At 40.3% G+C, this 72,089-nt stretch overlaps 1 protein-coding gene and 1 long non-coding RNA gene across 2 annotated transcripts; both read right to left on the bottom strand.

Annotated features, from left to right (window-relative positions):
• Window positions 1–1,118: 1,118 nt before the first annotated feature.
• On the bottom strand, window positions 1,119–4,896 carry LOC136288962 (uncharacterized). The gene is made up of 3 exons (XR_010720677.1): window positions 4,766–4,896; window positions 3,815–3,865; window positions 1,119–2,543 (listed from the first exon to the last, which is right to left on the bottom strand). It is a non-coding gene; the product is annotated as an uncharacterized lncRNA (long non-coding RNA).
• A 15,809-nt stretch (window positions 4,897–20,705) lies between these two features.
• On the bottom strand, window positions 20,706–51,078 carry LOC136288572 (3'-5' RNA helicase YTHDC2-like). The gene is given in 31 exon segments (XM_066181923.1): window positions 20,706–21,522; window positions 21,672–21,771; window positions 22,856–23,056; window positions 24,886–25,088; window position 25,962; window positions 26,449–26,626; window positions 27,652–27,944; window positions 29,427–29,536; window positions 30,622–30,817; window positions 31,505–31,707; window positions 32,166–32,292; window positions 32,820–33,092; window positions 33,906–34,025; window positions 34,163–34,268; window positions 35,194–35,276; window positions 36,162–36,242; window positions 36,342–36,429; window positions 36,506–36,602; window positions 36,772–36,950; window positions 37,760–37,825; window positions 38,814–38,940; window positions 39,289–39,423; window positions 39,809–39,958; window positions 41,024–41,131; window positions 43,267–43,423; window positions 44,677–44,779; window positions 47,027–47,193; window positions 47,787–47,986; window positions 49,596–49,789; window positions 50,166–50,256; window positions 50,900–51,078. Coding segments are annotated over 30 exon segments (4,302 nt in total). The 5' UTR covers window positions 51,075–51,078; the 3' UTR covers window positions 20,706–21,522; window positions 21,672–21,681.
• Window positions 51,079–72,089: the final 21,011 nt, after the last annotated feature.

Below are 72,089 nucleotides of genomic sequence, written 5' to 3'. Positions count from 1 at the left end.
AGCACACAATCACTGACATAATCAATCAGATGTGCTTCAACCACATGTTTGGTTGTACTGTTGAAAATCAAGCTATCATATGGTCTTTATTTAATAGCTGGTATTAGGCTTGCAGTAACAGGAACCACTGCCTATAAGGTCCAAACTTTTATTGGTTTTAAGTCACAGTAACCCTAGAGTTTATATAAAATATAAAAATATATATGGCTGTAAATATAAATATGATTGAATTATAGATAATTATATATAAACATTATTTATTGCATTATATAATACTGCATGGACAGTGTTGCGGCAAAGAGTTTGCCTCCTCATCAGTGCAGCACCCATGGGTTTCATATATGTTTTTGAATTCTGATTCCTGTTGTAGATAAGGAAAACAAACCAGTAGCACTTTCAATGAAGTAGCTACTCAAACATGCAGGGAAAAAAAACTGACACAAACACAATATTTAAATTTTTTTTTTATGATCTCCTTTTTTGAATGTCTCAGTTTAAAGTATCACTTTAAGGGTACTTCTTAATTAAAATACTTTTTTTTTTTTTTTAAGACAACATAATGTAAATTGACAGACTGGTGTAGAAATAGATTACCACCGTTGCAGAGAATAAGAAGACCTTTTCTTTTTTTCCACTGTTTTGCAGTTTCACCTCTCAAAATAATTTTTCATCCCATTATGAATGAACTTCTGGTGCTTTGGAAAACATAGCCCAAAAAATACCTGATTGCACTAGGCTGTGACAACCTGCCATTTCAAGTTCTTGAAGCTTGCTAATAAAATTTTATTTCTGGGAAAATGTTTGCTCTTCTGTAGCAATAATTGTGGGTTTTCGGGCTGATGCATTACACAAAAAGGAGAAAGAACATATATAAGTGTCAACCATAACAAAACACAACTCAGATTGAACAGAGTAATTTTCACTTGCATGATGACACTGGACAAACCTCAGCTTTCTTTACCTAGAATCATTTAAGTTGGAAAAGACCCTTAAAATCATTGAGTCCAACTTGATAAATTTGGAAATAGAGGTTTTTTCTGCCCCATTACCAACTACATAATGTTTGCGTGAGAGGCAGATGTGATAACCTCTACACTGCAGAAGCACCCCGTGAGTACTTGCTCACATACTCTGGAGAAGTGCTTATAGTCATGGCATACAAATTTATTTATTCGATGTCCAGTGTAAAACTGTAATTTCTCCTGTTCAAATATCAGACCCTATGTGTGTGAATGGTATATATTAGTGTATTTGTTTGAGACGACAGAAATAACCTCCATAACTTTCAAAAAATTCCCTAATCTAATAAAGTTTTCAATAAGACAATTAAGTTAGTGTTCCCAAAATTGTATTTAGATCCCACAAGTAAAAAACCCCATTCACATAAATGAAGAGCCTTATTTGAAAATTTGTCCAAATAACATTTAGACACGGTGCAATGTGTCCAAAACAAAGGGTTTTCTTAGATTAACAAGAAGATGCAGGGCTTCTCTTGCAGGTTTTAGTATCTTACGAGAATATAAAGTTAAATTTAACAGTTCATTGTGACCTCTTGATTGTGATTACATTTTCATACGGAAGCAAAGGAAACAGATTTGGTGGCAGAGGCATTCATGTAAAATTTCTGAGGTATAGCTCTGCTACAAACCCCCTCAAGGTTGGTGTGTTGAGTAATTTAACATTAAAAAGAACTTAGACAAGAGAAAAATGAGGCAAAATAATGTGTAAATTGGCAGTTAAGAATTTCTTCAGTTTAAGGGTTTTTTTAAAAAAATCTAGTCTATTTTACAGAAAACTAAAAGCAATTAATTTTACCCTCTTAGGTAACTTCATCCTCAGAGTAGAAAAATGAACATACTGAGAGCCTCATAAAACTAAATGCAGTGTAAATCCATCACACACCTCTTGTGTGGAGCAAGCAGAAGAAGAGCATCACTTGACTGGGTCACAGACACTGGAGCACCATGACTACCTGGCACCGAATGCTGCCTTGCCAGCTGCATTGGGAATCACCAGAGATCCCTCATGTGTTTAGCTCACATGTAACATTTAAATGTAGTATGTTACATTTAAATGTAACATCCTTAGCCTTTAAATGGGTGGAGGATTTATTCAACACTCCTCAAGGATTTAGTGTTTTCTTACTAAGTTTTTCAAAAGGTGTGTTTTGGGATTACTTCTTTTGCATTTCAAATTCAACTTAAACACATAAGTGGATATTCTTCCAATTTAACACAGCTGGTATGTATTAGCAGCTACACTTTCTGGCAGAGCTGAAGTCTGAAAGACTAGAAATGCCTGCCAGGCTAGAAAAGCAAAAGTAGGAATTACTGCCACATTCCTTCCAATGTAATTCAGTAGCCTGAAGTTCAACTAGGTGCCACTGGTTATTTGCTATTATTGTTTTGCTTTATCTCAGAGCATCTTCAAAGCTCATGGAAATAGGATTGCAAAGAAAATGTGGAGATGATGCCTGGAACTCTGAGGCATTTCCAGATGTGCCTGTGCTTGGCACATTTCTCTGCTGCTGTTCATATTGGTACCTAAGGGGAGAGAAATCGATAAAGCAATTATATTTACAACTAGGCGTTCTTGATAACAAAATCACTGTGCTCTAAGGGGCAAGAGATCAGGTACAGAGGCTTCAGTGTGTGTCTGGACTCAACAGGTCAATATTCATTTATAACTTTATTACTCGTAGGGGTTGTTTTGTTCATTTTGTTTATTTTACCCTGTATTTTTTAAAATTATGTACTATGCCCACATCACTCTGGAAACTAGGCTATCACCTTTGCTTTCTTCCACATAAAAAGCAGAAATGACTAATTTATTTTTCACTTCAGCATCAGAAAGATGCAGAAGCTGATGTGGTGCCTTATAGATCTGCAACCAGAAAAATAAAATACAATGGGAGAACTTGCACAGTACTTTCTTGGGTATTCACCATGGTGTCTTGGGAACTACAGCCACTCCAGTGCTATAATGCAGTAAAGTACACACAAATACCAAACTTCATAAAAACAATTTAGAGGTAAGGGCAGCCTTTTGGGTAGTTTCTCCACGTGAAAGGAGTCAAGGCTGTTACGCAGAAAATACCAGTTCATCCCCAATGCTGCAATAAACAAATCTAACAGAGGAAATAACATCAGCGTGAACACCTCTGTATTGATTTTTAGCTCCAGGTGCTGCACTGGCATCCAGATTTTAGGCTGAAATTGCTCTCCTCTGTGTTTGCAATGCACATTTTAGAGGCCTCTGGATGAATGCAGGAGTATGGATTCCAAAATACACTCTAAAGCAGACATTCCTGTCTCATGGAGAAGTATAGGTGAAAAAAAAAAAGGTATTTAAGAGAAGAGTTCTTATTTTGAAAAACATTTCTTAGTGTTTTTACACCTACAGCAAAAAGGATTCTTTTAAAACTTTAGTCTTGTTCTCTGCAAAAGTCTATGAACAGAGTACTACTACTGTTAAATGCATTATTAATAAGTTATTATTAGATATTAATATATAATTTTTATTATATAAATATAATAGTCACTGTTACAGGGAATCAGAGATATTGGTAGATAAAATTATGTTAAACAGCTATTTACATTTATTTATTTATGAGGTGTAGTCTTCTACTGAGTACAATTCTTGAGGAGCCATTTTTCAAATTAGGACAAGAATTTTCCAAGCTACCAGAGTTTAAGGAGTTTTATTATCCCCTTTCAGAAATGGGGGAGGTAGGGTGGGTGGGGAGGAAAGAGGTATTTTAGTGTCTGAAAATAAAAAGTGCTTTTGCCTAAAATGTTTCTGTGCTATACTTGACCTGAGTTTCTGATGAAAGATCCATCTGTTACTCCGTTCATTATTAGCTTTCCTGGAATGGAAAGTCCAGGCTTGAATGTGAGCTACTCTCCACAGATTATAATTAGGCTTCTTCCAATTACAATGCATATAACCCCTAGCAGCAGTATTTATTTTTACAACCAAACTGGTGAAGTTGTGGCACTTTACATACCTAAACATTTTTTCCATGGAATAACAGGTTAAAAAATAGATTATGAAGGAAAAAAAGCAACACTTCTTCAGTCTTATTGATCAGGAAATTTTCAGAGAGAACATATAAATCAGTAAATTTAAAACTAGTTTGTTATGTTATTAAATAATTGATGGTTCCAAAGCAGCTACTAGGTCTATGAGATTAATGTAAATATCTATACATATATAAATCAGTTTCTTCTTTTTTTTTTTTCCTCCCCAGAAAGAAGCATTATATATTAGTGTAAGAATCTTCATTTAGGCTTCCAGATGTTTTTGCATAACCTAGCCAGCCTGTCTGCAGTTCCCCCTAATTATTGGACAATCCAAGAAACGCTACTTGCTTGCTAATGGTAAAATATACCTTTTGATATTGAAAAAATACCAAAACCGTAAAATACCAGAAACATATATACATATTGCATTTTAAATATTTGGATTTTTTAGTTGATATTTCATTATCACCTTTGTATATTTTTACATTAAATGCAAGCAGATTTGATTTAAAAAATCTTCTTCTACACCCTTTTAAGACTTTTGGTATACGTTCAGAGGACCTAAATATAGAGAGTTTTGAACTGCCAACAATCCATGCAACACTGTCTGCAGACAGGATGGAGCACAGTTACTGAACTGTCATACTGACAGGTTCCAATTGTGCTTTTTTTTAATGTGTCAGAGTAATTATTTCTGTTCTGCATTAGAACCTAAGTGGATAGACAGTTGCAAATGTACTTACGGAACTTGATGTTTATTTTAAAATAATGCCTTTCTTTCACAACCCCACTTGAAAATTCAGGAGAATGAAATTTGTTTTTCAGGATCTCTTCAGTGAATTTCCTGCCAAGGAATTGTTTCCTAAGTCTCTGATTAAATACCCAACAGCTCAAAGCTGAAAGGTGTTATTGGCATCATTGATTATTGAAAATATAAACCCATGAGTAAACACTGGTAACAATTTAGCAGCTGTTAGTATTTAAAGATGCCAATTAACTTGTCATTAGGGAAAATTACTGAGTTCTGCAGTGTTGTATCTTGCCTGCTACAGATCGAGTGCAGTCATTTTAAAGCAAGTCAGGTATCTCCACTGTTTTGCTGTAATTTTTCTGCATAGAGGGGATAATCTGATAGAAACCTGTCAAAAAAAAGAAAAAATAAAAGGATCTACTTTATTCTCACACAATTGTACAACTACCAAACACTCTTCTCTGCTCTCTTCCTCATTTTTTTCTTAGATTTGTTGTCAGGTTGCTCTGGGATTTCTTACCTTAGTAGTGTTGCCTCCAGCCCAACCCCAACTGGAGGGTCAATTGCTGCAAAATCAGGATGGGGCATATGAAATAAGCATATCCTACATAAACTTAACGACCTGCAGATAGAAGAGATTCACAGGTTGGTCTGGTACTGGGCAGCTCAACTTTAGTTGAGCCCTGCTTTTGACCTACCTAACCAAAATTCCACCCAAAATGCAGAAATCCTTTGTACTTCTCTGTGTGTTTTAGTTATAATTTAGTCTTCTAGAAATGCTAATTGCTTTTATTGCATGACCAAGGCACATGTCTGTACTGCTGATACAAAACGCATCACCTGGGACTTAGGCTGAGCCCTGCTCAGCTGAAAATTTGGTGGCCAGCAAAAAACATAAACACATCAACATTTTCACTTTGTTCTAAGTAGAGCCTCTAGCCTCTGCAGGGATTTATTAATAAAGAAATTTCATCACATAGGCTGTGGAACAAATGGTAGTGATACTAGGGTTGATTAACAAAGAATAAATTAAACAATAGAGGAATAAGAGTGCAAACAGTGGCTTATTTTGTGTCACTGCCTCACTTTTTTTGACAGGCGTGGCAGGTTTTTTTTGAAGATGCTGTGAGTGACAGTGACAGTAGTGTCACAGGAGCGGACAGGAGGCATGATATGGGAAGGTGGTCAGAACACTGCCTCATTGTTGAGAGTCCTCTGCACCAGGAGAACACAGGGCCAGCAGAAATTAGCAGCAGGCTTCTTATTTGAGAAATGAATTGAAATAATACGTGTTAGGTTTCTAAACATCAGGGGATCAGGTTCACCAAGCCCTACCCATAGCACTAATTGAGGTTCAGGTCAGTTTGACTAATTTTATTCCATACTGTTGAATATATAATTGCCTGTAAATACCTTAGGAATGGCTTTATGGTGTCCTGGGAATAATGAAAGTAAGTATACACAAAATTTTGTTTTAATAGCATTTTGAAGATGAAGTCATAATCTTGCCCCCAGTCTTGTGCTCTTGTCTCATATACAGACCATAAAGGTCTCTAAAAAGAAATCTGCTACCTTTCATGGACTAAAATAACTTCTGACTTGTGTTATAATAACAAACCAGCATGCACCAGAAGAGGTCTGAGAGATTTTAAGTATTTCAAATCAAAGTCAAGCACGAGCCACAGGGTGCCGCTATTCTGCCAAATAACGAACATTTCCTGCATTTTACTTGCCCAGTGAATTTGGGACAATAGGAAACGTTGCAGTGATACCTTGTGAGAGCTGAGAAATGGTTTCACATCCCGATGACTCCACTTGAGGAATTATGGGATGTAGTATGGCTGCTTCACTGCAAACAGTGAGATGATTAAAATGAGGAGTGAAATTCAGCATGAACAGAACGACAGAAGGGAGTAAAACGCAGAGGCAGAGCCAGACAAGCTCCGAATAACTCTTCCTTTCCACTGTTATCACCACACAAAATTCTCATCAGATGCTTTAGTCTATGGTTTAATTGGTGTGTACTGTATTTAGACAGGCTCCTAACATTTTGAAGTTGATCCCCCAAGATCTTGATGCTCCACCTGTTCTGGTGTTATGCACAGAGTTCTTAATTTAAAATCTGCCTCATTCCTGAGCTGCAAATGTTTTCTGGCAGCCTTGTCCTTCTGTATCTGGGATGAAGATGAGGTTAAGTAGTAAATGGCCCTTCCCAGCCCTTCAAGAAAAGCTGCTCTGCACTGATTGAGTAAATCTGTATCAAAATGGCCTTGGAAGAGATTAGCTCTCCTTGGTCAGTAGAAATTATTTATTCAATTGCTTTGTAACCAAAGCTGCAAGTACCTTGTTAGGGAAACTGTATTGCCTTGTAGTTGTTTCTTGTAGTAACCCCAAAGTGATGAAGTGCTTCATCATCTTTATGCTGATTTTGTAACACCTTGCAGTGATAATTTTCAAGAACAGCAGATTCTCCTGCTTTTTAATAGCTACCTTGCTGAGGAGAATGTAGTTACTTTCCCATAAAATGCTGTAAAAACATGACAAATAGGAGATTGTCCTACCTCAGCTCACTGCAGTACCTAAAATTTTTGGATTTATTTATTTCGGTTGTTTACACTTCTCATCTTAGTTCTTGGCTAAGAACTGGAACCTACCTTCCATGCCTTTTACTGAGATTCTAAATTAGGAATGGAAACCAGGCCTCAGCACCTACTCATGGCAATTAGGCTAAAAAAAAAAAAAAAATTCAGTAAGTTTGCAATAGGTCGAACAGTGCCATACTCACTTGCAAAACAGCTGCTAGGAAGAAATGGACTGCAAGAGAGTGGGATTATGAAAACTCAGCAAATGCAAGGAACATTTGGAAGCTCATTAGAGTGAAGATCTGGTAATTAAAATTACATATTATGGCTGCTAAACGTGGTTCCTTGATGGATTTATACTGTGGCTGAAGAATCATAGGCACATTTTAAAATACCTGTACTGCATATAAACTTTGAATCTTGGTTATTGTTCTGTTCTGACAAACTGGAAGTCCTTGAACAGATAATTACAATTTTTGAGCCTCAGTTTTGCATTCTGACAAGACTCCACTTAGCTCAAACCAAAGGGACATCACAGCTTTGAAACTGGACTTCCTTGAAATATAAGGAAAAACTTTTAAAAAGAGACCCTAAATACTGCATCTCAGTCATGTCAGTTTAATTTTGTTCTTCAGTTAAAAGGAACAAATCACTACAACAAAATTACTAACACTGCACTTCATCATGTTGATCATCAACATCAAATCCTGATTTGTTACGTCATCTACTTCAGTTATTTGATCAGTAGTATTGTGTTGACCAAGTGCTTATGCACTTTCCTTAGCAACCAACACTGAATTAAAAATCTGCAAATTAGCATGAATTCTTAACACTGTTTTCTCAAAATACTAGTTTTCTACTAGTTAACGGGAAGATAGTAAAAAATAGGACTGTAGTTCTTCACCGTTTGCCCAAGATTGCACCCTAGGAAATAAGTTTTGCAGCATTTCTGAAATATTAATAAACCAGGTTAGTCAGGGAAAGAAAATAATTGTTTACAAGAAAGCCATGATTGAGCTCCTTTTCCATTTAGGCTGGCTCACCGAATTCCTGTCTACACAGCCCCACTGAAGCCAAATATGAGTTCTGCATTTTCTTCTAAAACTTTCTGCTTGTACTGCTTAGGTGAAAGTTAGAGTTTCCTTTGCATGGCAGTACAAACCCAGAGTTCACTAATTATTCTTGCCTAAGTAGGTATCTTTTTACCTTGTTCAGAAGAACTGTCTCAGTATCTTTCTCTCTCTCACCAAAAACATAAATACATGCATCGCTCAATACTGATATGAAACCTTGAAATGCTACTGCAAAAAAGCCTCAGCTGGTGTTCTCAAAAATCAATTTTGTTGAATATCTACTGTATTGTTTAGATGTCTGGGCAGCATGCAGTCACATTAAAGATACGCTTCATGAACAAGAACTTTTCTTGAAGCTACAGGCTGCTGGGCAGCAGGGTCCTTTTTGTTTTCTTGACTATGAAACAACAGTGGAATTGGAAGAAAATCACAGAAAATCTGGTCAATATGTATAGTGAACAGTAAAGGCACCAACTGACTACCTGTTTTGTGTCCCATTAGTTTCTGAAATACTGAAAACAGCTGTCTCCAACACAAATAGAAAGTCTTTCTAATGAGCTGAAGCATTGCAGGCAAGAATCTTAAACGCATAAATAAATAGTCAATAAACAAATCTATTTATAAAAAAATAAATAAATAAGAACATGAAAATGGTTTAGAGATGTTGGATGACAAGATCTAGGTAGACCAGAGAAGAAATCAGTGAAAGTGAGGCATGAATTTAAGGGTTTGCCAAGTTATCAGCCTGGCAAGACACACTGTGGTGATATTCCACGGTGACAAAATAAAACAAGATGGCAATGGAGAACGCAGAGGGATGCAAATGGTGTCTTACTTCGGCAGAACTGAAAACTAAACAAACAGGAGTAAAAAAGAAGGAGAAGGAGAAGGAGAAGGAGAAGGAGAAGGAGAAGGAGAAGGAGAAGGAGAAGGAGAAGGAGAAGGAGAAGGAGAAGGAGAAGGAGAAGGAGAAGGAGAAGGAGAAGGAGAAGGAGAAGGAGAAGGAGAAGGAGAAGGAGAAGGAGAAGGAGAAGGAGAAGGAGAAGACCATCAGAACCATGTACTCCACAACCACCTTAGAGTAGGATTGTCGAGTAGAATTGTAGAGTAGGAATATAGAGTAGGATTATATATGAACAAAGTTTGTGACACTGCTACTCACCTTGAAGACTCCCTTCCTTCTCACTCTGTAAATAAGCTGGAGATTTCCTTCTGAATTATCACTTGTTTCTTAAAGGTGGAAAGTGACATTTAGGGATTCTTTGCTATGGTTTGAAAGTGGGGAAGGATTTTCTTCATCCTCTCCAGACCACACTGTCTTTGGAATACTTGTGTAGTGGAGTTTTTCTGAGCTAATTATTTTTAAAGCACAAATATTTCCTGTAGATAACGTTAATGGGAAAGTGAGTGCTTTGATTACTGAGTGGCTAAATCCACTACAGGCCTCGCTCAGCTAATTTGTCTCAGCAATGGCTGTAAACCATTCAGTGTTTTGACATTAGGTTTTAAACTTAATTTCTGCAGGGTGACATTTTGTTCTGTTAATATTTACTCCTAATATTTCTAAAGGGATGTGCTGGTTTTGCATTGATTGTCATTTTGCAAGCAGGTTAGAATGTCGCGGTGCCCCGTGTCACTCGGCTCCGGCCAGCCCTGGCACCATGGCAACACCGGGGATCTTGTTACCAGGAGCAGGGATACAGCAAAGGCAGGAAGCACAAAAGGAGGGACTCCACTGAGGTGAAGCAGACTGAGTTTATGGAACACTGGGTCCATACCTCAGGGCTCAGCCTCAGGAGAGACCCAGAGCACGCGAGGGACCCGGCTTATAAAGGGGGGTGTTACAGAGGGATGGTACAGCATGGGACCAATAAGGAACAGTCAGGGAGTGGCTCAAGACATGACATACAGGTACAAAAACAAATCATAGTACAGAGGGAGGGGGAAGCCTGAATCCTGCCCAATCACTCAATGCCTCTCCTGGAACCTTCTGGACGCAGGGAGAGGCCCCAGAGTGATGGACAGGATCAGTAGGTTACATAACCTATGATTGACAGGAACAGGGGCTGGACAAGCAACTTGGAGTGAACCAAAAGGAATGAATAGGAGAGGGTACAAGGAATGAACCATTACAGCAAAACAAACCCAAATGTCTGTGTGAGCAACCGTAGAACCGAAAACCCGCACCACCACAGAAGAAGCCACCCACGGAAATGATTTTTCTAAGAGGAGCTGCTAACAGTTTCCTTCGTGCCTGATAAAACCAGTGACTAGTTTTGAATACTGACACCTCGTTAAACCACTAGGAAGCTGAACACACCTCTGTGAACACACGTTAAAAATTGAACAAACCCCGGGAAAGCTCTCTTTTCTTCCGGACTGGGAACAGCTAACAGGCCGGTCCAGCCCTCCTCCACACAGCCAGGCCGGGCCAGGCAGGCCCAGCCAAGGGGCCGGGCCCCTTCTTGCGGAGTCTGCCGGCCCCATCCCAGCCGGGCCAGGCTCCAGCCGCTGCCAGGCAGGGGGAGGGGATGTCAAGGGGCCCCATCCTGATCAGACCAGACCCCAGCAGCTTAACATCTTATCACCAGGCTGGTCCCCTCCGCCTCCAGCACGGGCCAGACCAGGCCCTGCCTCTGCCGCAGCGCTGGCCAGACCGAGCCACGAGATCCTGGCACAGCCCCAGTGAGGTCTGAAATCTCTCACTGTGACTGCTTCGGCCACCGCCCAGCAGAAACCATCATGACCACCGCAGGCCCCAGGCGAGATATTAACTCCTTTACTGTACAGATGAAACTTACAGGCCATTGATCCTCTCTCAAGCAAGAGAAAAGGATAGAGCGGAACCATGTAGAGAGACAACATGAAGACACCAAGGTCAGAGAAGGAGGAGTTAAGTCCTAGATGGGAGGAGAAGGAGGAGATGATTTCGTCTTAGGCTGAAATTCTTTTGCCAGGCCATGGTGATGGACTGTTGATACACTAGAATATCCCTTTGATTCATGAAAACAGTATGGGGACGGAGTATTCAAATTGCAGACATGAGTAAAGGCATTTGTGCTGAAGCAAGTTGAAGTAGTTGTGATCTCATGAGAAGCTTGAACAGAGAGAGGAAGATGAGAGTGATGAAGAGCCTCTGCCCCGGGGGGGGGGTCGGGGGGGGGGGGGGCAGGGGGAGGGGAGGAAGAGGAGGAAGAAGAAAAAGAAGAAGAAGAAGACAATGACAACCTCTGTTCTTAGAGATGAAGATGATCTCAGAGACAGATGAAGAGAACCTTTGCTTTTGAACAGCTCATCCTTAAGATAGTACCCCATAAGTTTGACATGGCCCATGAATGCAGCTGTGGAAAGGCTGCATGAGATGGGAGGGACTTCACAAATGCAGATTTTCGAGCAGCTGCTATGTGTGAAAATTGAAGCCATGAGAGAACTGTTTTCTTGTGGAGAAGTCTCCATGACATGGTGAAAGAGACTCTTCTCCCTAAGAGAACTGATGAAAGACTATTTTAGAGGTGATAAAATGGACCTAAGTCCCAGGTTTTGTCTGTGTACATTGTCAGTGGGAAAGAAGGAAGGTTGGGGGGGGAGAGGAGAAGTGTTTTGGAAGTTTTATTCTGGTTCTTACTATTGTTTTTATTTTTTCTTGTAGTTTTGTTATAAAGTTTTCTTCATACCCCTTAAAGTTTGAGCCTGCTTTGCTCTTCTCCTAATGCTATCTCGCAGCAGAAAAGGAGTAAATAATTCTAGTGGGTGAATTGGTGTTTAGATCACATTAGACTCACCACATTAATTGGTGCATTGTCCAGGAAACGAAACATTGGCAAACCAAAACCACCACACTAAACTGGTGTTTCTGCCCAGTTTTGAACTGGTGACCACCACAACAGGGATTTTTTTTTTAATTTTCGAAAGAATCACAGCATTTTATAAATATAATTTTTTCTATCCACAAACGGTACTGGCTTGGAAAAAAAGTGGTTTTGAGTATACAAGTTTGTAATTTTCTTGGTAACAGCTAACATCACCATAATTCTGAAAAGAACCAGTGTCAATTGAGTATATATTCCACATGTTAAATTTTATCAGCGTCTCTGTTATAGAAGGTAGCTTTTGCCATGTTATATTCACACATAACTTTAAATCTCTCCAGTAACTCCTATTGAAAATCACAGTACATGAAAACCACAAGGCTAACTTTACCAAACATATTTCAATGCATCTTTTAGACATTCTGATAATGGTGCATCATAACTTCAGCAAACAGAGCTGGCCAGCTGCTCTCTGGCAGGTGCCAGGGGGACTGTGCTGCATGGGGGAAGCCATCGCCTGGAGCTCGGGAGGAGGCAAGGGAGTTCTGATGAGTCAGGGGTCCTGCCAGCCCAGGAGACCAACACAGTTTTGTAGATTTTTCATCCAGCGAACACCAGTAACCTGACTTTTTTAGCTGTGTCGGCATTTTGCTTTCTGTCAGATGGCAGGCAGTCCTTCTTCTCATTATAGTCTTACCTCTCTTTCATAGGCAGAGGAAAAAGAAACGATTATATGGAAACAGGCGGTGTGAAATGGAGGGTCTCTATCAGCTGGGCAGTGGCAGTGGTGGCAGCTACTGCAGCTTCTTTATCAGTTTTTAATTATAGTAGTTGCTGCCCATAATGCTTGTCCTACCTCCTCCCACGTTTTGACAAAAAAAGCAGTTTGTACATCTTCTTTTACGCCATTTCTTCTAGACCACAGCAGCAAAGTTTGCAATGTCTGTTTATCATGTTTTATCTCTTGTTTGCCCAACAGAAATGTCCGTATATTTATTATAACCTTCTCCACGGTAGATATCCATGCTCCCATTTTTTCCCAATATCTCTCCTTCTCAAAATTGAAGTTTGAACTTTTGCAGCTCTTCTTCCGGCTGCATTATCTCACAAATCTTTTTGGCTGCTGTCTTCCCGTGACTCGTGGCCGCATCTCCCATGACCCAGGGGCCATGTTCTTCCCGCGACTCGTGGCCACATCCTCCCACGACTCAGGGCCTGTGTTCTCCCGCAGCTCCTGGCAGCATTGTCTCTAGGAACTCTCACCCGTCTACATTATCTCTGGCAACTCACAGGCTGCCTCCATCTCTAAGACCCATTTTGCTGGCCAGTACTGCAGGTGTCTCCTTTTGCTATCACGTCTCAGGGTTCACCAGATGTTGCAATAAAGAAGCAGTCGGGACTCAGTTTTCTCATGCAGAAAAGCCCATTCTTTATTCACAAAGCTCGTATTTATAGGAACTATCAGAAGGCACCGTGTTAAACCTAATTGGTCAGCAATACAGTGAAACTCAGTTCATTGATTGGTAAGGGCTATTGTACATGTCTATCACATTTCCTCTCTCTAGATATGTTTACATATTTTCTTCACTGATTCTCATGGGACAGATTTATTGTTTATGCAGGTGCAAATTTTTTTTTCTCTCTAGGAATAGGTTCTTGTGTTCATCCTTACAATTTTTCTTTATGGGAACTTACAAGCTACTTCTAGCTTAGCTAGAATAGCAGGACCTAAACCATATTTTATAAGGCCTTTCTTTTATAATATCTCTACCTGTCTGGAATATAGGTGAAGGTGCTGGTGGAGTTTATGATGGGAAAATCGGATGATCTTCAAGGAGGAGAAGGAAGAAGGAGAGGAACCACAAGCACCCCCAGACACATCCATTGATAAGAGGAGGGGTGGAAGTTTGTCACAACCTTGGAGTTGGGATACCAGAAATCTCAGTACCAAGAAGACAACTGGGGAAGGGTTTGGGTGAGTTTTCCTTTATGTGTTCTTGTATTGCAAGAAGTCGTGTGGCTGCACATGCTTTTGCTTTCTTGACCTGTGTTTGGAAGAGCCAAATGTCCCTGCAGGACAAGCAGATAAGGACCAAAAGGCAAGAACCTTTCTGGATGCATCCCTCTCTCTGGCAGGGATCCTCAGAGGAGATGGGGGAGACACTGTAGTGGAGCCCAAGGAGCAGGCCTATGGCAGCTTCACAAACATGGGACAAAAATGGGGAATTTCTGATAAAGTCTAGCAGCTGATGTGCATCCTCCTGACAGCCTCTGTCTTGAGCCTTTGGGGTTCCTTCCTCATCCCTCAGTGACACATCCCAACAAAAACTGGACAGGTTGTTTCTCGAATGCCTTAGGTAAGTGCTTAATCCAAGTACAAAATACCTACAAATTCAAGGTAGGGAGGAGTAGCTGCCAACTAGAAAGGGCTTTTGCTTAGATCCTTCTTCATCACACCTTCCTCCAATCAGTTGTGGGGCAGGTGTCCTGGGAGAGACGTGGCTGATGCAAAGCAACATCTTCTCTACAGAGCTGAGGTGGCAATTTGGCAGTAGGTCACTGTTAGAACCCACATCCATGAAGGCAAGGGTCATCCAGGTTCCTGTTAATAAGCTCTTGTTTGGCCAAGAGTGAATTGATAATGAATGAATGAATGAAGCCATGAATGAATGATTGGCATTTGTGAAGATATATATTTATTTATTTATTTATACATACATACATATATATATATATATACACACACACACATACATATTCATACATATATATAAATTATATATATATAATTTTTTTATATATATATATATAAAAAATTTATTTTAGAACAATTTGGTTGCAATGGAAAGCAGGTATTTAGCCATTCCAGTTATTATTATCTATAGTCATATAGCAATGAGACAACATAAAAAATATTACATCAGGAAATGTAAGCAAGAAAAAAAAAAAAAAAAACTAAGAGAGGGAGAAAAGAAAAAGAGTAAAAAACTGTTATCATCTCTCCTGGATCTTGTGATGGGGTTTGACTGTTGCAGCTTAGATTTTCAGGGGTCAAAATGACGGTCATTATCTGTCAGGGATGGGGGGAGATGTCGCAGCACAGCTAGTCTGTAGCTGGACAAAATAAATCTGGTCACAAATCCAATTCGGCTAACCTGACTTGTTCTAGAAACAAGTCCCTAGGTAAACAATGGAACTCAAGCAGAGACCTCAGCCAACCCCATCCAAGGCCTGGGTGCAAACACATCACTGGCCAGAGGTCTGGGCGGTGCAGAGATCCCAACTAATCAGCTATCCAAGCCTGGGAAATTCAAACCTCCTATAAAAAGAAGCTCTGAACAATAAAACAAGCTGTTTGCTGACAACCCTCGGTGTGTACTGTGTTGTGTGCCTGTCTCCAACCCACGACCTTCACATAACAGGAGAATTCTGTAAAACGCTAATTGCAGTGGGTTTAGAATGAGGTCAGGCTCAGTGGGAATGCCCAGGTGTGGGAATACAGCTAGAGAGCCAAGCTGGGAGCACTGTTCAGCTCATGGCGGAAATGGACATGTTAGCATTAGTAGGCTGCAAGCCTCGGCAACCGAAAGCAGAAGTTTGAGAAAGGAACGCAAGAGACAGAGATACGCTTGGCATGATACATGTTCAGCAAGCAGAACTTAGATAAGACGGCACATACCTGTGTTAGTGCGAGGCATGACATCAGCAATGTACTTGGCAATATTACTTGTTATATAATGAAAAGGTATATAAACTCAGCTAGATGTATCAATAAACGGCTTCATGTATGCAACCCATGGAGTCCATGTCTCTCTGTCAATCATTGTCAAATGGTTCCCTGTGTGATGGAGAGACAATCGTCTAGCTGAGCGGCAGACAACGAGCCCTGCAGAACAAAGTGCTGCTGAAAGAAGCAGGAATGCCGGCCGGCAAAAGGAACCCCTTTGGGAAATAGGAGGTGAGCTAACACTCTGAGATACTGGAGATTAGCCGCTGCAGGGGACGATGGCTATGGGAATGTTTGCCCAGGAAAAAAGTGGTTTTGAGCTTGTGTACAGGCTGTTGCGACAGCATGGTAAAACTTTGCCTTCGCATGATTTAAAAGCTTTATTACGTTGGGTAGCAGCGGAGATTCCAAGAGTCACCAAGTCCACGATCTTTACATCAGATCTGTGGGGCAAAGCAGGAGTTAAGCTATGAGATCTTGCTACCAAGGGAAACGAAGTGGCTGCAGAAATGTTACCCTCGTGGAGGGTGACTTTTGAGACCTTAAAGGCTCAAGAAAACTCCCAAGATATAGGGAATGCCTGTTCTTTTACAGCGGATTCTCAATGCTCTTTAAAAACTGAAGAGACTGCTGCTAAAACTAAACAAACTGCCTCTTCCCCCTCCTCTACTGTGGAATCTGATCAATCTTTAAATACTGAAGAGACCGTGTCTCCATCTCCCACGCCACAGCAAACACTACCCAAAGCCCCGGCACCATCCACTGCAGGGAAAAGGGAGGGGGGCCCTCTACACTCCATGAGGGTTTTTGCTGCTAGCTATGACAGCAAGGCAAGTGATCAACATGGTCCAGAGGATGATTCCTTTGATCCTGGACCCACTGATGCTAACAAAGAACCTGATTTACATCCCCCCAACCCTCATGACAACTGGTACAATTAAAAAAACAAGCACTAAAAGAGGGAGACTTTCAAATTGCTGAAAGAATTGTAGCCCCGGTAATATATAAGGGAACTGCCCCTTGGGAACAGCTATCCTTCTCAGAAACGAAAGAGCTCCTGCGAGCAGCTACAGGGCGTGGTATTGGCTCGCCGCATTTTGTAAGCTTGCTGGATTCTGTGTTTGCTGCCCACACAATGACTCCATCTGATTTAAAAACTCCTGCCCGGCTGCTGTTATCTCCCATGCAATAGAGCTTATGGGAGAAAGAGTGGGGAAAAAGGTTTGCAAAACCTGCTTTTAACTTACGTGGACCACACTGATCAGGCCCTGGCTGCCCTCACAATCAGGCAGCTTATGGGAACGGGACCATATACAGATCCTCCTGTTCAGGCATGAGATTGCCCAAAAGAAGCCCTTAATGGAGCGTGAGATGCAGCTCGCCAGACCCTTCTTAAGGTCCTAGATGCCAAAACATTGTCCAGGGGCCCCAAGAACCCTACATGCAGTTCATTGATCACCTTAAACAAGCATTAGAATGCCAAATTGATAATGGGGAGCCAATGGCAGTGTCAGCTCATCCTTGCTGCTACTGCTGGCAGGACTGCTGCTGTGTGGGGCAGAGAGGCTGGCAGGCCAGAGGTTGCCAGCTGTGGGCCACACTCAGGCTGCTGGGGCCGGGTGGCAGCTGGCTGTTGGCCCTTTGTGCTGTGGGGCTGGTTTGCGAGTGCAGCTGGCTTCTTGCAGGCACATACCAAGCAAGGTCTGCCATGGTCCCATCCGATGATGGAGGACAACTTTGCTCACTTCCCAGGTGAGTTTGGGAAGCAAAGGCAACCTCCTGCTCTGGCTGAGCTGTGCTCACTTGCACCCCGAGTGTAGCTGTGCAGGTGTGGCACCCTGAGGGAGGACATCAGCTGGATGGGCAAGGGCACCTGCTGGGCGGTGGCCGCTGCAGACAACTGTGCAGGACAGGGAGCCTGCGCAGCTGCCTACAGCCTGGAGAAGGCCGGGGCCAGGGCTGGGGTGGCTTGTCCCATCACCATGCCAGCTCTCAGGAGCCCCCGTGCCACAGCCACACTTGTGGCTGCCTGCTCCCTGCCCAAGTGCCGCGTGGCTCTGCACAGCACTGAAGGCAGGGCAGGCTGTGCTGGCCTGGTGGTCTCCACTGATGGGGTTTTGCTCCCATACTCAAGCAACTTTGGCAGCTGTGTTTTGTTCTTTATTGCTTGATTTTACACGACTGCTGCCAGGATTCATCAGACATTCCCTAAGGACAGAATGAAGTGGTACATTATATAGGAGCTTTACGCTACAACCTTCACCCCAGCAGTACCAAATGCAGTATGAGTACTCATGCCTGCAAAGTTAAAGAGATGAGGCCATAAATCTCAGAGCTGTGCACTATGCAGCAAAAGGCAACAAATAGTGATTTTACACCTGTTATAAATGATTATTAGCCAGTCTGATATCAAAGAATCTATTTAGCCATTTCCAAAATCAATCTGAGACAGCCACAATAAAATCAGACATCGAGTGAATGCTGGGTGGACGGAAGAGCAGCCGGAACGGTGCTGTCCCACCTCGTTCACTGATGCTGGTTTTTGGCTTTTGGCGCACAGATTTTATACAGTTTTTCTGCCCAGAGGCAATGTCTATTGTGAGTCTTTGTCCAGTCTGCATATTCATGCATTTCTTTATTTCAGAGTTGGGTTTTGAAAGAATTTCCTGGCAGTATGAAAGGTGTTCCAGGAACAGGGCTTTGGGATGCTGATCTGTTCAATCTCTGGATGTCCTACACCCAGATTGATATCAGACGTTGATTAGCTGTGAAGTGGAGGTCCACCTTTGATGAATGGGCCATCTCCCATTCAGCCTTGCCATCGCTGTTGCAAATTTTGGATTCGCCCTGCTATTTCACACTTGCACGATGGGCCTCGGTAGGTATTCAAAGACGCCTTGTGCAGCTTTGGGAATCCAAACTTACAATGACAATTTCAAGTTTATGACATACAATATTATTTATATGCAAATTTATTCACTCTACTACACACCCATATGGTGTCAAATTAGCTTTAAAATTCCTTCTTGGCGTGACACAAATAAAATGGAACTTGCTCTAGATTGCCTGATTTGACAATGAGACATGCTATTTAGTGTTTTCAGGACTATTCTCTAATGTAATATAACCCACAATCTGCTTTCTTTAGAACCAATTTGCTTTTGAACCCATGTCCTGAAAATCCACAAAGGCCAGAGGTTTATGTGTATAAAGGAGACAGAGGAGTCCTTCCACTTTATTTGAATAAAGGGAGAGAGTCCACTGGCAGACATGCCTGCAGCGTTTTCTCTCGGGGCTTTGGAGGGTGCACCCTCCTTTTATCCTAAACTCCCAGCCACATGTTGCTCTCTTCCTTTCCCCACTGGCTAAGGCACTAGGAAAGTACAGCCTGCCTGAACCGTCTACCCCATATTCCTCTTTGAACCTCCTGTTTTACCCCTTGTTCTCAGGAGCCAAGCTGTCTGGGCCCGGTTACAAAACTGCTGCCCAAAGTTAGCAGACACATTAAGACCTATTTGCAAGTCGTTAACACCCATACCTTCACCCACCAAAATACTTTTGAAGACATTGGCCCACATATTTCCTCTCACCCAGACTTATACACTTCCTGTTGAGGCAACCCATTTCAGCATCTGCCAAAAGAAACAAAACAGCAAATAAAGCTTTCAATCTAGGGCAGCATCACCTCTTTGTGCACTGTGGTTCCTGTTAGAAGATGCAACAAAGGCAGCAGAAGTGACAGCTGAGAGCAGTGCAGCATGATCCACAGGGAAGGAAAACAGAGCAGCTTAGTGTGAACAGGAAGATGTAGAGCAACACGAGACTAACTGCTAATGTTTTCCAGATGGTGAAACCCATGACTGAATACATCCAGAAAAGCGGCTGCTCTGGAACAATCACTACAGCATCATTTCAGAGAAAGAAAAGTTGGAATTGGTAGCTGCAAAAACCACTCTTAATTCACTTTAAATACAAAGTTCCTGGGGATAACTGTGAACTAATCCAACCACAACCCTGTGGTGGGCCTGCCAGGTATGAGCTACAATTTAATTTCTTCATCTCTACAACAGCCAGTATGAAGCATTTAAAATGAAAGCTACAAAAAAATCCCTCAGTAGAATTAAGCCCCACAATGCGTAATGCTTGCTGTGATGATGGAGCAGAAAATACGCCAGTTCAACAGTGGGGGAAAAAAAAAGTAGTAAAGCAAATATGCAAAGAAATAGTTGCAACAAATAAGCAATTTTATGCTATACGGTATTTAAAAAAGAAAATACTGTCTGTGGCAAGACAGCTGCCACCGTTACCTGTTTTCAGGAATATGTTCCTGAGGAGGTAGCACAGCTCAGCTTTACCATGCTTCCCTTGTATGCACTCTCTTGAGAAACAAGGTACTGGGCAGTACCAGCCTTACAGGCACCCACCCAGTTAGTCTTGGCAAAGGTCGAAGTGACGGTTCATGTGAGGAACTCACCACACAGAACACAAAATGAATGTATGGGGTAATATCCTGAACAGACATGAGAAAATAGGTAGAGGCTCAGAAGCAGAAAAAAGTCTTGGTTTAACCTAAGAATGACCACAAACAGTGCTGACAGTGATCACACCCATTTTATACCAGCCTCACAGTACAGTATGTTCGGGACTAAGAAAAAGCCTAATAAACCAAGACAGAAGTGGTATGGAAACTTGAAAGAAAGCATGAAGACTATGTTAAATGATCAAGGAAGTTGTACTGGTAATGATTTTTATTGTTTTTTAAAGGAATACAAACCTTCTAACAGTGCCTACATTAGTGAACTATTGAAGTACCACTTGGCCACAGGCCTCTGAAAGATTGTTTCAGCTTCTCAAGGTGTCAGTCACATCTTAGAGCTGAAAAATAACTGAAATTGGAAACATCAGTGGATGCATCCAATCTCAGGAGTCTCATGCTCCTTCTTTTTTATTTAAATAAAATTAATTTAAAATAATTAAATTCAATAATAAATAAATACCTAAAAACTAAAAAAATATATAAAATAATTGAAGATAATTACCTTTAAATAAAATAAAAAATAACATTTCCAGCTGCCTAGTTGTTTGTATGAATGTATTCTGCTCATTTGCACTGTGGATGTGGAAGTACACTTAAGGAGCCTTTCAACAGATATGGAGTATTTATTTTAACTGAACTGCAAGACTGATTAATTAACATTTACATTCTCATACCTTCTACTGGGTGGAGAAAGCTTTAACTGTAAACTGCATACTTAAACTGTCTGCTATGCTATTTTAAACCCACAGACAACTTACATGAGAACCATTGTTTCAAACTTCGTTTTGAACTTAACTGTATTTTTAAGTATCAACTGCACACTACTGTAAAAAAACCAACTCAAGTCAAAAAACAGGCCAGCAAGTAAACACTGAAACCAACACGATTCCCTCTGATTTTTCCACTTCTAGCTGTACAGCATGACAAAGAATGTCAGGAGGTCGTTGTGTTGCCTTCTTCCTCATCAAACAGTAGACATGCTGCTGGTTCTCATGGCTGATGTTTCAACAACCTAAACCAGCTGAAAAAAGATCAAAATGAGTAGAATATTCAGTACCGTGTGTACCTGTTCTTCCACAAGCTACAAAGGAAAGACAGTACTGTGACGGTACACTATGTGCACAGCTTTTCCTCTAGCACAAAACCAGCAAGCAACGCATAAATAACTACCTCTGTCATATTACTTGGAATGCTCAGGCAGTTTTTTTCCTGCTGAAGGAATACGGTCCCAAAGCTGCAGCAACTGCTCTCCAACTTGTGGTTCCAGCTCCTGGAAATGATCAGGAACTCAGGAAGTTACCTGCACTGCTACTATTGAGCATACAGAAACTACTTATTACTCAATTGTTAGATGAGGTTGCTGGTGATTGCTTTCAACCTTTCTAAGAGAGCTCGTATCAGGACAAACATCAGAACTCCCAGCAGAGCAAGGTTTTCTTACTAGGGCTGAGCAGGAGATAAAAACTTTCACAAGCCACCCTGGCCTAGAAGCTGTTTGGGGTGTTTTCATGCATAGTGGGATGTCAGTCCTTACAAAGATAATTCCCAGTGAACACAGCACCACCATACACAAGAACAGATGCACCAGATACTTTGTACCTCCCACAGATCAGTCACTCACTAGCTAAAACTCATTATTTTCCACATCTTTTAAGTTGAATTCCGTCAAGTGTGGTGGAGAATGTGGAAAGAGAGGTCACAGGAAATACAGTGGCCATCCTTTCCTTGTACTTCTCCTTTCCTCCAGTTTCTTACAAATGGAGAGAGGATTTGAAGAAGAAAAGGTGATAAAAAAACTTTAGATCTTGAATTATCAAGGAGATGTTTTGGGAGGGGATGGGGAAAGGGCAGAAATGGTCACACAGAAATTTTGTGCCACTTCTCTGGCTCTCTGTAGTTGCATTTAGAGCTTTAACAAATACAAGAATGGTCTTAAGCTTTACCCTGCCTCAAATCTCAAGAATCTCTTCGGGCTTTACAGAAAAAAACCTTCTAATTGTGAACAGTTATTTGGGTGTGACAGACTATTTAAGAGAACAGATCTCAATCAAAAAGGGCACAAACCTCCAGAACTAAATTACAAACTAAAAAACAAACACAATAACTTCCTCTTGAAAGCATCCGTCTTTAAATTAGTTTTAAACACATAAGCAAGAAACTGTTTTGATTTTATCAAAACAGCTCCATTTCTTCAGCAGTAATTCTGCCTTAGCTGAAGGTGCAATACACCGATGAACTGTGAATTCAGATTAGCAGATACACAAAAAGTGAAGATAAATGTCAAGGCTGAACAAGCTAATAAAAAATGCACCATCCTACCAATTAAAGAAAACTTCAGAAGAGAGGAACATTACCTGGCCATCTCTACTTATCTGTACTTTCTTACTGTCATTCCACGGGTTGAGCAAATGGTGTGCAAACTGAAAAGGAATGCTTTCTTTTCGGATCCAGTCCACCTTAAATACACCTCCAAAACCAGCAGATCTCCAGAAATATGAAAGAACAGACATAATGAGACCATATCTGTCTATGGTGGAATGAGATAAATAACTGAACTTCCTATGAAACTTTCAAAGTAGTTTCAAAGTGATTCACACACTCTCCACTATGATGCTGGAGCTTCCAAATTGTTTGCATCCAGAAAGTTAGAAGTATCACTTCTTTTTCCACTTCAAACACGCCTTGTAGGGTTTGACCATAAGCAATGTCTCTCAATGACAAAATTATCACTAAAGGTTTTTTGAGCTTTGTAACAGATTAAAAAGCTGTTGCATAACCACCTGAAGCAGAAGAAAATCAAGATGAATATTCTACTACAGTATAGTGTATTAGATATTCATATTCCTCGTTGCTTGTAGGTAATTTTTGCAGAAATCCATTTGTTCCTTCTCATGTTCTCTCCATGCTAACGATCTTTCACACAGAATTAGGAGAGCGTAGCTGTTCTTCAAAGAACAAAGTCAAAGTTGCTTTTATTTCCTTCTTTAGTGAAGCTGGACAAAATTCCAACATGACAAATATTCAAAAAGAAAATGAATGAAACCCCAAACCCAAGACAGCATCTAACTTACTTAAGGACACCCCAATCTACCCACATACCGAACAAGCCAAAAATAAACCCAACCACACACACCACGTATCAACTGCTCAGGTGAATTTATGCCATTTAAGACTTAGCAGTCCAAAAGATGCAGTTCACCACGTCAATTACCAGCACACACTGCTGTTGCAAGACAAGCAGTCCTCAATAGCTCAAGCCAGACTTAATGAGAATTAATAATAGGGAACAGAGGAAAAAATAAAATGTGGAATAGAAAGAGACAGCTGTGCAAGAGAAGATTAAGAGGGAAGTTAAGCTCACTTTCCCATGAGGATGCAATCCACTGGCAAAACTGGAAGGGCAGGGCAAGGTCAACCACCTACACTCCTGACTTCAGCATGTCTTCCCTTGCCCACTTCCGTGTCTGAGAGCACCAGTGCAACAGCCCATTCTAAGTATCAACTGACTTGCTGAAAATTACTTTCCAGTATTCTTCCCATTTGCCAAACCACTGAATGTAATCACATTACACACAAGGCATATCTGTATGTAATACAATATATGTGTTATATGTATTACATCTGTAATTACATTACACCACACGTGCTATGTCACTGCAGTCCTTCAGTGGTATTGCCAAGACAGCTGTGTTTTGGTTGGTTCATTAGATTGTAAGTTCAGCTGACTTCTGCAAATGGCTTATATATGAAGAAGTAAGTTGAACTTTCTTTACCTGGAACAACTGAATTTAGCTGGTTCACAGCTAACCTGCAACTTTGCACTACCAGGTCAAGTTTTTAACTTCAAACTGATCGCAGATTTGACCAACAAACTGTTGACAAATATCTCACTGAATATGAAGTCAGGACACAGCTCTGGAAGAATCATGGCCAGCTTCCTAACTGGAAGTGAATAAACCCAGTTTTTATCAAAGCTTTAACAAATAAATTTATTAGTTTCTTGGCTTTAGAAAGCTGTGACTTGACTGTAACTGCCTGCTCACTTAACAATACGCATCTTCGCATGCAAACAGTAGCAATCCCCTACTTTGTTAGGATCTTTTTTCCTGGTTGTTGCTGTTTTAGAGGACTACTGCAGGGTAGAAACATTTTTCTGACTCATGATATTTGGGAGGCAATTCCGTCTCAGCTTTTGAGGGACAACCATATTTCAGAGGAGAAGGAAATACTTCTCCTTCTTCAGCCAGCACAGACATTTGCACATTGCTCTGCTTCTCAGAAAGTCAGAAGTCATAGGCAAAGCTGTCCACACTACACACAGTCATATGCTGCATCCTCCTAAACCATCAATAATGCTAATACTTAGTTTTAAATTAAGACTCACCTGAAAGCATCCAGACCCTTGAACAGAAAATATTAAGTAAACCACGCTGCTCTCCCAAAAAGCTCCATTCAGTTTCCGTTCATTACTTGGCGTGGTGGACCATATTCCTTTCTGTTGAGAAATATCCATGTTTTTCAAGTTGCTACTTTTCATTATAAAGTACCGAACCGGCATATTTTGTCTTGGTGAAGGAGATCTACAACCTTGGAAAAAAATTAAATTAATAAATACAATAAAATAAAATAGGCTTTATTTCTGACATTTTACACACATGAAGACAGAAATCCCTTGACTGTGCTCCTTCCTCCCTTTCTTCTCCAGGTTCTAGAAACAACATAAAATCTATCAGCTGGTCCTGTCTGAAATGGCTTTAAATGTATTTCTCATCTATTTTATATTTTTAAAGCACTTTTCAAAATAGTAGTTCATCCATGAGGAGAAGAAAACAAATAGAGCAGAATAGGACTAAAAAGTCTAGTGATTAATTATAATTGGTTTAAGTCTGACACACCTTGAGATGACACCAAAATTAATCACCCTAGACTGCCGCCTACAGCACAGTACTGGCATTTCTACCTTCCCTTTTCTTCCTTTTATAGTGTCCGAATTTAAAAGCTGAGAGACTCAAGGGGAATTACTAAATCCTCCAACGAGTCCATGAGGTTTCCTCTCAGCGATCTCCTTAGTGTCACTGCAGTTTACTATTCAAGTATCTAGGAACAACTATGACAGCAATCTCATTAAAAATGTGTGCTTTGTTAAAATAACCATCACAAAAAACCCCAAGTGTCACAGTGCAGCTGGTCTGTAGCTGCCAGATAAATTTGGCCATATCGGACCCCTAAACTTGACTGGCCTAGAAGAAAAACAAGTCCCCGGGTATGGTAAGGAAAGGTTAGATTCAAACCTACACAGGGGACCCCCAGTCGATTCCATTTGATCCTAATTGCAGACATGTCACTGGCCAGAGAGCTGGGGGGTGCAGAGATCCCAACCAATCAGCTACCAAACCCGGGAAATTTGAAACCCTGTATAAGGGGGTGGCCATAATAAATCTTGGCTGTTTTGTTGATGACCCTCAGTGAGCTGTGTTGTGTGTCTGTCTCCAACCAACTACCCCTAACCTAACACCCAAGCAGTCACAATAAGGCAGATAACACAATACTTAAAGAGAATCAGTATCAATGTATGCTATTACAGAAACAAAGAAAGGCAGAATCCAAAAACTTCAAAAGTGTGCATACAATAAACTAATTTACTTGAAAAAAATGAATACGCCTTCGCTGTTTATTGGAGTAAGTAAAAAAAAAAATCTCATTTTTTCTACTTTGGATAGCTTTACCTCAGCAGTCCACAAATATTATTTTTACTGCACTGAACCAGTGTAACACGGATATTTAGTCTAGATTTTAAGTTCCAGAAGGAAGTATTACACAGCTGTCACTAACAAAAAGTTAAGTTAGGTTCCTAATTTATCAGTAAAATACCTAATAGTTGCTGAATGATATCAGCAAGAAATTCTATTACTTTTGAAGAGCAGGGTGATATGTTAGAGAATTCTACCTTTCCAGATACTGGAGAAGAAGGACTAGCACAGGGGATGGGATAGCTACTGCTGTCTGCAGGCTTCACTGAGGACTGAGCTGATCTGTCATCTGAGGATCGTTTGCAGAGCAAAATGTCTTTTTCTTTGTACTTCTTTGGCTGGTAGAATGCAGGAGATGTAGATTTCACTGAACCCCTAAAAAGGACATACCTTGAGTTTCACGAGCAGTCACTGAACAATTTACATCAATGCAGCGACGCGTGTCTTCTCACGCCTGGCTAGCCCCGACACGCCCCCACAGGATCTTAGTGGGATCTTTGCTGCCGACTCGCCCTGCCGCTTTGCTATGGTGGAGGAACGAAAGGCGGGACTCTTGGAGGAAACTGGAACTTAGGCTTTATTGATTGGAGGGGACCCTCGTCCTAAAGCCTGAGCCTGGGAGAGAGCCAGAGCCTTGGGAGGCAGGGGGTTTAATACAGGAGGTGGAGACTCGGGGTGGGTACGCATACACCAATAGGGTAGGAGAGGAGGGGATTCATTGACAATGACCAGTAACCAAAAAGAGGGAGGGGAGAACCCTCCAACCAGCCAGTCACCTGGAAGCTCCTATCGAAGCTCCCAGACCTGGGGGACAGGCCCTGGGTGACTGGCAGGGAGGGGGAATCTCCCTGAGGGATGACGGACAGGTACACAAGGCGGGAAAGGGTAGCCAATCAGGGACTGTAACTGGGGAGACAAGGAGAGGCAGAGGGAGGCAGAGGGGGAGGCTGCAACATGAGGGAGTCTAAAAATAGAACAGGATAGAACTGGGGTACAGTGAACCAAAGTACAGAAAATCAAGGTACACAAAACAACTGTAATACGTTTAACGTAATAGAAACCTTTTGCACCACCACACATCAACCTGTCAGCCTACTGCATGACCACATATCTTACAGAATATATTAAACCCTAAGTAAAAACCCATACAGATCATGTGTTAAACCTCTTTCTGCTATGTCGCAAAGATCACAATTCATGGACAATATTCCTGACTGCTCTCTCAAACAGCAGGCCTGTGTATGAAATACTTCTCAGTGGGATTACAATGCAGCATGCAACAGTATAACCCTTCCACTCTATTTTCACTGTTTCCACCTCCTTATTACTAGCAGAAATTTAAGTGATGCTTCTATACATAAATTGCAACCCACAGTGAGCAGAAGACCTCAACATCTTACTTTTCAGCATTAGAGGAGTCAGACAATTCAGTTTCTGTTGAGCTCTTTCGACTCAAGTTGGTCGACTTCCATGGAGATGCCAAAGGAAGTTCTTCACAAGTCACAGGTCTTGGTCTCTGGCCAATTCCTGAAGGCTGCTGCAGACCTGCAGTCTGTTCTTCAGCACTCAGAACAGCTGTAATTGCTCTTACAGTTGTTTCATCAACCTGAGACCACAGTTTAGAAGGAGCCCGCATACGACGCAGGAACAAACTGTGCCACTTCTGCCTGAGTTGCAACAGCATACCAGCAGCCTGTAATGAATTCCACTTCTGTTAAAGACTGCTGAAAATTAGATCAGACAGGTAAGACAACTGTCTCTTTCCTACCAGGCAGCACCTGGCATTCCAATATAAACAGGCCATTTAATATATAAACATGTTATATAAATATGCAACATTTTTAGTCCAAAATGACTAAAGTCTTGGGGAGGGGGAATAATTAATATTTAAACTAAGATGTTAATTTACTTTCTTTTCCTTGGGTGCGAGGTAATTTTTGAAACATTTCATTTAGCTCTGTACTAAACTTAACATTGTATTGTACATCCACAGACTTTTTTTTCCTTTTTATCTTTCTAGAAAACCCAATATTTTCATGCTTTATGCCCTTCCTCTCAAATCAGTCTATACTCATGTACTCTTCAGTCATACCTCAGGGAAAAAGAACTCCAAGTGACATTTTTCGTACACAGACTTCTGCTCAAATGTGATGACTAAATTCAGAAGACTATAGCCTAATTCCCATATTATCAGAAATGCTTCCATTCAAACAAATTTTTAGAAATCACTCTTTTGGACATGTCTAGGACAGAAAGTATTATTATTATCAGAGCTGATAAAGTCAAGTGTTTCATAACCTGTAAACTACCTCCTACCACAGCCACAGCTTCTCCGCGACCTAAAGACTTCTACTTCAAAGAGGTTTTTATTTATCCTTCCAAAATCTGATAGGAACTTTCTTTCATCAACTCCAGCTTCAAGTGCTCATTTTTTTTGATCCAATTCTGGTTATCCTCTCAAAGAAAAAAAAACACAACATGCCAATTTGACTGTTCTCTCGACTCCTGTTCCGATTTTGGCTACTCCAGATCATGCTATGGCCTGATGGAGCACCATGCAGGCAGGACTGGAGGCCAGAAGGAGCAGAAGGGCCATTATGAATCCACTGTCACCCGCAGCATGCTGATCCCTGCAGCCATTATCTTTTGTCTGGCAGTCTCTTCAGAATCTGCTGACTTGTGGAAAGGGACAGAACTGCCAAGCTCAGACATGTAAAACATCATACTGCCCAGAAAGTTCTTGAAGCAGATCCAACAGCATCTGGACTGCTGAGGCTTTCCTGCTCTGTCATGTCATAGACAGGACACCCACACCAAGATGGAGGAAGAGGGATGAGCACTCGCACTGTTGACTTAGGTGACTAATAACTTTTTTTCTTTTTGCTCATAGGTAAAAGAATTGAAAGGTATGGGTAACAGGTTATGAAACCTTGCAACTTGGATGTTGAATACATGAATTCACCTGACAGAAAACTCATGGCCAAAGGGGATTGAAGCCCTTTAATTCTTGAGCTCATGAAGTAAGGGTTAAATCAGACTATGTAGTTTGAGAGACCGAAACAGACCATGACATTCTTAGAGAAAATTCTTGGCTACTCAAATGTTACAAAAACCTTTTCACATCTTTTTACAATTTTTCTACACGAAGCAAACCCAGCAATGATTTCTTACTTACTTCAGGGTCCAGTTTGAGATGGAGCCATTCATCCAGCTTCAGTAGTGCCAGATTAGCAGTTGTTTTGTCCTCCATCTCACTGTCACTGCCAGCATTAGATACTCCTCCCCCTGAATTAAAGACAAAAGGTGCATTAGCATTTCTAGATTATTTCTACTTACATACAAAAACCTGAATACTACTGTACTACCAACAATAAATATTTTTCCTTCTAAAATTGACTTTAAAATGTAAACATTAGTAAAACTACCTCTTCTTTTCTGCAAATACGCTAAAAAGTCTTTGCTCCCGATAGCAGCCATCAAGCAGCCAGACCTGCTGAGGGTTCTACTATGTAAAAAACCTGAACTCATGGGATCTCACCAGTATTCACAAGCCACTATCCAACTCTGCCTAAAGCTGTTTGTAAAACCACACGTGGCTCTATTTCCTGTAAAACAGTAGATTTAATGACCTAGTAAGAAAAAAAATTACATATACATTTGGCTATCAATTAGGAATCCTTATTTTTCTAAAGTGAAATTCAATCAGCATGAATACTATTCTAAGGTTAACAATTTAAAAGCAAGACAAGAAAGCTTCAGAAATAAGTTGGACTTTTAGTTTGATTCAAATTATGAGAACTAGCAGCAGTTATTTTTGCTTCCATTCCAATAGGACTCAATTTAAATAAGAAAAAAAGAGTCAATTTCTATATATTCTCTATTACTTACAGTTAATAGTACAGCTAATTGACATTAAAAAATATCAGTAGAACATCTCCTGAAAACGCGAGTGTCAGCTAGAATCAACATGACTTGTTTGCCATATTAATTGTTTCTAAATTAGTCAGTTTGAATAATCTGGTTCATAATATCAAAAAAGTAATCTGTAGAAAAAGAACACACATACTGCACTTCTCAGTACCAGTGTTATCATTAGACATTGTGGCTGCATTCTTCCCTTACAAACTATACTGTAATTTCTGAGACCACAGACCTGGACATGTCCATGATTTATGGACGTGAATGTGTAAGGAATCCCAAAACTGAGAGATTTGGTACAGAACCTACAAACTATTCCTGAATCACTACAGGAAATACAACACTGTTGTTTCAGAATCAGCCAACACATGTATTAAATATTTCTGAAAAATAAGCTTTTCACGTCACACAGTAGTACAAACGGAAACATGCCAAACGCAGACTCAGTGTACCTCGAAAGGACGAAGGTGCCTGCAAGGCATTACTTGGCAGTCTGGCAGGTCCACAGAAGAGGGACACGGTGACAGGCGTCACAACAGAGCAGCACCTGATGATTGCTGTCTTGTGAGCTCTTGTCATTTCATCATATATAAGCCAGTCTGTAGGGAGGGCTTGGATGGCTGCAGCTTGTCCATTTGCTGGGGCAATCTGTGCAAGAGATGGTAAGACTAGGCTATTATACCCTCTACCTGTATTTAACGTTAATTTTAACAGATTTCTCATTTTATCCAGAGACACTGTCGATGTCTCAACCTGGCAGTGTTCAAGGCTAGGCTAGGTGGGGCTCTGAGCAACCTGGACTAGTGGAAGGTGTCCCCATGGTAGGGGGTTGGCGTGAGATAAGCTTTAAGGTCCCTTCCAACCCAAACCATTCTGCGATTCTGTATTTTGAGAAATACACGCAGGTATAATTATATACCTGTATATAAAAATATACATGCAAATAAAAAAGCATGAGAGAATTCAACCAGATTCACAAATTATCCTATCATGATAAAACAAAATATTTTGCTTTAAAAAGAAATGTTAAAAAAAAAAGCTTCAGAGCAGACCTTCTTGCTTTTAAGAGTAGGGATCATTACATCTTTAAAACAATTTTATAACTAGGGGCTTTTTTTTGCCATTTTGCCTTGTTCCATCTAGAGAAAGGACTAATTGAAACAATGGAAAAATGAACCGACTCTGATTCTATCAGCTGGTTAGAAAAGTATTTTCTAAAGCTGTAGTGTTAAATGTCCGTGCTGCTTTTAAAGTACTGACAACTAGGAAAAGACGTTTATTTCTAAAATGTGATAGATTTTAGTGGTCTTTTTTGTATAAATTCAGTGATTTTACCTTTTTATACTGAGATTGGCCAAGAACAGAGGTAGGATGAAATCGCACTTTCTTCTCCTTTGGTTCAGTCAACACCAGGCTTTCTCTGTCTACATGCACAAGATTGGGATACATCCCAGCCACTAAGGCAGCTTTAATTACAGCCCAGTTCTCCGAGTTAGTATTAACATCTCTCATACCAGCTCCTCTGGGTCTCACAAAACCTGACAGGACAAAATGGTGCCATGTTAGCTTGTGTTTGGTTCTCAAAAGGAGTTTGAAAATAAAGGTGAAATAAACTACTTATTTGTTGCATTTTTAACCACTGCCAACCTTAACAGCACCAAGAAGAAACCATTACACTGAAAAGGGGGCTTCATACTAACACAGAATACAATTATTTTCTACAATACAAAGACATTTCCTATGAAAATAATTTACTAAACCATAAAAATCCAGAGAAATTCATCTCAACAGTGAAATGCAGTGGCATGTGGAGTTGAGAGTACTTTCAGTTAGGTCAGCCACACTTCCCCATCTACACCACACTCTGCATGAATGTGTACATGGAAATGTGTTTCAAAATTAAGAAAGGAAAGTTACACCAGGGAACATGATTTTTGTTACAATTTCTGTATGCCTGACTTTAAAACAAGGTCAAATCTTTTTCCACGTTCTTTACCCCACGCTCTAAGCTGGCCAAGCAACTGTGTTCTCATTCCGACGATGATTTCCATTGTGGCTTGGGACAGGAAGCTCTTTTCACAGAAGGCTCTCTCCCAGCCATCACTGCGTGCCTTCTGCCATGCCTGTAAAATGTTTTTACATTTGCCTATTAATTTGATAAGCTAAAACTGAAAACGACATGTTTTTAAAAAAATCACATTTATGTCAATAAAACGAATGCAAAACCCACTCTGAAAGTAAATGTATCAAACTAGATTCCTTCTTCTGTTCAAGAATTAGATTCTCTTTACCCATTTACTGCAAGATACATAATGATCATTATGCCAAGTTAAAACGATTATTTATTAGAGATCATTACATTAAGATCATGATTTGAAGTTCCCAGTGTGTCGTAGGATCTAAAGAGGCACTTTGTTGGACCATTCAGAATTTTGTAAAGTTTGAAAACATCAACAAAACATACCATAAAAAGTGTTCCCTTACAAATTTATGAGTCCAATACACAGGAAAGCTACTAGGCTAAAATAAAGTGTTCTCCAAGGACTTAACCACGGTCCGCCACTCTACAGCCAAGTAAATTGGTACATTACTTGCCTTGATTGGGTGATCTGCTGTGATTAGGACTCTCTGAAATGAAGTGAAATACTACCTGGAAAGCCCTGAGCAGGGCCATGTGGTCACTGAACGTCCCTGCAGCAAAACGCCTCCTGCACAGCATGGCTGCACGCTTTTGCGAGGCCAGCGTCGGCAGCACAAAAGGGTCTTGGTAGGCAAGAGCACAGGCAATGGTCAGAACAGGATCCAGGCACTTCAGAACTACAGCATACAACACCATTTTACCAAGGTGTGGCTCTACAGATAATTCAGTGAGGTGATAACCAAGCTCAGTGAGATCTTCCCAAGGGTCCATGGCATCTATGGTCTGTTTATAAACAAACAAACAAACAAACAGACAAAGGAGAGGGGGACACGGACAAAATCAATTTACAGTGAAAGTAGAAAGAATGTGAATACTGGACATTAACTAGACTTGTTCCCAAACACTTAAAAAGCAAGTCAAACTATTAACAGTGACTTTAAAAGAACTCTCTTCCCTTGACATGGAAAAACACATCCCCACACATGAAATGAAAAGAGACTGTAGGAGAAGGGATTACAGGCGACCTCGCCCCTGACGAGTCACGGCTACATCCAGTCACAGCTATATCCACAGCTACATACAGTAAGGATGAGTGTGATAGTCAGGGAAGGATCCTGAGGAAGGAGGAACTGAAGGAATGATTCAGAAGGACTGGAGGATGGGCCAAATGGGATAGAGAATTGCTGCTGTAAAGGGCCTGCTGTGAGGTCAGTCTGGGTCTGCAGTTAGAGCCTGCTGTTGGAGCCTGCAGTCAGAGTCTAGCAGGAAAAGACTGTAGTCAGTGTCTGCAAGGAAAGCCTACAGTGGGAGTTTGCTGTAGTCTGAGTCAGAGAGTAGTTGTGGAATCAGGATGGCTGAGTTGTGAAAAAGAATTAACCAGGACCCTTTTTACATAGATAAACCCGAGTGCATGTCTCGGCTCATTTCAATCCTGAACGCGAGCCCTGCTGCGACAACAGACAATAAACAAAAATTCAAAACATCCATAAGTAATTAAGAACAGCTTCAGTACAAACTGAATTCAGTAAGATACACTGCTACACCAAAAATTTGGACTCAAACACAATTCCCATCTAAACCTATTCCTTTTCTGACCTTAAGCATATGCACAGCACTTCTCACAGTTACAGCAGGTGGAGGATCAGGAGCTTTCGTAAGAAAGTCTACAATTGGACAATTAATTGGAGCCAGAAGTTTTGTGTACAAACAAATCTCCTGCAAGTTAAAAGGCAGAACAAAAAAAGATTACCAAGATTTGGAAACAATCCTCAAACACAGGATTTGTGGCAATTAATAGTATGGTTTGATGACATTACATTTTTTAAAGTTCTAATTTCTAACTGAACATGCACCTGAAGAGGCATTCTTAGAAGTTCTGGAGATTGAAATTCCAACATATTCTGAAACCGGAGCCTGCTGAAGAGATGAAAACAGACTCCAGGCTGACAGCGCCCGGCCCTTGAAAATAAAACATGGAAAGTTATGAAAATTAGGATTTCTTTTTAAAAACAAAACCGAAAGCCAACAAACAGACACAGAAACTTAGAATGGAAAAGTAGAACCAGTACTATGAACAAAAGTGTTGTTAAGTGTAAGACACACACAGAGTGAGAGCTTTCTAATCATGGATTATTTTTGAGAGCGTGGCAATTTTTTACTGTACTTTTGACCCAACACTGAGAAATCTGGAGAAAGAAAAACAAGGGTTATCTAAGTAAAGTGCTGTGGGTGTTTTGCTAACCTAAGACCAGTCCAAATCTCAATCATCCTTTGTTGTAAGGAATCCAAGTTGCAAACTTTATACCCCTCACATCCTCCAAACAGAAGGGACCCTTGGAGTATAAGGTAGAATAAAGATTAAATAACTTGTGAGTGAATGGACAGAGACAGCAATTTCTCACATTCATGCACAAATACCTGTAACTTAATGGCAATATTATTGATTAAACAGGCATTTGTTGCTACATAAACTTCTGAGCCCTCAGCCAGTGTTGGGAAGAATATGATCATGGCCTGTTAAGCCATGGATAGTTCAGAGAAAGTGAAATAGGCAGTCCTCTGCCCACAGACAAGGTGTGGAAACATCCCACTAGACACTGTGACTGCTGGTGCTGCATGGGAGAAAGAGGAAGGAGAACAAATTAATGCAGGGAAAACAACCAAGACCTCTGGGAAATGCCTGAGCATCATGTTTCTACAACTTGGGAAACGATTCCAAGGAAATACATACTGACCCCTACTTGTCTCCAGAGAAAGACTGTTGCCCACTGTCCAACATGACATTGGACTGGGTTAGAAACAGTTATTATGTTGTGTGCTTTATTCTTAACATACAGGATGGTGGCTATCTGAAAAATTAAAATCAGTATGAGGCGTTTATTACCTGCCTTTTCTCTGGATAGCACTGGCTTTTGAAATCCACCCCGTTTTTAGCATTGTAACATGACTCAGTGCATCAAAAGACTTCTATAAAAACAAAGAAAGGAACAAAAACCTAAGACTGAGTAGACCTAAGTACATGAAATAGAAGTTACTGGTTATTTAGATTACCAACAGAAGCACAATGGTGTCTTCTCAGTTTCAAATGAATTTATTATGGAATCTCGTGTGCAGTATCTTTGTGCTACACAGTTTTCGAAATTCAACTTTTTCTAGTCAAGAGGTAATTGCAAGTCAATGAAAGATATGTCAGATCTGTGTTCTGAGATATCACAAAACAAGCAAAAATACATTATTATACCGAATAAAGTTTTTCTTTTTATCTCACTTGGAAATGACCTACTTAGGTGATTGATTTGCTTAGACTGATGTAAAATTACAAAAAAAGGTTTGTTTTATGAGAACTTCAGAAATTTGGTGTCCCTATCGCCTATGAAATCCAATTTCGTTTTCCAAGCCATGCACTAGGTCTTAAATTGTCTCATGATGTTATCTCGCTTTTCTTGAACAAATAATTTGGGAATGGGCACTCAACACACCAAAAAAAGTGCTTAAAACTTTAATGGATAATTTTGGACTTGATACAACAGTAGGACAAAACGAACTCCCAGTGTCCTTTCAGTCTCAGGAAGGTGGTGGTCTAAACTGAGGACTTATTTTAAAAATCCAACAGAAATACTAAATTGCAAAAGAAAAAGATACATCAACCTACGTTAGCTTTTACATGGTTTTTAGACAGGTAGCTATTTACAGTATTTGTCTTAAAACAAATGGATGCTGAAACTTTTCAGCGAGGTCTGTTGCCCAACAAGCACTAGCTCTCAGTCTACTGTAAAGTTAAAAAAAAAGTTCTCCAAAATTTATGAACTGTGTGTTTTAGAATTGCACTACGAAAATTTAAAGCGGTCGTACCTCTTTCAGCTTGCCTGAGTCAATGACAAACACAACATCGTTGACTGTTATGCTGGTTTCTGCAATATTAGTAGAAAGAATCTGCAATAAAAAAACCCCAAACCAGCAAAACTATAGCAACGGTAAAAGCAAAGGCAAAACAGATCATTGTAGCATCTGACAAAGTCCTCTGATACTTGCAATTTTGCGTATGCCAGAAGGTGGAGTTTCAAGCACTTTCTTCTGATCCAAAATCTGCATACTCGAATGAAGCATGAAAACTTGATATCTAATGCAAGTCAAAAAGCACACTTTAAGGATCCTTCAAAGAAGCAATGAAAAGCCACAGAAACTAAAGGTTTTACCTGTAAGCATTATCAGCAAATCTCTTGTCATCAAAAAGAAGGCGGTCCCTCAGGCTCACTATCTCATCATATCCAGGAAGAAATATTAAAACTGCTCCTAAAAAAGGAAGCGGGTTTGCAAAGTTACACAGAGAAAAGTCAAATACAGGTCAGTGCCATGTAGACTAGCACGCATAAGGTTTTAACTTTTGAGGATTTCTGAAAGAAGAGCATGATTCATCAGCCAAATCCACAACAATTCACTGGGAGTGTGGGTATTTACCTACCCGCATCACAACTATGACAGATGGTGTGAAGTAAGTGTGTTATCAGATCCAGATCCACTTTTTCATCGTCAAAACTGTGATGATAAGCTGTCAGTAGTTCTCTGTCCTCTGCACTAAGGTCACTACCACTTTTCTGGACCAAGGAACTTTCATCCAGATTTCCAAATCCAAATGAAGCACTATAATAGCAAAATGCACAGACCAGAGTCAAGGCTGCCCCCTTCGGGTTTGCATTCAGCCATCAACTCAAATTTTGATCAAGACCAACATGACTATGACTTGACCAACATGACTTGAATTCAAATTTTTAAGTGTAGCACAAGAGAATCACTCTACTATTACTGTTAACTGATTTAAATGTTAACCAACAAAGAATGCCACTTCATTTTTTTAGTGTTAACTTTAGTTTTCTTAAACCTCATTGAAACACAACCATAAGCAAAGGAAGTATAAAGACACTTCTCATTTATCTGTTCAAGGAGAAATATTTAAAGGACATGGGTTCTCCAAAAATTTCTCACTAGCAGAAGCCATATTAAGAGAAATTATAATAAATATAATCTTTACAAAACACTACCTCAACTATGATAACTGTAAGTTAATCAAAAAATCATTCTTGAATGGCCTGGTGTAACACTACTTCCATAAAGTTTCTTTAATATGTCTATTGTGTATAAACAATATACAGATCAAAACACACAACAGATTTGTTTCCAAAGTAAGCATGTGAAAATAAAATGGTGTGTAGCATAGAATCAGCGAGTTGTGCAAACATATGATACTGAGTACAAACTTTTTTGTTGTTTGTTTTTGAAATATTTCTATTCTCAAAAAAAGGTATTGCTATTTAGTCCAGATTTTACAGCATTAAAAGCTAAAACTTGTTCTAATTAAACAAAACCTGCTCTGATTAAATTAAAAGAACACAAACCTCAAATCTCCCTTCCTCATGTTATGCAATTCTTTCTGCATAGCAGTTACAGCTTACCTGTAGGATTCTAACAGATCAACAACCTCTGTCTGTCCAAAGCGCCTAGCCCAGTCCACAGCCATCCTGAAAGAGTTGCGTAAGTATTTTTAGTAGGTTTTTCACTTTAAAAGACAAATATGAATAGCCCATCAGGAAGGAGACAGTTGACACCAGACGTTTGTATCCATTCCTGTTTTGTTACCAGCCCTGTTATTGCTGGATCTGCAACTTCCCATTTGAAAGTGCTTGAACAGGTGTTAACAGCTATCTGATTAGATAACTGCAGTTCTTCACCACAAAAGAATGTCAGTTTTACACAGGAGTGCCTGCAAACATGCACAAGCAAATGAGAAGGAAGAATGCTCCATTCCTTTAAAAAGCCCACCCCAGTGTACAGAGATCAGACCTGCCCCTCCGCAGTACCCTTTAAGTCATCCCCAAAAGTCACACCCCAGGCATTTTTCATCAAAATGTGGGAAAACTTCGGGCTAATTCATGTCTTTCAGAAGTTGTCCTCCTCACAATGCAGTTCACTGTTTTATCTTTAAACCGCATGCCTTCCCAAGTTTTTCAAGTGTTTATACCAAATATCGGATCCTTGGAATCCCAGTTCTTATCCTTCATTACTATAATTATTTACTGTACTTCCCTGTTTATATGAAGATAAACTTCATGACCACAAAACTTGAGTTTTTACAGATTCACAAATATTTCTACATGCTACAACATATCTAGAAACGTAACACAAAGATCTTCTAGGATGGGTAATTCCACGAAAATAAGATTTGTCAAACATTTTGGTCCAATTCAGCAGATTACAGTTTTTCTGAGACATACTAAAACCAAGTTTATGCCCATAATCAAGACCATGTAATTACAAATTCAATTGAGAATTTACAGAAAACAATGTGATTAATAGGAGAAACTGTTTGGGCTGTCAAAATCTATAGTTCTTACAGCAGAGTGGTAACTTAGCAAATTAATTAGGTGTTACAGAATTTTCTCTCTCCTAAGAGAGACAGAAATAGATTTATTGACAAATAAATCTATCTTGTGGCTTCTCTGTTTTTACCAGCCATTGGATGATTTGCAGTGGATACTTGCTCCCATGCTGATCAGCTGTTCTACTTGACTCAAAAAGCCTCTCCCTGAAGAAATCATCAGAGCAGTCGCACCGGTTTCACTGTGCCTATAATCAACTGAGAAGTAAAAAAAATTATCAGTAAAACAAGTAGAAATGTTATTTCTCCATCTAAATATAGTACAAATATTGCTTTCAAATTCCAGCCCAAAGATAATTTGCTTCTTCACTTTATCTCTGCAGTCAGTTCATGGGAATTCCACGCTGTTTTAGAAACACGCTCCTGTAAATATCTCAAAACAGCAACTAACTAAGCAACTGATTAATTCCGCTAGCCCTATCCATTTTTTCAGTAGGCATCAGAATGCAAAGGTACCAACATTTGAACCTGGAGATAAAAGTAGCCACAGAAATTTAAGTAAATTTTAAGTTGCTCTTTTCTTATGTAATAACACAAGAAACTTACCACTGACATTTTCAGTTAAAATAAGATGGAACACCTGAGCAAAGGAATCAATATCTTTATGCAACCAGATGTCAGAAAGACAGGAATCCATTTATTTTACTATCCACGGTTCAAGGCAATTCACATCTTTTTCAGTATGAAGATAAAAAAACAATATGGAAAATAAATCACTTGCAAGAATTGTCTTTATTCTCATACATTACACACAAAGAATTTGAACGGTTAGTTTTCCCAGCAGCAATCAGAAATCCCGCACGCAGGTATCAGTTAATGCATTGATTGTGTCATATGCAAGTACTCACACCATGGCAGTTGAGCCATTTGATGTGAGGAAAAGTTGTGTACAACCACCATAACTGAAGGACGCACTTCAGCTAGAGCAGTTCATCCTAACAAAGTAATCTTTAAAATACGTTAATATCCTGAGAGACTCGACAGCACTATCTTTAGAAAACAGATTTTAAATGGCTAATAATACAACACAAATAAAAAGATCTCTTCCAACAAAAGGAAAAACTTACCAGTTGATTAAATACCGTGTCACCACCATCATCCAACCATTTGTACTCTTCATTTGCCCTTGGAACTGATGTTTGTCTCCGACATGCCAGTTTGTTAGTGTTTCCTTGAGCTGAGCACCACTCAGCAGGAGTTTTCTTCTGTTTCTCGTCTAGAATGCAAAGTATTCCCCAAGAATGTTTTAGAGTCATCTTTATTATCTATTGTTTTCTACTAAAAAAACCAGTTATACCAGGTCAAAGTTTTATCAATTCAACCTCTTTTATTTAATCTAGAATGCTACTACCAGTCCAACATAAATGACGTGTTCAAGAGTACCCAAAGTGCACCACTGTAAACAAGGGCTATAAGAAGGCGGCAAAACCCATCATTTTGGCGTTTAACCCCTGAAGCCTCCATTATTCCAAACTACTGCATTTAAAGGAGCTTCCTAAGTAATTACCTTCTACACACTCTCAGCCCAGATCTTTCTCCACAAGTGGAATGCTGAAGACAAGTGATACAGTCCCTGCATGTAACAACTTGGTTTTGTACACAAGTGGAAGAAAAAGTAAAAAACACCAGTGTCTCAACTAAACTTTTCTGTCTCTGGTGATCAGAGCTGAGCATTGTGATAAATATCCAGTTAGGATTTTATGCTACAGATTTAGGGTTTGCATTTTTTTTAAATTTTTCTTTCAATAATCACTGGGATCATTACTGTCAGTCGCCAGGAAAACTTCTGAAGTAGTATCTACTAAATTAAATGAAAACCAAGAGTGTAAATGCTTACAAAAAATACATCCATGCTGAAGAACGCAGTGAAAAATGTTACTAAAGGGAACAACTTGCACATTTTGTGCAAGATGTACAAAATCCTGCTGGCTTTCATTTGCATCCAAAGATACAGAGCATCCTACGGTTTTTTGGTGTTCATGCGGCAGAGCCCCCAATTATATGTAACTCTACACCATAATAATTAGAAAAAAGATGACATTTATCAACTGGAAGCAAAAAGAATGCAACCATTGAATCAAAGTGATATTTCTCCTTAATTGCAGAAACTATTTAAAAAATGTAAATGCTGAGAGCTTAAAGATACTTGCTATCATCTAACCACATCTCCTTTAATCTCCTGACACTGGAATTTTAACAGAAAATAATCCTGTTAATTGTTTGTTCAATCAATCAATCAATGATTCTCATAGCCAACCTTACAGTTAAGAAGTCCACCAACCTTGCTGCTTCCCTTTTTTGTACTTTATTATCTCTTTCTTTGTATACCCAGTGCTTCGTAAAATGTCCTCCAGAAACATCTCCTTAACTTCAAAAGGTCTTCCTTGGACTAAGAGTATAAAAAAATCCATGAAAGATTAGATATTCAGTAGCTTCCTAGCTTCACTTACAGCATTTTTTTTAAAAAAATTATCTTCGCTGGGTTTATTTTTCTCAAAATTGTACAAACCAAAACATTTCCAAAGTAAAATGCCACCTCGTTTCTCATCAACTTCAATTTTATCAGGTGTTATAGCAAGAGATGTTCATAAGATTGATAGTTATTACCTACAAATTTTTTAAAATAAGAAAAAGGAAACAGCCTTTTTTGTTTAGGGTTGCAAACAAGAACTCACCATGTAAACCTGCCACTGGGAATAAAAATGTAGTTAATTAAAAAGTAATTAGTACAGCCTTGTGCAAGGTTCCACAAGGAACACTACATCTTTGTATTAAACTACTTTCTTTTCATGAGAAGTAAATGAGGAGTTAGATTTATCTCTATGTCCTCAACTAACTCTGCAAAGCTGGGCTTTCTTTACTGAGTACATCTTGACAGATGAGACATCCCAGTGGTCTTTATCTTCCAATAATTTATCCTGATTTCTTTCTGAAAATTATTCTTTTCTACACCTTATCTGTGGACAGGAAAGGATATTTTTTGCATGAAGAATTAAAATCTCTACATTTTGATTTCTTGTCCCTTAAGCTGACTTCAGACCACCCAGGATTTTCCTTCAGAAAGAACAATACACAATTCACATACTTTTAGAAGCTGTCACAGCGGAAGTCTTCCAACACTGATCACAAAGTCTGTGTACTACAGAAATCCTCAACTACAAACTGTTGGTTTCTGTGCTCAGGATTTTGTCAGTTAATGCACTGATTGCTGAAGGAGAATCAAACCTCTTTCACTGCATCAACAGACAAAGTAGCTTCTTTTAGTTGCTGAATTCTCAAAAAAAACCTCCATCTTTTCAATTACTATTGGCCTGTTACATAACTAGCATAAGCACTGTGGTAGGCAGGAGAGATTGCCATCAGAATTTCCAACACAAATATACCCATCTAAAAGAACAGAAAACTGCAAAAAGAGTAAACTGCAAAGCTACACAACAATCACAACTGAGGCTCTTCCTTGCAAAAAAAATTCAGAGAACATGAAATAATGTGTAATTTCCAGATTCCTGTCTCCAACAATTTGCAAGCCTTACTTTACTAGGCAGCAATTCAGAATTGGGAACTAGAAATAAGCACTTCTATCTGCAAAAAAAGGGAGAAGAGGTTTCCTTTTCACAGACATTTGCTGAAATAAACCAGTAAGCGATCCCACACATTTCCTAAAACTGTTGAGATTTTTTTAAAAAAGGCTGACAGACAGAGTCTACCTGATTGTCACATAAAGCATTTATCATAAAAGCCACTTTTCAGATCACATTAAATCTGGACATTGTTGAAAAAGTCAGAGGATTGCAAGGTGCCAGAGGAGGTCGCCCATGCAGAAAACCTGCAAGCCAGAAGGGTGGGGGAAAAAAATCAAACCCACAAAACCCCCTCATCTCCCAGACATCTATATTTTGCCTCCATTAAAGATCAGTCAAATGAAGTTAAAACAGCAGTAATGGTAACCTTTCTTTGCATCAGAATGTAATTTAACTGCAGGTAACTGAGTCTGAACAGAAACTAAGAGAAATTGGATGCCTTTTCTGAATGTTTACCTAGATGAACGGCTACTAATTTCATTTAAATCAAAGAATCATGTGATTCAAGCATGAGACCCAATCTCCCTAGGCCTGTATTTCTGAATTGAACAGGTACAGTTATCTGTGTTTTATCCAGTAACCAGTAACAACCTTTATGAGGCCTGAAGAATTAGAATCTACTGGAATGTAGTAATATATATCACACTCACGTAGCTCCTAAGTCCTGTATCAGTAAGAAGACCTTTCGATAAGCTTTTCCTACTTCTGGAATTAATACTGGAAGGAGGCAGGACATACCTGCACTTACAGATTAAAATACTTCACTCTGAAGTAGGTGCAAACAGTTAAAGAATAGCAAACCTGAATAGACAAAGAACAGATTCCTGTAACTCTCAATTTATTCATCATGTGCCTTTACTCAGAATAGTTTGCTACAGTTTAATAAGATCTGTGAGTCTCGGGCCAGGTATACTCAGATTTAAGAGTTCAGATAAACACTTACTATGTATTACTGGGCAGCTTCCAAAATACCTAATAAAGAGATTTGCATCTAGAGCAGCACTAGAAGTAACTAGTTTCAAATTATTCTGATTTTGTAGCACATCTCTCAGTTTTATTAGCAAGAAGTCGCTGAACCTATCCCTCTCATGTACTTCATCCTGTAACAAAAGGAGGAAAAAAGAGATAAACATCACAGATTCAAAATCACAACTTCTGACAAATACAAACTTCTTTAAAAAATAAAAGATTTAGTGGCACATTACAGAGGTCTTAAAATGTGTAAGTCTAGTTTAAGTAATAGGGTTTTTTTAAGAACTATCCATAAACCAAAAAGTACTTCAAGAAGTTTTTAGCAGAGCCAAGTGCACTGCAATGCTCAAACTGTACACACCTTAACTTCAGAGGCCAAAGTGAATATCAGAAACCTCTCTAATTTTGTATTTAAAGCCCAATTTCAAGAAAAGACCACAAACCACAAAGCCTACAAATCTTATTTTAATAAATTCTCACTTCACCACTGATGAGCATTTAAAGAAATATATGACACCACATACTCAGAAAAAAAAAAAAATGACAGATTGCTTAGACAAGTCATACACAAAGCCTACAGAGTAAGGTACATAACTGATTAATCATCTTTGTCATTCTTCTGTTTTGTTTTGTGTTATGAATAAAATGAAACAACAATTCAAACACAAGGTTTGTAGTCTGACATCAAGAATGTATAGATCATTCTCATGCTTTTTTAACTTTGATAATCAGGTAGGCACCTAAACTTACCATGATTTCTTTTAATCTTCAATACCTAAATCTTGCCATAAACATTCTAGTTCCCATTACTTAGTAAATTCCGCAATAGGAATATTAATATAATCATAAATGAACACACCTGAATAATTTGCTAGGAATTGGACTGCACGTTATCTTGAAAACACTGGGCAAACAAACGGACTGAAAACATGGTACTGCTAAAACAAATACACGGTAACAGAAATTCCGACACGATCACATTGAATCACATCAATGGAAGCCTCCCAAAGGCTTTTCTGCTGACAGGGAAGTTCAGAAAAATTTACTCTTCTGTCGTCCTCAACTCTTCCTGATTCCACAACTAATTATTGCTGAATTATGAACTAATTGGCCAACTATGTCAGTACTGGCTAATTATATAACTAATTATGAAAATAAAATAAGATATTTTTACAGGGAAAAACACAAACACACAGAAAAGCACCAAAATCCACAAAACACGCATACTGCTCTAAGGACTCAGGAAGTCTTTAAAGTCGAAGCAGATTCTACCAAACAAAAACACCTAAAATGCTCAGCAAATTTAAAAACAAACGAGGACCTCATTTTCCAAAGCAATACATATTGCTCCACCCCACAAAAAAGACCACAGGATGCTCACCACAATAACATGGGTCACAGTGGAGAGGGTGCTGTCTCCTGCCATCAGCATGCAAAGGAGCATGTCATTAGTGCAGAATGTTACCAGCGTCTTTGGAGAAACCCTGTGGAACAGATCACAGAGACAAGTCAGGGGGTTTGCACCATTTAAAGGCTGCTAGCTTTCCAAGGCTCAAAAATTAAAGCAGCTGCTGACCAGAAGAGGAATTACTGTTCTCTCCCCAGAAGATTCACACACACCACTTATTTTCAAACTGTATCTTCTCCCAGACACTTCCTAATAACCCTTAGTGCTTGCGTCCCAAAAATTTGGACAACAGATTAATTGAAAAAGTGAGATTCAAATTTTAATAAAGATGGAAGTTAAAGAGAACTGTGAGAAACTCTGCATGTCATTCAATTTACTAGAAAATTCCATGTGGAAAAACAGGTTCCAACTCCTCCGCATATGCTTGGATATAGCCTTTCTATCTGCCTACACGTGGTGAGATGAACCTGGCTGGATGCCAGGTGCCTACCCAAGCCACTCTATCTGTCCTCTCCATGGGCAGGGGAGAGGAAACACAACAAAAGACTCAGAGGGTCAAGAGAAGGACAAGCAGAGACATGGGTCTCTCCCACAGGCAATAGCCCTCCATGAGCTTCTCCAATGTGCGTCCTTCCCATGGGCTGCAGTTCTCCCTGAACTGCTGCAGAACAGGTCCCTTTCCACAGGGTGCAGTGCTTCAGGAACAGCCTGCTCCAGTGTGGGACCCCCACAGGGTCACAATCCTGACACCAAACCTGCCTCTGTGTGGGCTCCCTCTACAGCACCACAGGTTCTGCCAGGAGCCTGTTTCAGCACGGACTTCCCAGAGGATTATAACCTCCTTCAGGCATCCACCTGCTCCAACATGGAATCTTGCACAGGAGGATGGATCCCTGCTGCACCACGGACTTCCAGGGGCACCAGCTGCCTCACCATGGGCTGTACCATGGTCTGCTCTGGCACCTGGAGCACCTCCTCTCCTCCTGCACCCACCTTCCTATCTGCAGAGCTGCTTCTCTTACATGCTCTCACTGCTCTCCTTGAACTGTTGCCTCTGTTGTGCAGATTTTTCTCCCCCATTTCCCACTACCCCAGAGGCACCACCACCATCACAGATGGGCTCAGCCTCTAGCCAGACGCAGGTCTGTCTTAGCTGGCACCGGCTCTCGTTAGACATGGGAGAGGCTTCTGGCATCTTCTCACAAAAGCTTCCCCCCAGCTCCCAAAGCCTTGCCTTGCAAACCCAGCACACTACAGCTGACTAAACCACAAAGTACTCAGCTGATCCTCTGGTTCTTCAGGAGGTCAAAATACAGAAATGTTACTATTCTATACCTGGGGCCAAGTTAGCTGTTCCAGTAAAAACAGCAATTGTCACTACTTCCTCCAGTACTGCCATCCTAAAGGAGCTGAAAAGTTTCTTTGTACTGTACTTTACAGCTCTTCTCTGGAAGATACTTTAGAAAACTTTAAAAATTGGACTTCTGTGTTACTATAAACACCTCTAAAAATCTCCACTCTGGAACTTTTTTTTCCACAGCTCAAAATGTTGTCACCTCCCCCTTTTAGTGGTTTTCTGGAGTAAATGTATTGATTCTTTTCAAGCTGGGTTTTCTGCACTGCTTCCAGTAATTCTTCCATTTTGATCTGACTTTCCCCTTCTTCTGCCAGCTTAGTACCCCCACACATTAATCATCCAGCTTATCTGTGATACATCTTCACCAGCACTTGTAATCCCTTAATAGCCTCGGGAGCTTTCATACACACATCGGAATTCTTATTGTGGCTTTGTTGTTCAAGTGCATTCATTTTCATCAGCTGTGTTATCTTGGCTCATTCAAGCCAACACAACACTTTGCAATCTTCTGGTCACTCATATCCCAACTGTTGCCCCTTCCCTGAAATGTCACTGGCTAGAGAGTGCAAAGATATAAAAAACCTACACAATCCATCCATGCTCTGCTCTACAGAGAAAATCATCAAGTGATATTGAAATGTTTGCTTTTACATCACTTCATGTTTTAAACACAAAAGCTGAAGCAGAGTAAACTTAGCCCAAACTAGACTGGCCAGTAATGCTTAGTTTCATCAGTCACTTTCCAATTCTGGTTTTTTCCCTTTTATGACCCCCTATCAACTCTATAAGACAACCTGAAACTGCAAAACACAGGAAAAAAGCTGTCCTTTTCACTCTTAAGTATTCTTTACCTGCAACAACATAGCCCCCCTATTTTTGGGGTTGCTTCCATACTGCAGTTTAAATGTACACAAAATTCACCATACCAGCACAAGATAAACTAACACTTAGAAATACCATTAGTACCTGGTTTCTAACCGGATCTGGTAACCAATTGTCTGGCCAATCTTCTCTCTTCTTTCTGCTGCCACTCTTTCAGCCACAGCAACGGCTGCTAAACGTCTCGGCTGAGTACGAAACACACGACAGGGAGTTCCATTCTTGTAGCAGTCATCAAGGATAAACTGAGGGATCTGTAAAGAAGTGGTTCAAAGTTACTTTTGAAAATGTCACAGCTTTCTTAGCACAGGGAAACAATTTAACTGCATCTCAGTATTACACATTGCAAAAGACTTTGCATTAGGATTATCACTGCAAACATACCTGAATAAGCAGAAAATAAATTTCTAAGTATAACCTATTTAGGTTTTTTTTAAAGAAAAAACTTGCAGTATCTCTCTCCTACTTCAGAGAAATCTGTAAAAAAAAAAAAGCGCTAAAGATAATCTCTCATTTTAACACAAAAAAATATATTACTCTGGGTACTAAGAACAGAACAAACCTTAGACGAAAAAGGATTATACAAACATCACAGCTATTTTCCCTTCAATATTTTGCATTATTTTAATAAAAAAACATATCTATCAGAAAATTGGGAGGAACTATTTATGCTTTTAGTACCTCCCTGCTGGTTTAGTATATGAAAAGCAAGAGAGTGAATTGGAACACAAGATTTTCAATCATACAGGAAAACAGCATTAAAATGTCCCTTATCACAAATGTTACACAGTTGGCTTTAGTTTTGTATAAATACTGTTATCTTTTTTATTTCGTTGAAGAAACATACTTGAGTAGTTTTTCCTGATCCAGTCTCTCCTATAATCAAAACAATTTTATTGTTCTTTATTATTCGGACAATTTCTTCCTCTTTTTCAAGAACTGGTAGTGATTGCCTGAAAGAATCAAACTCTGATTCCCCTCTTTTCACTGGAACCTGGGGGATACCGTCATTTAGGCGACCACTTGTCTTGTTCACTTCTCTGTTTTCTGTGAAGAGAAGTTAAAAGGTTATTTAGGCAGATACAGAGGAAGGTCACTAAAACACTGCTCAAAATTTGTTCTTAAAAATTAACGTTGCTGACTTTTTATGCATCCCTGGGGGTAAAGTGACAAACCTGTCACACATTTAGCAGTCATATTTATAGCAACACATCCTCTTCCGGTGCTTGAAATAGATTTATTTTAAAACAGCTATTACTTTCATAGGTATTTTGAAGAAAATCAGACTCTTCCAGAGCATTGCTCCCAGTCAAAAAAGCCTACAAAGAGCAGAAGGAGAATGGGAAACTAAACCAGAGAAAAACAGTCTGGTGTATTTTGGTGGCCTTTGTATCTGTGCCCACATTTCACATCTGCAGTTTTGCCTAGAAATACACACTTTCCGAGTTAAACCTTTAAACTATTACACGTATTTGCCTGAAATCATACTAATTCAAGCATGCTATATCAAGAGTCCTGGACCCCACACAGCAGTGTGATGCCTTGGAAAGCAGTGCATAAGTAGCCAAAAAACGTGCACATCTTCTGAGGGAGCTACTTCAAATCCAGCATTGCAAGCGCTACTCTGTTAATCCTTGATAATTATTTTCCAGAAGAACGAAAAGCTTGCTGTAAACTCAAATACACATATTTAATGTAATTAACAGATTCATATACTAAATTACAAGCTCTCTTCTACCAAGACAAACACAGACTAAGAGATCAGGAGAACTAAAAATATATTCTTGAGAAGCAGAGAAAGACAAATATTAGACTGTTCATTAACTTATCTCTTACGTTCCTAAGACATTGCGTTTCCGTACTTTTATTATAGCTGCCCTCTGTTCATTAAACAATCCTATTAAACAACTGAAACAATTGAAAAAAATAACAAAGGAAGCACTTAAGGAACAGACACCATGTATCAAAAATACACAATTAAACAAGGCATATTGGTACAAGAGTTTTCTGTTCACTACACCCACCTCTGCACAGAGAAACACAGTGTAACTCTTCCACTTGTAGCTCCTAAAGCAATAATCTAGAGAAAGCATTGCTTTTTTAAAAAAAGCAAACATTTTATCAGAAGCTTGTCTTTCGGGGAACTCTTTAATATTCTAGAAATCAAGAAGTCTGGACAGTAGTGTCTTAAGGACCGTATCTATTTTGTAGAGATGAAGAAAAACTAAACTTCCTGATTTATCAAGGACATGAATTTCTCTAAGCAGAACAGCCAACCTCATTTTCTCCTAAGGCTGTTCTTATGGCGTCATGGTTAACACCCTGACTCTTCAATCCCACCTCACAGCACTTGTATGAAGCCACATTTCACAAACTTGCTTCCGAAAAAATTCGGCTAGAACTGGCTCAAAGATTCTAAATTAACTGAGCACAAGGTAGGCATCGCAATGTGTATGATACAACTGCCCAAGTTCTTCACAACACCGGTTACAAAAGACTTCAAAAGTATGGAAAATTCATGTGCTTGTTTCAAGATGTCTGCTAGGACACAAGAGGGGACAGAACCAAAGGGGATTTGTTTTGTCCTTGGGTTGCAGCTGGTTTTTTCAAGCGGCGTTGATGGACAAGTCCAAATCAGAAGACACACCAAACATACCAGGTTCAACAGCACGGGCATTTCCTTGCTGTGTCTTTGGCAGGAGCTCTGTGCGTTCCTTATTCGTGACAGGAAAGCTCTGAATTAGACTCCGAACAGCGTGTTTCGTACGGAGAGCCAAGTCACAAGTCATGACTGCATGTGTCTCTGATACATCCTTCTTCCTTACAGTCAGGTATCGATTGGCTCCTTTTCTGTGAGGGGGGAAAAGAAAAGGTATTTTAGGAATAAGTAACCTACTCTAGGTTAACTTTTATCTGTCAAGGTATGAGGTTCTATGCAAAACCTTAAAAAAAAACAGAGATCGCAATGAGAAGCCTTTTTAATGGACACGTTAAATCCACAAAGTATAAAAGCAAGCCATCCCAAAAAGCATGTCACAAGTTTCTCCAAGCACGCATACAGCAATGAACAAAGATATCTGAATTTCTATGTCTACTTTTACACTTTTTTGTCTAATACTATTCCTTGCAACACAGTAGGGTATTTTGAAAACATCAATCAGGTTATCACTAGCCATGAAACTCCACTCGTTTGCACCAAAAGCCTGAAAGTTGTACCCCAACTCACCCTTTGCTTTTAGATACCAGTCCAAGCGACTGACAGAGACGGTGAACAAATGCTCTTTCAGTACCAGTGAAACTAGAAGGAAATTCCATCTCTAGAATGAGAAATAATCATTAAAAAACAGTAACAATGCAACAGGCAGTGATCTTGACATATTATCTCAATGTCAGAGAATCACACAATTGTTAGGATTGCAAGGGAGATCACCCAGTGCAGGCCCCCTGCCAAGGCAGGGTCACCTGGAGCAGATGTCACAGGAACACATCCAGGTGGGTTTGGGATGTCTCCAGAGGGGGAAACTCCATGCTTTCCCTGGCCGAAGTTCCAGTGCTCTGCTACCCTCAATGGAAAGAAGTTCTCCCTCATGTTGAGGTACAACTTCTTGTGTTTTAATTTATGGCCAGTGCTCCTTATGCTGCCACCAAAAAGTCTCCACCGCCCTCCCGGGACTCACCCTGGAGGTATTTACGCGCACGAATGAGATCCCCTCTCAATCTTCCCTAGGCTAAACAGGCCCAGCTCCCACACCTCTCCTGATAAGAGATGTTCCAGACCCCTTATCTCACCTCAGTGGACTCTGCCGGACCCCCTCCCTCTACTGAGGAGCCCAGAGCTGGACACAGCACGCCAGCTGTGCCTCACTAGGCCGGGCAGAGAGGCAGGATTCCCTCCGTGACCCGCTGCCAGCGCCCTCCCGACACCCGCAGGCTCCCCCCAGGCCGGGCTGTGCCGCTCACCCGCCTCGTCCCCGCTCCGGAACCGCTCCAGGGCGAGCTGCACCGCCATCTCCACCTCCTCGTCCACGCCGCACTCCCTGAGGGTCTCGGTCCGGGCGCGCACCGCGGCGGCGGCAGCCGAGCCCCCCGCGGCCCCGCTGGGCTGCCGCCGCGAGACCCGCCTGTGTCGCGACATGGCCCCGGACACGGCCCCGACACGGCCCCGACACGGGCACAACGCGGGGCCGCTGATCCTCGGCCTGGGGGGCGGCGGGGCGGGGCCTGCGCCGGGTCGCCCGCAGCCGGAATCGCTCCCGAGCGGGGGAATTTGGCTCTTTTGCCCGCGCAAGGGTGTTGAAGCTGCGTGTGTACCGAGGTACGTGTGTGGCCACGACCAGACACTGCCAGTGTTACCCCGCCTGATCATAAATTACGTGTTTTCATTGAATGGCATTAAACGCTGGTGTGGCGAGGGTCATCTCGGCTCACAGCCTCCTCACTCTGTAAAGTGCTACTTGCCCTTGATTTTGGAGTCTTTTCCTGCTGTCCTTTGTCTCCACGCTGAAGACGTGAGGCCGAAACTAAACCCAAACCTCTTGGGCATGACACAAGGCTCGGTATTGAGGGCTGCTTCTTTGGAGACCTCATTAAGTCAGAAGGAGAGTACTTGGAAAAAGAACAAACTGCTCCCCAGTTGTGAACGGGAGAATTAAATAAATAGAAAATAAACACTCACTGTCTGATGCAGCTGGCTGAAAAATAGTTCTTAAGAGACCTCTACAAAACTGTACAAAGCTCACTTCAGCATAATCCTGCACTGAGAAGTCACACTGGAGCTGAACGATTGATCTATTCTAAGGTTACTTTAATTTTTTTTTTTTTTTCAGCTTTTCAGTTCAGGTATCTGCCTATGTATCTTCAACCTTCAAAGTACGTAACTCTAGTTCCTCACTGCTGTTCCTGTGACATTCAGTACTGCCACCTCAGAGTGCATCATGGTTATTACGGAAAATTCAGCTGAATAAGATGAGGATTCCTCTTATCAGCCTTGGTTAACAGTAAAAAATGAGAGCTCATAACTCATTTGAAAGAGTCACATCAGAAGTCTTTAATTATGAACCCAGATCTCTTAACTCTTTCTGCCTCTTAGCATCATCTTGCCTTCCTACAGAAAACCCCCCATGATTCTGAAAAATGATTCCTCAAGCCCAGTTCAGCTCTCCGTTTGCAATCCTGTAAATACAGCAGCGCATAGAAAGAACTATCTGTTGGGTTAGGTCTCATCTGTATGGCCAAGAGTGGAGTGAAGCCTGAGTGCATCCTGCATAACAAATTCCTTAATACATACCTTTCTTTGTTCACTGCTTTTTTGACTCTCCGATGCTATTAGAAGGGTGAAAAAATAGGAGAGAGCAATCATCCATGCACTGCCTGCTGCAGCCCTGCTAAAGACAGAATTGCAGTCTGCACTCAGCATATAAAAAAATGTGAGCAAAGATAGAATTGTGCTTACCCAAGCTCTTAGACATGGAGGTTTTATTCTTTATACGTATTCTTGTAATAAAAATTACTAGCTGTGGATTTTCATATTAGAATTAACAAGCTGTAAGTCTTCAAAAATTCTGTTTTCATGGTTGGCCTCAGAAATACCTTCTGGCTAATGTTTGCTCAAAACAAATAACCCCTGAAATAAGAATTATTTCCTTCTATTAACATATGTCCAAATGCCCATGTATTTTTTAATAAGAAGAATTAAAAGGCAGCACAGTTTTATGCAAAAACACACCTGCCTGTTTAAGTACAATTAGGTATTCTTATTTTACCCTCTCTAGAGGCACTTTTGCTGACTTCTTTTCAGTTTGCAGAATATTTTCTCTCTCATAAACACTCTCATGTTATACAAAAGATGCCAGTTCTAAGACAAAAAGAACTGCAATGGAAGTTGGTGAAACAGTATTATCTCTTATGTACCGTGTTAGATTGTGTCAGATTTGACTGCAAAATAGTTAGTCTTTCTGGGTTTTGTTTGTTTGGGATTTTGAAAAGATTTCAAGTGTTGTAAGACTTACTAGCTGTTGAAATATAGTGCAAGGATCACTGGTGAGACAATTCTGTAAGATCAAGTTAATGAAACAGCACAAAATTTATTTCTCTTTTCAGTTCCTTGATTACAAAAAAAAAAGAAAAAAGAGAAAAAAAAGGAATTCTAGTATGTTTTTTAAGCGTCATAGTAAATTTGTAAGCAGACAGCTGTTGGCTGCTGTGATTATTAATGATCCCATGAAGTAAGTTATGTATTTACATACATTTAGGGAAGTAAGATTGACGTCAAATTATATTGAGAGATATTTGTTTAATAAAGTAACTGCAGTGAAAATGGGCATCTCTTGCTTCACTGCACACTACTGTATACACTGATGGGTCCCCAGACCTTTGGCTGCTGATGTGGGCTCTATCTGGGTGGTCGCCACCACCCCATTTCTGTAGCTCTCCTATCATCTACTGACACATCATTTCTTATTTATCTGTCTTTTCCACTTCAATTTTTATTTATTTTTGAAACATGAAGGAAAAAGCCTTTTGATTGGTTCTGGCCTCGTAAAACAACTTCTCTCAAGTCCTCCCTTGCCACAGTCCAGAACTTGGGCTGTTGAACTTCCAGGGGAAAATTGCAACCCTCCCTATGGAGCTCAGGGCATCCACAGAGTTCAGCAATGAATCCAGAACGAAGGCTGGGAAAAGCATGACTCCCAACAGGGTTAGATATGCCCCAGTTCTTCCCACAGCTTTCTCCACTACTCTTCACTCCTAAATTGAGAAACTGTAGTTCCCAGGGTGAGCAAATGACAGAGAACAGGAGGGAGAGTGGAATGATCCTGTGCTAACACATCTTCCTGTGTCTAGGACACGTTATAAAGGCAGCATGAAAACTGCAGGGATCCCATGTCTTGTGAGGTTAGACTGAAGGCAGAAGGATTTCATACCTGGGATTCATGTGCTTGTGTCTTTGCTGAAACTGGAACTGAGTGGAACTGATGTGCTCCCTATGGAGATTTATTTATCCAGAACGTAATTTCCTTTTGGAATACTGTTTCAAATATTTTGACTAAAATAATGCCTATGTTGCAGAAATTTTCCGGAGCCCAGAACACATTTAACTATTGCTGTCATCAGTAGGCTGCAGAAAAAAGTTATTGAGGTTACCTCATAGTCACAGTGTACAAAAAGACCATTTATCTTCACATGTGCCCCCACTTTCCTTGACCAAAGTATTTTGCTTGACAGAGATATAACTTCAAATAACATACTTTGATAAAAAGTAGTGGAAATATTCAATATCTTTGTTTACATGTATATACAAGAAATGAAGAAATGAACTAACTTTCTGTACCAGATTGTGCATCCTTTTGTAAGATCTGGGAGTAGGTTCCCACCTGTTCAAGTAGGAGAGCTGTTCAGGATGTTTTTGGAAAAAGGGGCAAACCTCTTCTCATTTCTATTCGTCATCATCGCAAAAAAGTACACTTCTTAGAACAGTTTTACAAGGTGGTTGAGCATTTATAAGGGTGAAGAATGAGTAGGAAGCTTCTCAATAGAGGCATTAATATTCTATCTAGAAATTTGTATTCTATCTAAAATATTTTCAATCCTAGATAAAATATCTTGGTTTTTCAGATTACTCTTGGGAGTAGGAGGACAAAAATCAGAAAAATTGGCCTCACGAAAAAGAATCTTTTGAATATACTGTCTTAAGAGTTTTCAAACAGCTCCATTGCTCAGAATTCCACAGTGAAGGCTGCACAAGACTTGTATTTCAGGATGGAGCTTGAAATCATAGGTCTGTGATGAGAAGTGGATCTAAACAAAGTAATGTGAAGAAGGCAATATAATGACTTCAGACACAAGATTTTGATGAGAATTCAATGAGCAATTTCCTAGCTAAACCATGGCCCTGTTAGCAGCAGATGCAGTTTGCTGTACCCAATGATGTTTTTAAATAACATTAATTTGAACTTACATTATATGTCTCTTACTTGAAATTTTGTTACGGTGAAAATCAAGAAACAAATATGGTCTTTATCTGAAGCCAACTGAAACACAGGATAATCTCTCCTTTGATACCACCAGGCATTGCTTTTGATCATGGTGTACATCAAAATCTTCAGTCCGAATACCTAAGCAGTGGCAGCAATTAGAATAATTAACTCCCCCATCTCTTAGAGCAACATCAAAAATATGCATTTTGTAAGTTACATCATAGAAAATAAAGTATGTTTTTAATTTCACTTCTCTAATTAAACAAAAAAATGTTTACATAGCAAATAACTTTTACTTAGCCCTTATATTACTTGGGCATGCTTTATATAGGCCAGGCACAGATTTAGATCTGAACATACCCACATCTTAGTAGCTTGATATACATTTGCAAAGTCATGTTATGTGAGTGCCTGGTGGCCAAGCCAGCTCCACCCTGGTCCCATGTCCCAGCCTTGCCTTTGTTATCCCCGGGGAGGTGTCTGATACCCTCGGCTGACCTGGCTGGGGTGTCTGATACCCTCGGCTGACCTGGCTGGGATGGCTGGGTGGGTCCCAGCTGCCAGGCCCTGCTGTGCCTTCCCAGGCAGCCCCTGCAACCTCTGGCTCCCCAACCCCTCGAGATTTTGACTCTAATACTCATACAACAAACCATGGATTGGGGTCTGACCTGAGCTGCAGAGGATCCAGGTGATTAGAAATTGTGAGTTAAATTGCATTACACATTCCCTACCGTGCTAGTTACAGATTGTGTTATATTGACTCTGTTTGTAGAAATCCCATGCCATTCTAATAATAAATTCTCTTCTATACCAATCACCATTTCTGTTAAGAAAACAAAGTTTGAATTGTATTTATGGTTTAGTGCCATCCCCACTCTGCCAATGCCCCCAAGAGAAGCTATGTGCATTGGGTGACAGTGTCACTCAGATAACAGTGACGTGTCTATTAATCGAGAATCTCATGAAGCAACAGGAACTTTTTAGCAAGTGTGTGAAAAGGGCTGGGTGTAGCATTTAGGAAATTGAAAGGGGTGGCTGTCGCCGGCCGCCAAGGCTCCTGGAGTTGGTCTTCTGGGTGCTGCGACCTTCCTAGTGAGTCATCTTTAAAAAGATCATCTCTATCCCGGGGCACTGGCACACCGGTGTAAATCAGCTCTCCTGTGAGTGGCTGGCGAGGCAACCGAGGTTGTCAGCTCTCCAAGCCTAGCTGCAAGGGCAGCTTGGCCAGGCAGATCTCTTTCAGGCGGCACAGAGCAGAGAACAGGAGTCCTTCTGGTCTTCCAGGATTTCCTTCGTCCCGCAGAGCCGTCGACTGAAAGACCTCGAGGTGCTCGGGTGCCAGGATTATGTGGGGAATTGAGGGGGTGAGGTTTGCCACTTGGGCCGATAGGAGAAGGAATTGAGGAAACAACCAATCCAGGAAGGGATCCAAATCCAACCAATGGGAAGATAGAAAAACCAGGGACTAGGGGTTTAACAAATAGGGGCTAAAGGATTAACATATGGGCAAGTGCTCATGGGGTTTTACACATTTTACTCGCCCCGAGCAGAGGTATCTCTCCTGAAGAGGCTTGTGTGGAGGAGTTCTAATTACTCACATCAATTTTCTTCCATGGGAGACTGGACCTCCTTGGGATGGTCTCCAGGGTCTCCACGGGTAGCATTTTGGGCAGCTGGATGCTGTGAAAGTTCTGAATTGTACACCGTGGCTACCTTGCTCAAGGGAATATTACTAAATTAAAACTTCCTGCTTGCAAATTTAGTTACTGTTAGTTTTGTTGGTGGGTTTTGAGAGAGGTTAATTGAAAAATGCTACAGCTGAATGTCACCTAAAAGGAAGTTATTCTCTTTTTTGGTCAATTGATTTTGGTCACTTGGAAGCTTTTTATGCAGTGATTTAAGCTGTTTTCTCCTGAAAAACTATTTATCGTTAAATTTAGAGAGGTTTACAGTGCTTTTCCTATTGTTTAACATCTAATTTGAGGTAGACGTGACTTTTAGAGATCACACGAACCTAAGTGTCCTGTTGATTTGATGGAGAGTCTGAGAAGTCCAGCATCTCTGAAAATCAGGTGTTTCCTGCCCGTCCTTCAGAGATGTCAGATTTGGGGTATATAAATGTTAGAGACTAAGTGCAGCTAGTAGTGCTACAGCATTGTTATCAACGTTTGCATTGACTCTCTGGCGTATGCTTATTTTCATTTAGAAATCAGGGCATGATGGGAAATTTATATTGTAGAATATAGATTAATATTGAAAAACTACAGATTCATTTAACTGACATAAGAAGACAAATGAACAAACACCCAATGGCTTGACAGTTAAAACCCACAGTCTTAAATAGAAAACATACAAACTTTTGAAAGACTTCTTTTGAGAAATATCAAGCCTATTTTGCTCCTCACTGCAGTACGGAACTCTCACTCTTTGCCCTCCTTCCATGTTGTCTCTTCACAACTTTGTGAACTGCGGCTTCGGGTATTGCTTTCCAACTGATGTGGTGTGTCTTTTTAAAAAATTAGGTGGGCATCACAATAGAAGTCAGAAAGCTCAGCTGGTTTTATAGTCTTGCATGCCCTTCCACAGCCAGCATATCAGCTTGTTATAAATACATATTATATTATTGGCTTTTTGCAAATATTAAGATAAATGCTATATGTATAATGTTGGAATAACTTTTCTGTATGAATATAGTTTTTATTTCTGCTATTAACAAAACTTAGTAGTGGGATAGCTGATATATACTTATGCTTGTAATTGAACTGTCTGCTTGGTTGAGATAACATCTGGTGAACATATGATGAGGACCCTGCTGCTGACATGTTAACTACCAGCACCTGCTGTCTGTGGAAAGTGTGGACCAAAGGCCAAATTGCAGGTGATAATGAAGGACGACCAAAACCACAGCCAATAAACACTCATGCTCGAAAAAGGCGGACCCGAGGAGGGGCCATGCAAAATAGTGCCTGGAATATGTAAAATAGTTTATGGGGAAATATGAATATGCATAAGGGGCTATGAATATGCAACAGGTTGAGGTATTTAAGGACTATCTCCGAAGAGATAGGTGTGCTCTTGGCTGAATGCCAAGCATCTGGCCATTTAGCCCTTTGCTTTATCTCTGTCTCCTATTGTCTTTTTATTAAACCTCTTAAAATTTACCAGGAAATTGAACCTCATTTTTCACAGCTCTTGCTATCAGCAAGGAGGAACTGGTATCGGTGATTCGTTATCAGGGAAAGTCAGAAAACCCTACACCAGGTTTTCTTGGGACTGGTGCAAATGCAAAAAAGTTAACTACAGATGATCCCTAGAAACCGAAAAGATAGCGGGAGGAATTCAATTCAACCAACTCAAAATTTGTTCACAATGAGCACAGAGAAGATAAGGAATGTATAATAATATATAATAATGTAATAATAATAACTTCTGATCCACAAAGAAAGCTACTGTGTGAAGCATGCAGCTAAGATGAGAACAAAAGATAAAGTGTTACTAGATTAGAGAATGGGAGATGAGTTTTAAAAAGGGTGAAAACTGGCCAACTGTGAGGCTTTGCAGATAACATCAGGATGGAGAGAGATCGTTCTTGGAGATTCTGTTTTCTGTATTTTGGATCCGATCTTGCTCCATTGATACTGGTGGCCTTTTCAGGAAACATTGTTTTAGAACTCTGTAAAGAATCACAGAATCAAAGAATATTGAAAGATGAAAGAGACGCATACGAATGTGTGGAGTCCAACTGTCTGTGTTTAAGAATTTTCATTCTTGGTAAGAAGCAGTGTGTGCTCTACTTGCAGAAGGTGTGCAACAATTCTTGTGTGTGGTATTGTACAGCTCGACTATGGAATCTGTATGAAGAAAAAACTTTTGTGTTTTCACATCTCCTCCAGTCCTCAGTGTAAACAAACAGCTGCGGTAATCAGCTGGTATCACGTGTAAGTAACGTCCTGCCTAGGACAGAAAAAGCGTGTGCTAAGACTGAGAGTCAGACCACTGTAGGTCAGGAAGTGGAACATCTGGAAGGATAGTTGCAATATTCTCTGATTTCAGTGCCTTGAAATAGTATGGAAGTGTCTTGGCTCCATACTAGGTTCCACCTGCTCCTCTGGCAAGAATTAATGGGAGCAACGTAATTTGGAAATCTGCAGACACCGAGATAATATGAGAGTGAGTGTATGCATGCTTACACTTGCAAGTAGCTTCAGTTAATAAAATGCCAGAGGGCCTCTTTACCTTGTATCACGGTACAATAAATATTAACAATTAGAACTGTTACCATCAGTTAATGTGCTTAAAAGGCACTGTGCAACAAGTATGATAACTTTGCTGAATTTATATATTCATTAATCCCTGTCAGCAACAAGGAAGACCAAGATATTTTGTGGCATGAACTAGATATCTTCAAGGATCTAATTAACAGGAGAAGGATAATACCTGATACTATGAGAGAAATGATACTATGTCCTTAATTTTATGTCCTTAATAACAAGGTCTTATTTTTCCAAATACAGAAATAGGTTAGGAAAAAAAATTAGTTGACCCAAATTAATCACAGGGTGATGGAGTAAGGAACATAATGGGTGTGTAAAGTGAAATGCTCTTCTAGACTGTTTCAGAATACCTGTTGCCAGTAGAGATAAAACAGATTGCTGTATCACTTGCTGGTGCTGTAGCACTTCTTTTCACAGGAACAAGAATAAAAAGCACTGAATAATACCTAATTAGGTATTGAGAAGGGTGTCAAAGATACTAGAGGAAAAGAAAAAGCTGTATTATACAGGCACGATTTTATTATTTTTTTTTTCTGGCCACATTATGTCTGCAAAGAAAATTACTTTTCTTTAAATGAAAAGGAGACTAACATACAGGGAAGGGTATAGGGCACAAACATGTTCAGGGACAGAAAAACGATTTGTTGACTGCGCGGGTAAAATTTGATCAGTGGAAAGGAACTGGATGAGTCAAGAGGGGCTGCTACTCTGCACTTCAGAATGCTTTTACCTGACCAGTACCCCATGAAACAGCCTGGAGTGCAAACGCAGGGCTACAGAAAACGCTGGGGTTTGTTGGCTTCCACAGACCGGCCAAAGCCGCAGCCAAAGCAGCAGCCCCGGATGAGGGAGCCGGGCCCTGCCCAGCCCAAGGAGAACAAGCGATCCTCGGCGCGGGTTTGGGTCGTCCCGCACTCGGCGACCCCCGGCAGGGAGGGCAGCTAGCCCCGGGCCGGTGACGCCGCCCGCTCGCTCCCGGTGGGTCCCGCCGTGATCCCGGCACCGGACGATGCCGTGCACGGGCAGGAGCTCCGAGCCTCAGCCGCCCTCTTCTCGCTCCGAGCCCCGGTGGGGACGCGGCCCGGGTGTCCCTCCGCGGGCGGTGGGTGCGGGGCCAGCAGGCTCCCGCCCCGGCCTTATGCTGCCACTCGCGCTTTGCAGGCGCGACGGGACCGGGAATCACGGACGCCCGAGGCAGCCTCGCCTCCGCCACCTCCTCCTCCTCTTCCTCCTCCTCCTCCTCCTCTAGAGCGGGGCGCATGATAGCGGCAGCCGCCGTAGCGGAGGTGAGCAGTGCCGCCTGCAGCAGCACCGACACCTCCAGCACGGGCGACGAGGAGAGGATGAGGCGCCTCTTCCAGACCGGCGACGGCGATGGGGACGGCTTCATCAGCAGGTAGCGACAGCGGGAGGCGGCTCTTTGCTGGTGCGGAGCCGTCCCGTCCTTCCCCTCGTCCCGCGTTCCCCGGCGCTCAACTTGTGGGCGAGTTGGAACAGTGTTGGAACAACTCCCGCCCCGCTGCCGCCGGCACCGGAGCCGGGGCTTTAGCGGGGCTGCGACACCGAGAGCGTCCCGGGACAGCGGGCGAGCCTTGCCCGCAGAACTTCCACGTTCGCCGAGGCTGAAAGGTGACGCCTCCGATCCTGGATTTTATCCCCTCGTGCCCCGGGCAGGCGGTTTTTGCAAGTAAACACACAAAAGCCGGTCATGGGTAATCTAGGAGAAAACTCGTACTGCTGTCCCGGCTCCTATGATTTTGTTTTGTCAGTACATTTTAATCAATATTCTTGTTACACAGTTTCGTTTAAATTCCTCTGCTGGTCTTCGGAGAGCTTGAGGAGCGTCACCCAGGCTGATGGATTTTGGTGGGGAAGGGTGAGCTTGTACATTTGCAGTAGATAGTTGGAAGTAAGCCACAGTGGAATGTTTATGTGTCTGGAAGCACTGGCAGTGTGTTTTGGTCAGGAGTTGGTTTTGTGGCAATGGTATTTGTGAAAAACGAGGTTCACTTTCTATGTAAATTTTAAGAAACAGGTTTAGTAGAAAATAAGACAATTAGGAAATGAAAGAAAAAAAGCAAAATACAGCTAGCCAGGTGACTTGGCATTTAGCCAAGTCCACAATCTGCTATTTGAGAGGCCTTCTTTAAATACCCTTTCTACTGCATCAGTGTGTTGAATATTCATATTTTTCCACAAACTAGTTTCCATATTCCAGGAACTGTTTTGCATGGTCCCTCCTTGGGTCCGCCTTTTTAGGGCATGCATATTTCTTGGCTGTGTCTTCATTATCACCTCCAGTCTGGGCCTTGGTCCATACTTTCTTCAGATGGTAGATGCTGATAGTTGGTATCTCAATAGCAGGGTCTTCTTTACATGTTCACTGGATGTTATCCCGACCAAACAGACAGTTTAAGCATACTATATCAACTACTACCACTATGCCGAGTTTTCTTTATTAATAGTAGAAATAAAGAGCTTAAATCCTTACCACAAAATTATTCATCATATAGCATACATCTTGTGAAAAGCCAACTTTATAATATGCATTTATAACAATATTTCTGAGCTCTCATGCCATAATTTAAAAACTACGGAACTGCAGAAGGCAGGATTTGCCAGAGGAAACTTGCATTTTCAAAATGAAACTTGTGCTATCGCTTGCAATTAACAAGTGCCTCTGCAGAACTGGGACAGTGAGGGAATTCCTTAAGTCTGCATTTAACCTGTGTTTAACCTGTGTTTAAAATGACCCTATAATATTGGCTTTCACATTTGTGTATTAGTCTTTATATGCGGCTATTGATTGTAAGTATAGCACTATTTATAATCCCTTTTAGCTGCTTGCTAATATAACCTAATTTCTCGTTCTAAGTATGCATCCTATAGCTCACGGAAATAGTAGTGTGATGACCATATTATGTTGATGCATACACCTTATAGCTTATAGAACTAATAATGTGATGAATGTATTGCACTGCAGGCCTTAGCAAAATATAAAATGTTAAAATATTTCTATGTAACCGAGAGAACTGTATAAAGCAATTAGGTTGTTTCCCACATCTGCTGACTGACCCTTCCAAGTGGTAAGTGTCACAAACCAGAGCACCCGAGGAGAATTAGAGAAGAATTTGTTAACTATTTATTATCTGGGAAGTGTAAAACAACAGGATGAAGCTACAAGAAGGAATAAAATCTACTGACCTGATCTGCAGGATGTCATGTAGATCAACCAGTGGAAAACCAAAACAAAGAAAAGGTTCTACAACTTGCAAAACTACCAAGAATGTTTAAATAATGCACGAAACCTATGAATATGCATGTACCTTAGTAAAGTAACAGTATTTAGATAACAGTGGCTCAATGTACCGGTGTGTTCATTGGCTGATAGTCAGGAACACCCCAGCACTGGATATTGTCCTTTTTTATTCCCTTATTAAACTTTTGAAAAATATTCTGAAATTGAATTTTCATTTTTCACACCTGTAACCTACAAATATGACCCCACAAAAAGGCTAAGTGAACTTCAATTCCCACTGCCATCTCTTTGGAGCCAGAAAGTTGTTGGAAATCTGTAACAACTGGCAATCACTTAAAAAATAAAGTTCAAGGGTTGTGATATTTCTTATCAAAAGATCTCCCTGAACACTCTTTTCCCCTCCTCAGTCTAAGGATTATTTTGACAGTTGTGGTTTTGAAATAGAAACTTTGAAAATGTGTACTTTCCAACCACTGTGCTAAGACTGCTTCTCTTTCCATTTGTTTACGGTCTTCATGGAATTTATTCTCACGTCTGAAAACTTGTAATGTTCTCGTAAAGTGTGCACTGTCTCCTCAGAGCACACCTGCCCTTCTGTACCGTCATGTTTTTCTGCAGCGGAAACTCTCTGTATTAATAATTTAAAAATCTTACCCGGGGAATGTTAATGTTTTAGTGTTTTATACAGATGGTTGAGAGATGTTACCATGGCACAAGCTACTAATTTCTGATTGACTAGCCCACATTCCCGAAGTTTTGTCCCAGATTTGTAATCTGTGTTCTTCAAAGTAGATGTTTCGGAGAGTTGCTTTCAACACTACAATTTTGAAAACGCCAAGATGTTTCTGAGTAAGGACATTGGATTTCATGAGGAAATGGCAATAAAGCCCAGGGCCTGGGTGGTGGTTGAAAGTCCTTCAGGAGATGGTGGGTTCATTGTTGAAGGTTGCTAATACTCTGCTTCAGAAGGAGTTGTGCCTTCAAGGCATAACTGTTGTGGCCCTTATCAGAGAATATGGTGTTATAAATTACTGTATTCCCTTATAGCTCTGTATGTGTGACAAAGTAGTGAAGGAATATTTAAGAAATGATCTTTGACATGACTTTACTTCATTAGCTAGCCTGGGTGATGAGTTGTATAAATGGAATGCCTTTCTTGGTTTCTCTAATTCCTCAATTTTGCTTATAATCTCTTTTATGGCAGTGGTTTATGCAGGAGGAGACTTGTCCACAGTTGGATTTAGATGTCTTCATAGTATGTACCACCACAGTATTATAGACAACTGTCAGTTTTATGGACTCACAAAGTCCCTGTAAAAGATATAACAGATATAACATTTGTTGTTGTTTAGAGCCCTAGTGTTTAGGTAACTGCATCCTTTTTAATGTAACAAATTAAAATAATGGCAAAATATTACAGCCACTTTTACACTAAATTTCATCTTACCATTTTCTGCATACTGTTTGTCTGGCTTCTGTGTCTGGTTGGTTGGTTGTAGGATTTTTTTTGTTGTTGTTTCATACGGGCCAGTTGCTTGGTTTTCTTGTTCCTTCTTGCTCTGCTTCTTTGGACTTCTCTTTGCTCATCCTTGTGGCCAACAGCTTTTTTGCCTTTCTTGCAGCCTCAGTGGAGATTGGAAGCTGACTTCTGCATGTCAGAATGTCTTTCACAGCAGGTTAAACATGGCAATAAATGCCCAGGCCTCTGTATAAAGAGCTGAAAACACAGAAGCGAGCACTGTAAAATCATCTCCTTCCTTCTGTAGTACAACTAGACTTGGCTGTGGTCAATGACCTATTACTAGCAAGAGCTTCTTTTTAAAAACTTGCTTATTTTCAATGCAATGGGGCTGAAATCTGCAGTTTTTCAGCTGCTACTGAGAATAAATTTTACCTTTGAAAATTAGTATTCCTTATATTTGCAGGCCTGAAGCTTGGTCAGTCATTTCTTTGCCTAGCACATGCAGCAGTTCTTTTATAAGGTTTCTTCCAGCTCCAGAGATGTTAAGGAAAAGAAGATCTCTATACTTGCAGCAAAGGCAGGTGTTTAGTGTGTGTGTGTTTATTTAGTTCTTATTGCATGGGGAAAAGAGATGTTTGCATTCCTAATGAAATAACATGGTGTCTCAGCTGTGCAAATGCTTTGTTGTGCATCAAACTGTAATAAACCTCTTCAAATAGTAGCAGGGAAGTACAGGCACAGATGGAGAGGAGCATGTCCTGAGATACTGATTAATTTTCAGGACAATATCAAAACAATAAAGCATAATTAAGGATGTACCATTGGTGGTTATAATCCAGAAGACACTGATCTGTGGGATATGAAATGCTAAACCAGTGTCTCTGAGCCTTGCATTGACATGTGCATATTGAAATTTTGCAGCATCCAGCCAGAGAAAAGTATTAAGAAAACGCCAGAGTTTAAACTTGTTGGGTTGTACTGAAATGGCTTTTGATTCTTTTGGGGTTAATATTTGTTACTTAATTATTTTAACATCTTGCAAGTATTTGGCATTCTTCTGATAGTTCTACAAAAAGACATAATTTCACAAAAACCAACTAACCAACCAACCAACCAACCAACCAACCAACCAACCAAAAAGTAGCCCCCTCCTCGTCCAACCCCTGCCTCCCAACTCACTTGCAAAGCAGTCCACAATTAAGACTGGATTCTGAATGCTTGAGATCAGCTGGATGAGCATTGCTGAGAGCGGAAGGCAGCCTTAAACGCTGTTTACAGCAGAACTTAAGTTTTGCAGCTGTAACTGGATTGTTTTGTTGTTAACAAAAAGCTGTTAACTGAAAAAACAGTAATTGCTTTCCTTTGTTTTATTCTGTTTGCTTTGAAAAGTTTCAGAATCTGATGTACAAACATTTTGAGTTTCATAGGGTTTGTGAGTGGTGGAGGACACGTGCTTTTTTTTCTTTTTTTCTTTTTGGTGCTGTCTGCATATGTAGCCTTGAATGCTGGGTTTTTTATGGGTGACAAGCTGGATTAATGTCTTCTTCTGAAACTTAATTGCCTTGTAGCTTTATTATACGTGGATTGTACTGAAATTCCATTTAGCACATAATGAATTCCATCTTCACTGCAGAAGTCATTAAATGGGTTTTGGATTACTCTGCTGTAACACTGCAAAGTGTAAAGGTAGCTTTGAATCTGCAGGAAATACTTTTGCTTTAAAAAAATGAAGGTATCTCCTGTGGAAATAATGGGTGAAGAAAAAATAATTTCATTATTAAGCTACAAATCTGCTAGCTTTCTAATTTTAACTTTTAAGCATGGATAAAATAACTCTAGGATTGTGAGGCAAAAAGGTAAAACTACTGTTTAGTTAAGCTAGAACGTTTTCGTTATATTAACAATAATGGAATTAAATTTTATTTGTGGAGTTTATTTGAAAATGGTGTTGTCTATGTACACAGTATTTTTTTTTACACTGGGTCAATATCTCACAGAAAGTCCTGGTAAATGTAGAATAAGATGTTGAAAACCCAGTAAAATACTAACTTTGTAATGAGCTTATACAGCCTATTAAAAGGACATGCTGAATGATTGCCTTCTCTAGCCCTGCACAGAAGCAGTTTAAAGGAACTAGTTGGATTTGATTTGCTACCTGAGTAGTTTTAGTGTTACATAGCTTTGGGAGCTCAAAACCTTTGCAAGTACAGACTGATCCTTTCCCTTTTTTAATGGGTTGTCACAGCAGTAGGACATTCACAGCTTTCTTGCTGAGTGTATTTGGGCATCCCTCTCCCCTGCCTCCCCCCCCCCCGCCCCCTAGTGTTTCTGCATTTAGTGGCTGCATGCTATTAGAGGAGAAAACCCAGTATTTTCAAGAAGACAAAGTATTAATCTATTCATTGTCTTTTTAAGGAAGGAGATTTATTCCTCTATGGTCTCTGATACTCTCCACAGCAGTCGTTATTGCTTCATTTAACTTTTTTTCCAAGTGTTTGATTTTGCTAATGTGCTTCGACTTCTGTGCTTAATATTTAAAGAGATACTTACTGAAGCACATAAAGACAGATAAAATGAAGCAGCAAAATCGTATGGGTTGTCTTTGACCAGTCAAGTTACCACTGTTGGTAAAACACGTGTTTAATCCAAAAGATGACCATATATGAAGTCATGAGAACATGTTCAGTCAGGATCTCTGAAAACTTGCTTTGGGCATGAGTTAGTATTCTGCACGTAGGGGCTTTCTAGTCTCTGCAGGGTATTCTTTGCTGGTTGAAAGCAGTATCAGGAACAAGCTATTGTGAGTGCTCAAATGTCAGCAGGCTAGGGAGTGATAAAGCCATTTATCCTACAAGCAAGAGGTTTATAAAAGGTCAACTCTAAGAGAACAGATGGAAAGAAACAAAAAAATGCCTTTGAAGTCTTGTGAGAGAAGTGTTATAAATGATCAATAGCCAATCCAATATCATAGAATTTATTTAGCCATTTCCAAAATCAATCTGAGACAGCCACAATAAAATCAGACAACATCGAGCAAATGCTGGGTGGACAGAGGAGCAGCAGCAACGGTGCTGTCCCACCTCGTCCATGGATGCTGGTTTTCGGTGCACAGATTTTATACAGTTTTTCTGCCCAGAGGTAATGTCTATTGTGAGTCTTTGTCCAGTCTGATATTAATCTATTTCTTTATTTCAGAGTTGCGTTTTGAAAGAATTTCCTGGCAGTATGAAAGGCGTTCCGGGACCCCGCATTGGGATGCTGATCTGTTCAATCTCTGGACGCCCTCCACCAAGGTTGATATCAGATGTTGATTAGCCGTGAAGTGGAGGTCCACCCTTGATGAATGGGCCATCTCCCGCTCAACCTTGCCATTTCTATTGCAAATTCTGCTATTTCACAGTTGCACAATGGACTTTGGAATTTCAGAGACTTCTTGTGCAGCTTTGGGAAACCAAATTTACAGTGACAATTTCAGATTCATAATATACAATATTTTATACTCAAATTTATTCACTACATCTACTACAGAAGTCATATTTATTCTGCTTGTTTTGCAGCTATTGGGATTTCAAATTTCAAATGAAGTTTGATCTCAGTAATGTGCAGTCCTAAGTCTGGCCTCCATCCAGCTCTCTTTAAAAGGAGACATCCCTTAGAAGCAGTCTGCAAAATGTCAGCAAGATTGGGACAAAACTTTGCTTAGTCCTTGCCTTCGGTCTGGCTCTTCACATAGCTGGGCTGTTCTAACCATGAAGCTAAAATGTTAAGACCTCAATACAGGATTTTATTCTCACTTGAGGTCTGGCCTACTTGCTCTGTGTTTTCTTTAAACCAGCTCAGTTTTAGATATTCCAGGGGAAAAAAAAATCCCAAATCTCCAAAACCCCCAAACCTTGGTAAAATGCATCTTGTCCTTGCCCCATTGCTTTAGTTTGTCTTGAAAACAGTTTCAGCTTCCAGATTCTGTTCCTAAACTGAATTTTAGTCTTCGTCCATCTCCATTAGGAGGCTGTCGCAGGGTTTGTGATCCGTGTAACTGAAGGATTGCTTTTATATGGATACAACACAATACTTACTGTATGTCAAATAAAATGGTGACTGGAAGCACTGTGCTGCTTCTCACATGATTGTAGTCTGCTTTTTCAGTTAGTCCTTAGTCAACGATTCCACAATTGTATAGAATTTTGTGGGGTTTTAGTCCAACTTTGTTTTCCACGGGTCCTCCCAGAGCATCATAACTGAAAAACTAATAAGTTACAGGAAAAGCCAGGAGAGTGGATGTGAATGAAAAGCCAGAGAGACATGTTTAGCTTAGAATGAAGAAAAAAGGTATCCCTTTTGTTAAAAAATGTGAATACCAAGAATCAACATTCATTAAGGGATTATGTATTTCATAGTCTCTATTTCTTACAGCTGGTACACAGTCAAAGGAATGTATTCAAACTTGAATTTTTGGAACATATTATGTTTTTTAATTGGTTATCAGTCCAGTTCTTATGTAAATATCAGACACATGAAGGGTGTTTTAGCTGGAGCTGTTAAAATTTTAAAGTTAGTGAAGTTACTTGGTGTGTTTTATATATTGCTTTTTTCTTTCCTCATTTGGCACTGTTATAAATGATCACGAACCAATTCAAAAGCCAAGGATTTATTTAGCAATTTCAAAAATCAATTTCAAAAACGCCACGATAAATCAGGACAACATCGATTGAATGTTAGGTCGACCACCCAGCAGCAACAATGGTGCTCTCAGGTATGGCCACGAATTCAGAATCTCAGGGTAGGAGCTTTATACCGTTTTTCTGCCCTGAGGCAAAAACACAACTGATGCAAAGAACAAGAATTCACCCAAAACAGGACATCATGCAAGTAGCACAACTGCCGAAATATCCTTCATCCCCCGAGGGATGTTTTTGAAAGGGTTTCCTGAAGAAAAGTCCAAAAATGAGTCTCTGAATTTTCTGTTGGGGCACTTGGATGAAATCATCTGCTAGTTTCCCTCGCGATCGTTATCAGATCCTTGAGTGGCTTCGACGATGTGACCCGCCCGCGATTAATGAGCCATTTTCACGTTATCTCTTCTGTTATGTTACAAATGTCGTGGTGGCACCTCCAAGCTAAAAAAAGACTTTGGAATTCTTGGAGATGCCCTCGGACTGTCTCCAAGAATCCAGGTTTTTTTAAATTCCAATGTATAAAATTTTAATACACGAATTTTATACAATACATCTATTACAGCACTACTAGTCTGGTAAAGGGACTAAAGTATATATCCCAGGCTTGTTTTTACATGGTATTACTGTGTTTTCTTTCATAGGACCTTGTTGTCCAGGTAGATTGTACTGTGGAAAAACTGACCAAACATTAATTCACTTGAAAATACTAATGTCAAACTTTTTGATCCCTTTGAAAGTTACCATCCAGCTGGCTTGTAAGCAGTGAAGTAATTTGTTATATTTATTAATTTTGTTACTGATTTTTATTTTTTTATTGAGATTGTTGCAAATACCATGTTAGTTGGTAAGAGAAGTTAATTACTGTAAGAGAAGTTAATCACTCTTTGAAGTCAGTAATTTCAAAGTCAGTGATTTCCCTTTTGTGATAAAAAAAAAGGAATTGTTAAGCTCGGAAATTTTTTTGCCTTTGGTTTCTTGGTGGCGATTCTGAAAAATTAACTTCACAAATATACTCTGTTACTTTCTTCCCCAAGGGTGATAGGGAGCTCAGGCCCTCATAGGATGCTTTGGTGCTTGTCTTTCTAGCAACTCTATAGCCCTGGCTTTAGAACATAGGAACCACTGGTAGCGTTCTAGCAGTATGACTAGGATTACAGTAAATACTTAGTTTTGTTTAGCTCACGTGTGGTTGCATCTTCCATTCATAGCAGACGAGGGAGCTGGCATCCTCCTTAATCACTGTTGGTTAGCTTGTGTTCCTAGGGAGCAAGTTTCTGTATGTTTTTAGAATTAATTTGCCAAAACCTATAGCTCAAAATTCATGGATGGGTTGACGGTTCATTTACTGTTTGAGGGTGCCATGTGCAAATACTTTGCTGGTAGTTAGATGGATTCTAAAATTATTTTAAAATCCTCTTTGCTGGGGTAGGCAAGAGATTACCTGACACTGAATGAAGCAGCAGGTCATACATATTTTGATTGGGAGTAAGGAACATCACAAAAGACTTCGGCACCTGGCCTTTCTTGTGAATATACACTCCTAAGCTGTGCCACTCCTTATGTGATCAACTATGAATAGCTAGTGGAGGGTTTAATGATTTTTTAAGTCAGCCTGTTCTGCCAGATGATATTCAGCACAGCAGAATATTGTCTGGCAGAAGGGTCCTGAAGTTTCATTCTGTCTGCACTAGAATTTGTTCAAGGAATCGCCTTAGCTGTAAGCTGAGTAAGAAATATTCCTTTGCAGCATGGCCAGTTTAAAGTTGTGGCTTTTTATCTGACTGTGTGACTTTTAATGTCGGCACAAGATGGTGGAGGGGAGTAAGAAACAAGCACGAGGGTTAGTTGTGATCTCTCTGGTTATGTCTGCTTGATTTTTAAACATGCTTCACTCCAAATGATCTGAACTAAGAAATCCCACTTAAATCATTTTCAGAGGTGTAAAAGGACAGCGGAAATTTTATTGATACTCTTGTATTTCAGCTGGTAGATGAAGGCATTAACAAGACTCATGTTGTGCCTAATTGAGTGTTGTTCAAAGGATGGGCTTCAAATGGCATCTGAAAAAAAAGTTATGCTGTGGATACATGGCTTTTCAAATCCACCTTATTTTTACTGTAAATGTTCACATTCATATTGTAGAGAAAATAGTCCATATGTGAAATTCATCCTAGTGCAGTGACTTTTGCATTCATTGACCTGTGTTAATTAGCATCACCGTAATGCTTAATTGTAATCAGCACATTCAATGTCTCTTTTCTTCTGAGGGTTTTTCTGCAGCAGTATGTTTTAATATTTAATAGAAAAGAACAGTATTTATGTAGTATTAGTGGTTATTCAGTGAAATTCCTTCTGTAATTTTTAAGGGTAAGTGAAGTAGCAGAGACCAGACCATTGGCAATTGAGAAACGGGGACATCACATCTGAATTTAGATCAGATGCCAAATTTATTGAGCATACATGGCATTTAGATAGGGGTTTTTTGTATAGCACTTACACAGGGTTCTATTTTTGGCAACTGTCTTGGTTTAGATAGGCAGGTAAGATTGGAGTCTCCCTTGGAATATAAGCCCCTCCCCCTCCCAAATTATTATAAATTTGCAATTAAGAGGCTGTCAGGCAAAGATTTTGGGAATAGGTATATCAGTTCTTTACTAGGGATATAAAAAATACAAATGTTGTAGTACAGAAGATTAAGCAAGCAAACAAAGAAACAAACAAACAAGATATCTTAGAAAAAACCCTGACAGAGTCAGAAATACAACCTGACACCCTGTTGGTCAGGGTGTTTGAAACAGTCCAAAGTAAGCCCTCCTGGAGTGGCAGATGTGGTTCTGTTGGAGTAGAGATGGTCCTGTAGAAAAGGGACCCAGTAGTGGTGGGATGGGTCTGGTGTTCCTCCAGGAATCCAGTGGAAAAAACTGGACCACTGGTCACACTTGTGGCTCCTTTTAGGTAGACGGAAATGGTTTGGCTCCTCCTTCCTGGGTAGCGCATCTCACAATGGGATGATGTAATGTGTCATGTCATTGGTGGACTTTAATGGCCCATTTGCAAAAGATATTCCCACGGAGGGAATGGGAGGGTGAGCAGAAATAAGCAGCACTGCTCCACTGAGCGGAGATAAGCAGCTCTGCCCCACTGAGCAGAGATAAGAAACAATGCTCCACTCAGTTTTTAACAGCTGGCTTGTTATCAGAGAAGGCAGATGCCCCCTCCCTTCTGGAGTTACAACAGATAAAGAAAAAAATCTCCCCAACTGGGTTTCAATAGATGGAATAGAATAAACTTTTTTTGGGTTTTTTGTTTGTTTGTTTGTTTGTTTTTGTTTTTGTTTTTTTTTTTGTTAGAGAACCCAAGACATGCTGCTTTCCAGAACAGGGTAGTAGGGCCCTTTACTCATCCCTCCAGAGAGCCCTGGATCCATCACTATTGTTGGCCCTACTGTGCTGTTGCGGTGCATTTAACGATGGTGCAGTCTAAATTACCCCCTGCCCTACTAA

Source organism: Chamaea fasciata, unplaced genomic scaffold (assembly GCF_029207755.1).
Source record: "Chamaea fasciata isolate MVZ Bird 193981 ecotype frontalis unplaced genomic scaffold, bChaFas1.0.hap1 SCAF_4, whole genome shotgun sequence".
In the NCBI taxonomy this organism is placed as follows: Eukaryota; Metazoa; Chordata; class Aves; order Passeriformes; family Sylviidae; genus Chamaea; species Chamaea fasciata.
Note: the sequence above shows the minus strand (reverse complement) of the source record. Positions and strands in the feature narration are given on the sequence as shown.